Source organism: Cyprinus carpio, chromosome B19, assembly GCF_018340385.1.
Source record: "Cyprinus carpio isolate SPL01 chromosome B19, ASM1834038v1, whole genome shotgun sequence".
Taxonomy (NCBI): Eukaryota; Metazoa; Chordata; class Actinopteri; order Cypriniformes; family Cyprinidae; genus Cyprinus; species Cyprinus carpio.
Window position 1 is genome coordinate 26,904,536 of NC_056615.1, and position 72,089 is coordinate 26,976,624.

Consider the following 72,089-nt stretch of genomic DNA (forward strand, 5'->3'; position numbering starts at 1 on the left):
GGTGTATACCCTGCTTAAAAAATAAATAAAAAATAGAAACCATTACAGAAATTCTGATGGTTTCCACTACAAATACCATTACAAACATTATAAACCATCAGGTTTTAACCTTTACAACCATAAACAAATGGTTTGGGACATATTCCATCAGAGTTTGCCAGCCATTAACCATCCAAACCTGACCCAGTGCATTGCATAATACAACATAATAAAAAAAAAAAAAAAAATGTGCAAATGCTATTCTGAACATACTCGTACAGTGCAAGAATGATGCAAACAAGCTTGAGCAGTGTTTAATAGTGAAAATATTTGGTCCAGCCTTCAGTCTGTGTTAGCTGTGCATGTTTAGTTCAAGTTTAGCTTGACTTTCTTGTCAGCGTTAGCAAATTATGCTAAAATATCTTGCATCTGCAGATTCTGACAGAAAATCCCAGCTGGCCATTGACAGTTTCCACAATTAATGCGACAACGATCCTGGGGAAAAAACCCTGAGGGGACGTGAAACTCTTTAACACACAGGCGTTATGAAAAAGTACCATGGTATTACCACAAAAAATATAAAATGCACATAAACGAAAACTAATAAATTAAAAATACATAGACACATAAAAAAACCTAGATGACAAAATCTCACACTAAAAATAAAATCTTATTCAAAATATGCCAAAGCTTTAGTTTAACCTGAATTACTAAAACAACTAACACTAAATAAACTAAAACTAATAAATAAATAAAAATATATAAACTTATTTTAAATGATAGAAAAAAAAAAAAAACTATCTGTCATGTAGAGGACCAGGAACGTGCATTAAGAAAGTAAATAGGGTCTCTTTTGGGAATGTTCTGGAGAAACGTACGGCGTCTCCATCTGATGTAACACAACTGATCAGCTTCTTCCTGAGCCACACACAAACCCCTGAAGGATTGTGTTCAGCGAGTCAGATGGACTGAAGGAGAGGATGAAGAGGATGAGGAGAAGTTTCCTGTTACAGAAGCCTCTGTGTTTGATGACTTGGAGAAAGTCACTTAACCTGAGACGGAGGAGAGACGCCGCAGACACACTGATGATGGCAGCAAAGACAGCAGAGATCAATGACTCGGGCCTCCACTGGGCCAAAATCAATCACAGCAACACCCAGAGCCTCCAGCTCAGATTAAAACACTCCCCAACCGCTTTCCCAGCTAACAAAGAACGTTCTGACAAGGTTAGGAACAATAACAATCATCCGGTAATGTTAATAGAATGAGTTATCTGGTCTTCAATAAGGTTCTCAAAACACAAGAACAAAAATATTATTTATCATCGTTCATGGAATGATTTATTTCTAAAAGTTTTAGCTGAACATTCATCTTAGGTTTTTTAAATGTTACTACTTTCTTTCAGAACATTCTAACGTTACAGGATGAATGTTTGGAAAATTCTAAAATGGAATGTTCCCTTACAAAGCCTCTGAGAAAGACACTATAGATCTATGTGAAACTTAACAAATACTATTATAAATACACAAAAAAACAAAAAAATTATAAACATATATATATATATATATATATATATATATATATATATATATATATATATATATATATATATATATATATATATATATAATATATATATATATATATATATTCATACTTTTTTTTTCTGCGAATTGTGAGAAAAATAGTCTGAATTATGAGATAAAAATCGGATTTTATTCATCTTTAATAAAGAAGTAATTCGTTTTTTGTAACATGAAGAAATGAAGAAAAATTACTGCCATTAATATCCATAAATATTTATTAAAAATATTTCTTACTGCAGCTCAACTATTTTTCAATTTTAGTTATATATATTTTAAATTATAAAATTCCATATATATATATAAAAGTTACATACATTTAAATTAAAGTTTTAATTTTTTTATCGTTTTTAAAGTTATATATATATATATGGACATTTTGAACATTCAGAGAAACTCAGAAATGTTTTCATAGCTTAATGAATATATTTTTGTTAGTTTTGTTTAAGACCTGTTTCCGCCACTGAATATAAAAGAAAAAAGGTAATTGCACCTTTTTATTTCACAATTCTGACTTTTTTTCTCAGAATTGCAAGATATAAAGTCACAATTGCAAGTTACAAAATCAGAAATGCGAGATATGAACTCATAATTCTGAGGAAAAACTTTTTTTTTTCCCCTCAGAATTTGACTTTTTAAATAGCAGTTGCAAGTTTATATCTCACAAATTTGAAAAAAGAAGTCATAATTGTGAAATATAAACACAATTGCAAGAACAAATTAATAATTATTCAGTGGCCAAAAGGGACTTCCAAAATAAATATACCCAAAATCTTCCACAAAGACCAACCCAGCTAACAAAAATACATTTTCCAAACATTTAAGGTTATGAGAAGTTACGAAAACGTTTCTTCTTTGTTGCGTAAATGTAAGAGGAACATTCCATTCTAACAGTTTGAAAACATTCCCTGAAAGCTGATCCTTCTAATAATTAAAAGACTTTGTGAGAATAGTAGTAAAAAAAATATATTTAGTTTAGTTTTCAACTAACATTTAGTTCATCAGTTACATATAATATTTATTAATATATCAATAAAAAAATTTTCTTTTAACATTATAAAAACATTTAACAATAAAAGGCACACACGAGTCAGTTGTTGTTTTATTGATCATTTAATTAGAAATATTTGAGGTCATACTGAGATCTCTGACTTTTGAATGCAGACTTTGCTATCTTGGAAAGATCTGTGCAGACTGAGAGGTGTTCCTCATGAGAAACATCTGAGAAACAGTAAATACTGCAGTTTTTCTTCATATGAACGTGAGCCGGTGTGATGATTTTGTCTGACCACGGTTTTATGCTTTCCAAAAATCTCTTGGCAGTGAAATAGCAGTCTAAGAAAGAGTGCTGACGGCCTGTCAACAGACGTCCAGACGTGTCAGATCCTCTCAGCAGGACTGAGCACCATATTCTGACACGCTGGTGAGTGTGATTCCATGTGAAGCACCTTTACAGGACCGAATGTTCTTCATGATGTCAGCACAGCTGAGGAGACGCTAAACATACTGGACAGTACATAAAAAACACTATTTTCAAGCATGCTATTAAAAGCATTAAATGGATCAAAATGGCAGTAAAAATACATTTATAATGTTACAAAAGATTTCTATTTCTAATAAATGCTGTTCTTTTGAACTTTCTATGCATCTGTAAATCCTAAAAAATTAAATGTAACACAGTTTCCACAAACATTTTTAACACTGATAATAATCAGAAATGCTTCTTGAGCAGCAGATCAGCATATGAGAATGATTTCTGAAGATCAAGACTGGAGTAATGATGCTGAAAATTCAGCTGTGCATCACAGAAATAAATTACATTTTAACATATTTTCATATAGAAATCAGTTAATTTAAATTCTAATGATATTTCATAATTTTGCCGTTTTTACTGTAATTTTTCAATCAATCAATCAATCAAATGTCAGCTACAAACATACTGTAGTATTACCTTTATAGGGAATAAAAACTTATAAAGGATTTAGTTCTGTACTTTCAAAACGTAATAACTGTATGCAGACACAGATTAACTGCGCACTTTAGAATGACCTTAAAGTGTCCTGTCTGATCTTGTCCATCTTATATAACTGTGGGAAGCATTAAACACAACCTGACATGGTCAAAACATGATCGGTGTCACGTAACCAGCCGAAGTGCTGAGCAGGAGGGTGGTGTACGTGCTGCTTGCGCGTGGCCTTGTCCAGAATCGCTTTCTGAAGGGCGAGGCCATGTCCTGCCTGTGCCGCTTTGCTGTTTCGATGAGACATTGTGGCTCCAGAAGAGATTAGACTGGCAGAAGACAAGTTCTGCAGTGAGACTGGTTGCCTTCAGAGAGGCCTGAGTCAGTGTAACCCACTTACAAACTGCAGCACTGAGAAAGAGAAAACAAATCATATATTCACAACATACAGTATAAAACATGATCACAGAGCATCAGACAGACAGACATTAATCCACACCACTTCAGTCCATCAGTTAACATCTTGAGAAGACAAAAGAAACAAATCCATCATTAAGATGTTTCATAATTTCATCAAGTCCATAATCTATAATAATGCTGGAAAAGTGGTCTGGTCTGAATCAGGAGAGAAATCTGCACAAGTGCAAAACAGCACAGTTTGATCAGAGCATGTTTAAAATGGTTTCCTCTGAGAAACAGCGATCAGAGTTAGAGAGTAAGAGAGCTGATCTTAGAGGAAACTTTTAATCTTTCACAGATTATTGAAGTGCTGGCTTTGTCTCAGGTGTTTCTCTCCAAATTGAAATGATTAATTACAACATTATGTCCTGGAAAAAGTTTATGAGAAATGTTTGAGTTCAAATCGAGATCTGATAATTATGCACATGCATGCATACATGCGTATGCATTTATTTATGTAAACAAATAAATAAATAAAAATGCAAAAATAAATGCATAAATCAATAAATAAACGTATAAATTAATGCATAATTACGAAAATAAATGCATAAATAAATAAATGCATAAGCGGAAAGATAACTCAATAATTACATGTATAAATAAATGCACATGTGCTAAAATAAATGTATGAATAAATAAATGTAATAACAAATAAATACATGCATACAGTAAATAAATGCACAGGTGCAAAAATAAATGCATGAATCAATAAATAAACGTATAAATTAATGCATAATTACGAAAGTGAATGCATAAATTAAAAAAATGAATAAATGAGTGCAAAATAAATGCATAAATAAGTAAATAAGTGCTAAAATAAACACAAAAAAAAAAATATATAAAAAAAAAAAAAAAAAAAATAAAAAAACAACAAGAAAGAAAAATAAATAAGTGCAAAAACAAATGCATAAATAAATGTATAAATAAACGCATAAGTGCAAACATACATGCATAAATAAATGTATAAATAAATGCATAAGCGCAAAAATAAATGCAGAAACAAATGTATAAATGAATGAATATGTGCAAGGATAAATTCATAAATAAATAATTGCATACATAATTAAATACTGAGTATATACAGCTCAAAATGAACAAGAAATAAACTTTATTATAACTCCAATTTAGTAACACACAGTAGTTTGGCTTCTGGATCCAGCAGCTGCAGAGGTTTAGGAGATTCAGTCAATGGCATCTGTTCTGATAGCTTCCTTATTGATTTCTGTGAAATGTCGGTGGCCTTTTGGAGAAAATGATGTCCTAATTTGCTCACTGGGAGTCTGGAGATGGAGGTTGTGACTTCAGCTGTCGGCTGTGCCTCGGTCGGCCGTCTGTGAGGCCCTTAGTGAATGTTTGATTCACTGCGGCCCTTTACAAAACTGAGACTGTTCCCCGCATCCAAGATGAGATTCAGACTTGATTAGGTCTCTGGTGCCTATAAAAAGATTTTAGGTCATGGATGAGAGATGACAGTACGGGTTCTCACAAACATTTCAGATTAAACAATGAGACGCAACAAAGGTTTCTGCTGTAGTGGAACAATTTCAATCAGTTTGAGTTGTAATGTTATAGAAATAAATAAAATAAAATAAAATGCCTAATTGAAAAAAAATTGAGCTTGAAAGTTAGAAAAGATAAATACTCTTGTTCAAATATTAAATGAAAAAATCATTATGCACATAATTATAAACAAACAATATTAAAATAAATAAACTTTCTTTCCTCACACTTTTCACATCTATTTTCTTCCATTTTTTCCCATTTTTTCTACACTTTTTTCTTCCAACATGCATATTTCTAACTTTCCCCAATCTATTTTTCCTTTTCTTTCCATTTTTACATTATAAATATTTTCCCAGTTTATTTCTTTAGTTATTCAAATATTCAATGAAAAATTCAATATGCACATCTATTTCTGAAAAACTGAATTGCTTGAAAATAAAAGCTAATATTTAAATTGTGGAAATTTTGTAATCAATTTTAGTTGTAATGTTAAATAATGCAATGTGAAATAAATAAATAAATGAAAATGAAATAAAATGGCTAATTGTAAAATGTAAAAAATGTAAAAAAAACAAAAACACAAATAATAATATATGCTACATGTAGTTAAAATATTGGGTGTCACTGCTGTGAGTGTAAAAACTGATATTAAATGAAAGAATTTGAGCTCAAAATTGATTTTCAGTCAGTTTGACTTTTAATGCTACTGAAATGAAACATAAAAAATAAGATAAAATAAAATTACTAATAATATAATTCCTGTTAATAAAATAATAAAGGAGAGAGAGAAAGAGAGAGAGAGCTGTAATGTTACTGAAATAAATCATAAAATTAATTGAAATATAAAATAAGTAAGAAAAGGTAAAATAAAATGCCTAATATGTAGTTTTTTATTAAAAATACATATAGACTTCAAATAAAATATTGAAAACCTGTGCACATAAAATATTGAAATTTCAGGATGTGTCCCTCCTGAGATTGTAAAAACTGAAATGATTTGAAAGAAACTGAGCTCAAAAGCTGGAAGAGACAATTACTGTTCAGCTATCCAATGAAAAATTAATTTTTCCACATCCATTCCTGAAAATAAAAATAATTGCATAGAAAACAAAGGAAAAGAAAAGCAAATAAACTGTGCAGAACGAGTTACATGCCACCCATTTAAAAAGGGTTTCAAAAAGCAAACCCAGAGTCTAAGCAACAGTGATGCTTTCCTTCTTGGGCTGTATATGAAAGCATTTTTATAAAAGGTTAAAAACATCCAGTGATGAATAAAACTGATGCACATGCTGTAAACGCACGTCTGTGATCCTCTCAGCTGTTAAGGGACTGCTGATGTATCATCTCTAAATGTTAGCACATTTGTTCCTCTCACACAGTCAGTATAATGCTGGCATCACACTTTTCACACAGTCTGGATCCACACTGAAAGCACAGAGTAAGCAAAGCACGGCTGTCCCACTGTGACAAAGGTGAGGAAGGTGCAGAGGCTCGTCTCAGCATGAGCTCCTCATTTGCACGGCCCATAATGAACTCTAATTGCAGGGCTGAGATGGGGCCGCTGGGCTCTACGGGACGGCTTTAGCCCACTGAGACTCGCTGACAGATCTACAGCCGCCTGCGACGCTTCAAATGAGCCGTTTATAGCTGTAATTAATCAACAGACAGGTAGTTAAATACTTGGATTGAAGGTGATGAACGGCTAATGACTGCAGCGCTTCCTCACGCTGACCCCAGGTCAGAATCAAATACTAACACACTGCATACTAGTAATTCTTTTTTCTTTTTTTTTTTTTTAAATATATAAACATTTCAAACAGCAACTACATGATTGCTTTTCATTTTCAAAACTAATATTTTTTCCAGGGTTATTATTGTTAACTAAAACTAAAACCTCAAAAAAATTAGAATAAACATTAACTAAAATAAAATAGTAAGAAAAACCATAAACACTTTATTTCAGGTATTGTTTATGCAAAATTTCTAATGTTTTGTTTAGTTGAAGCTCTAAAATATCTAAAACTAAAAATATTTAAAATATAAACATATTATTTAAATATTTTAAATATACTAATACATTAAAAAATGAATATAATTCAAACCAACATTACTCAAACTAAAATTAAAATTAAAACAATATTAAAATAAATAAACTTTCTTTCCTCACACTTTTTCCCTAATCTATTTTCTTCCGCTTTTTCCCATTTTGTCTACACTTTTTTTTCCCAACTTGCATTTTTCTCACTTTTCCCCAATCTATTTTTCTCACCTTTCCTTCCACTTTCCCTCCTTTTCCCCCAATTTATTTCTTCCCATTTTGTTCCAAACCAAATTCTCCCACTTTCTTCTCCCCACTTTTTTGCCCCAATTTCTTTCTTTTCCCCAATTTGTTCTGCTTTCTTTCAGCCCAAGTTTTCTACCACTTTTCCCCCATTTTCTCCCACTTTTTCCAATCAATTTTTTCCCAACATTTTCTCACTTTCCCAAATCTGTTTTGTTTACTTTCTTCCCACGTTTTTCTCCCACTTTCCTTCTCCCAATGACATTTTTTCCCATATTTTCCCATTATTCCCCAAAAAAACTATCTCCCCCCCCATTGTTTTTTTTTTCCACTTTTCACCCAAACTGTTGTCTCACAACTTTCATTCTTCTTACTTTTTCACCTATCCATTTGATCCCCCCCCCCCCCCCCCCCCATTTTCAACAGAATAATGTATTCAACAACTTCACTCATTCCTTCCATTAAACATACCAATTGTTTGGATGCATGTTGGTAAAACATCACCATTAGGCTGTAATGAATTATTATTAATGATTTATATTTCAACATATATGTATTTACTATGCACTGTTTTTTTTTTAGCCATTCTAATCTTCAACACAAACATTTCTCATGCATAAAACGTTTTGAAGGTGAAATGCCATGCTATTACTATATGCACTTTATCACAAAAACTGAGTGATTCTATTTGTCTACTCTACTCTAGTTTTCTAATACAGGTGGTCTAATTGTCATGCAAACACACATTGCAGTCATAAACTTCAGTCTCTGACAGTAACACGCCACACAGAAATGACTGTCCAATCAATACCGCTCTCCGGGGATTGGCCTGAGCTATGAAAGCCTGCCACAACATGCTTTAACTCACTTTTATCGCCATCCGTCGCTATGTGTTTATCAATAGGATATAAGACTTGATTAAGCCTCTGCTGAGAGAATCGAGGCGCACTAACAGCTCCTTTCTGCTTACTTTAGCACTGCCACAGAACTGCTTGCGTTAGAAAGTACAATGTGCGATTATAAATAGCACTGACATTTCAATAATCTATTAAATAAGGACGTTTTGCCTGAATGAGGTAAAAGCAAGTGCAAGTTTATTGAATTTAGGATAATAGATTGAAGTCTAAAGAAGCCTGGAGGGGGAAAAAATTTATTGCTTGAGACTTACACACTAGAGTTTATTCTGCATGTGCACAATGTTATCTCCTGTGAAACTCATAAGATCTCAGGAGAAACATCTAAGACGCAGGACGTTTCTGTCTATTTACTCTCAGTGGTTTCTAGGAGAAACTGTTGAGATATTGAGGAGATTGTATTTTTCCTTGCACAGTGGATTTGTTCTCTGCAGCATGACAGATTAAAGTAGTGAATTTACTCGGGCAATTACCCAGAGGCTGGACTTTCCTGAAGGCAATCTGTTGTGTTACTCAACAGAGTTTAACCCCTCAGAGATTCAGCATCCATTAGTGATATTTCTATGTTTGTGATGGGTTAATGATTTCAGCCCGAGGTGGATGTTTAATGAATGAAGCTGTCGTTAATAATTCAACGGGCAGGAATTGGCATCCAAACTCTTCCAAAGGGATACGGGGTGTGTTTCACTTTCCCTGACCTCAGGCAAATGTGCCTACTGTCTATCTGTCTGTCTGTCTGTCTGTCTGTGTGTGTGTGTGTGTGGTGTGTGTGTGTGTGTGTGTGTGTGTGTGTGTGTGTGTGTGTGTGTTGTCTATGTGTGTGTGTGTGGTGTGTCTGTCTGTCTTTCTGTTATCTATCTGTCTGTCTGTCTGTCTGTCTGTCTGTCTGGTCTGTCTGTCTGTCTATCTATCTATCTATCTATCTATCTGTCTGTCATCTATCTGTGTGTCTGTCTGTGTGTGTGTGTGTGTCTATTATCTATCTATCTATCTCTCTATTGTGTCTGTCTTATGTCTGTCTCTATTATCTATCTATATCTCTATCATCTATCTATATAATCTATTATCTATCATCTATCTATCTATCTATCTACTATCTTATCATCTGTTCTGTCTGTCTGTCCTGTCTATCTATCTATCTATCTCTATCTATCTGTATCTATATGTGTGTGTGTGTGTGTGTGTTCTACATCGTGTTTGTGTCCGTGTGTGGTGTGTGTCTGTCTGTCTGTCTGTCTGTACCAAAATATCTATCTATCTATCTATCTATCTATCTGTCTGTCTGTCTGTCTGTCTATGTGTGTGTGTGTGTGTGTGTGTCTGTCTGTCTGTCTATCTAAATGTCTGTCTGTCTGTCTGTCTGTCTGTCTGTATATCTATCTAATGGTCAGGTATAAAATAGAATTAGCTTAGTGTAAATCAGTGGAGGTCAATGGAAAGTGACCACTCTGACAGAAAAACAACCGTGTGTGTGTGTGTGTGTGTGTGTGTGTGGTTGGTTTGTCTCATCTCAGACTATCTCAGGTGACATCTGCTGTGTCAGTGTCCATTCGCCCAAGTAAACAATGCCCTCATTAACTATTTATTCACCCACACAAGAGAAGAGTGACCCATAGGTCTCCAGAGACCGCAGGAAGTGCCCACTAAGGTGGTTTGGGTGAATTCGTGATGAACGGAACTGTGTAGTGTCTGAGGTTGTGGTTTATATTTCACTGAATGTAAGCGAGAAGTTTGTGGCCTATTTAACTCCACAGAAACACTAATGACAAAAATGAAACAAAATAGAGAGGCCATGAATAAAAATGAATACAAAATGAGTCTGGGTTTTATTCTAATCAAAAGGACTTTCGCCCAAGGCTGTTACATAACTTTGGTAATAGACCATATGTATTTTTGGGAATTTGCACACACACAGTCTGGGTTTTACATATATATATATAGTTTGGGGCTATATAATATATCTATATATATATATATATAAAGGCATATATAGATATATATATATATTATATATATATAATACACTCTACTTACTGTATGGGCTCATTTCATATACACGCATATACATATATATATATGAAATGAGCATACAGTAAGAGTGCCTACTGCAAGAGTGACCAGGGCTAGTTTTCACAAGACTTACATCTCAGTAAATGTAATGTAAAAAGCTGTGACTGGTTTTGAACATATATAAAAACTCATATAGCACATTTTTGTGATGTTGCTCTTTTGCAGAACAAGAAAACAGTAAAACTACACTATGTCTGTTGTACTAGATAAGACTTGGTTTCTGTCTATACAAAAATGGCTTTTAAAATTAAACCTACCTTGACAAATATTCACTAGAGTTAAAAGAGTGACAACTAGCCTCATTTAAAGTGAAAGTCGTGACATTTGCCAAGAATGGTAATTCATACTCAGAATTGGTGCTCTGCATTTAACCCCTCCAAGTGCACACACACAGCAGTGAGAAGTGAACACACACCCGGAGCAGTGGGCAGCTATATATCCGGCACCGGGGAGCAACTGGGGGTTTCAGTGCCTTGCTCAAGGGCACTTCAGCCATGGGTAGTGGAGGGTGAAGAGAGCGCTGTTCATTCACTCCCCCACCACCTACAACTCCTGCCAGCACTGAGACTCGAACCTGCAACCTTCTGGTTACAAGTCCAAATCTCTAACCATTAGGCCACAGCTGCCCCCTATAAATTTTTGGCAGAGTCACTCCAATTTTATCCCCACTTCTTCATTTTACAGTGATCTGACTGGGATCAAACCAGCAACCTCTGAACCCTGAGGCAGAGCTCATACTCATGAGCCACAGATCACTTGAAAGACAGACAGACAGACAGACAGATAGACAGACAGACAGACAGACAGACAGACAGACAGACAGACAGACAGACAGACAGACAGACAGACAGATAGAAAATGAAATGTTTTCACCACATGATGGCACTCACAACACTCTTAATTACAGTTTTTTCAACTGCTTACACACAAAACCTTTACTTGTGACACTTTACATTGACTATGTAATGTCATTAGCGTTAAAGTTCATGAACTGCCAGGAGTTTGCAGTCGTCTCATTGCTGAGTGAAGCTGTGAATCCCCTTTCCATGCATGTGTCATAGTGAAAGACCTCTAGTGGTCAGTGTTCTGTACGCACCACTGCTCGCTCTCAAACATTCACAGGTGTCCGGGAAATCAGGAATCATTAAAGGTGCTGTCAGGGATCGACTCCTATTGAGGAAAGTCCCTCAGATTCCTGCGTGTGCCTGCTGGCACAATAACCACAGAAATCCCCACAATAAAACATGAGGAGATTAGAGAGCTTACACAGTAATGAAAAACCAAAACATTTGTTTCTTCCTCAGAACGTCAGGAAGATCAAAGAGGATCTGAAGAAAGACATTTCCAGAACCCCTCTAGCAGGGAATGTTCACTGTAATGTTTTTTAAAAGTCTTCTGATTGTTAGGACTAAACATTCACATGGGGCGTTATTATAACTTTATTAATAGTGTATGTACTTTCTCATAACATAGAAAGAAAGCCTTCTTATAACAACATTCTCAGAATGTCCCCATGATGGTAACTGTACTTGATGAACATTCTCATAATTTTGAGAGAAAAGAGTTTTTAGAATTTTTAACATAAATGTTTAAATATTGTTTTAGTGAATATAAAGTTAGTAGAACATTTTAGGAAACTTTAAATTACATTCTAATCACAAGAAAAAAAAATTATATATATATACATATATATATGTATGTATGTATTGGTTATATATATTAATGTATGTATTGGTGAGAAGTACGTTTAAGAAAGGTTTTATATATATATACATATATATATGTATGTATGTATTGGTGAGAAGTACGTTTAAGAAAGGTTTTTGTACTGGACATTTGAACATTTGATATTAAAAATAAATGTTTAAATAATGGTGAAAAAAAAGTTAGAACTTTGGGGAAAAAACCTTTTAGGATCCTTTAAATAATGCTCTAATCATGAAAATAAACACAAAAATAAACATTTAAAAAATGTATTTTGGTGAAAACAAAGTCAGTAGAATGTTGTAAAAAAAACATTTTAGGAACCTTAAATACCATTCTAATCACGACATTTTAATATTTTGGAAAGTTGAAGGTTTGTTTTGTAAGAAGCAATAGATAAGGTCTGTGACACGCAGACAGATCCAGCAGGAAGTTCTGGAATAGTAATGCTTTTACCTTGGGTGTGTTCCTCACAGAAATCAATATTTATATCTGTCTTCTGACCACAGGCTCTGTAATCCTACACCAGCAGAACATCATCCGCCTCACTGTGGTGACTGTGAATTCCCAGTTTTTGATTTAAAGCCACTGGTTTCCTAAGAAATAGGTACATTACAGCAGTCCCAGCTATAGGCCCACACATCTAGTTTTATGTTTTGCTTCAGAGGTCAACAGGGGAATATTTAGAAAATTCACTACCTATAATACAATGTTGCAATGCATATAATATACTGTATATGATTCCAGATAGCTTTTTCTGTAAACAAAACTCATCTCACAGAGGCTTGGTATGAACTCATCAACTATATTTAAAGGAGCGGTGTGTCATTTCTGCATCATTAGTGGGCACAGCAACTGGAATAGCAAAATTACCTTGACTTCTGAAGAAAATGTGAGAGGTGCTCATTCAGTTTGAACTTACTGCCATCAGGAAATTATATATTCTGTGAAACTCTTGATCTTTTCTTCAAGTCTATGGGATGAGAAAGAAATCCCAAAAGTTTGGGGTTGGCAAGATTTTTAATGTTTTGAAAGAAGTCTCTTCTGCTCAACAAGGCTGCATTTATTTGATCAAAAACACAATAAAATCTGTACGATTGTGGAATATTATTACAATTTAGAATAACTGTTTTCTATGTAAATATATATAAATATATAAATGATATATAAATGTAATTTATTCCTGTGATTCGCAGCTGAATTTTCAGCATCATTACTCCAGTCTTCAGTGTCACATGATCTTTAGAAATCATTCTAATATGCTGATTGTCTGCTCAAGAAATATTTATTATTATTATCAGTGTTTAAAAACACTTGTGCTGCTAAATATTTTTATGGAAACAGTGACATATTTTATTTTTCAGGATTCACAGATGAATAGAAAGTTCACAAGAACAGCATTTATTTGAAATAGAAATCTTTTGTGGCATTATACATTTCTTGACTGTCACCTTCGATCAGTTTAATGCATCCTTGCTGAATAAAAGTATGTCTTTAAAAAAAAAAAAAAAAAAAGGCAAATTGACCCCAAATTTACCAACAGCACAGTGACCGATGACAAATGTGTTTGATTCACAACACAAGTATCTCATTATTTAGCATTCCCATCACATCTGTACTCTCAAAATTACTTTGGGTTTGCAAAAACAAGCAATCCACAACTTAACTTCTTCACCCAGCCAAGACAGTCATCTTAAGTCATCATACAGTCGGATAGAAACCATTGAAAGTCATGCAGACTGGCCTTACATGGCTCTTATTGATTATAAACAATCATAAATGACAAAAAAATATCATGTGTATTGTGTCTTAGCGCGTTTTGTACTCTCAGCCATTCTGGTAAGGAAAAAAACAAACCTAAATGTCACTGATTCTTCATTATGGCTCAGCATTATTTGCCTCAGACATCTGTTTAATTAGTTGAGGGGAATTTCTTTCAGTGAAAACCTACGCGTCTGACTCAGTTCATCTTCTCATTCACTTGTTGTTCTTCAGTCTGAGGACTCAACCTGCTCCTCAGCACCGTCACACCTCTCTGCGGTTCATCAGATCATATGCCATACAAGGTAACATCAGCAGAAAAGCCTTCGCTCTGAACCTGAACCCATTATTTTTTGCGTCACAGTGTGGCGAGCGTGTTCCTATGATGATGTAATCGCAGTGATTCCACAAAATGTAGCGCGGTTGACTACTCAGCCCACGCTGCTGATGTGACGGTATGCAGTCGTGAAGACCATAAACATGAACTCCAGTGGGAGCGGAAGGACTTGGTTTGTGTCATTCTCTCAGACGTGGTCAGGTCCATTGTGTGGTTAAACCTCTGTGAAAACATGCTAGAGCTCTGCCACAAAACACTTCTGCAATGGATAAAGTGCAGGGACTTTTCTGTGACACTAGATTATAGCATGACATAGACACTGAGAATATGAAAAACAACCTACAGATGTATCTTAAAAATATCTTTAAATATTATCTTAACATAGTTCATGTGTTGTGACGTTTGAGATTTATATATACAGTAAAAAAAAAAAAACCACTGTATTTTTTTATGTATTCTATTTGTCATGTCTGGGCCTTATTTCACCCCAAAATCAAATAATTTATATTAATTTTGTATTATATTTAGGAATTTTTAAAGCCTATAAATTTTTTTATTAGTTTTTTGCTTTGTTTTGCATTGTCACATTATTTTCTCACCAAGTGTTCTTGCCATAATGTTAAAAAAAAACAGTATTGAAACAACAATAATGATATTTTGTTTGTATATTATGCAAATGTAAGTAAAAAAAAAAAAAAAAAAAAACACTGGAGATTTTAAACAAAATCAAAAATTTTAATAAAATATTCTTATATTTTATTCTATTTGCATTGTCCAGGTCTTATTTCACACTAAAATCAAATCAGAGTTTATATTAATATTATATTTGTTTTATTTATTTTGCATTGTGACATGATTTTGTCAATAATTTTTCTTAATAATACATTATTTGAATAATATCATTCTCGTTACTGTATTGCAAAAAACAATAATGATATATTGTTTGTATAGGATTTAAAGTATTTTCTGTGCAATACAGTATAACAATTAAAAGTGTACATTGAAAAAAAAAGTAAAATCTTCAGATGCACACAAAAAGAAAAAATATCTGTAGATATATACAAAATGTTTTGTCAGGGCAGTACGTTTGCATAATTTAACCCTAAAATAATTGCATAATTCAAAACACCTGCGCAAAAATCAATACAGAAAACAACTTACACGCTAGGTTTTTACAGACTTTTCTTAGAGTGCGTTTATAAGAACATGCATGGGACAAGGAAGTGCTTAATTGGCATGAAAATAACATTATAGTGCAATAACATGTTATTTACATTTATGCATTTAGCAGAAGATTTTATCAAAAATGACTTACAGTGCATTCAGGCTATACATTGTTTTTTTTTAAAGTATGTGTGTTTCCTGGGAACTGAACCCACAACCTTTTGCTCTGCTAACGCAATGCTCTACCACTGAACCACAGGAACCATGTTATGTATACTTTATATAGGATTTATTTTCTCAATGCAAAATATAATTTCATTTGGCTTTGAGGTGAAATGTGACATTTGTTGCTCTGAGTCTATATGCATACTTGTTTAAACCATGTGACGATGCTTTAATCAATCACTAATGAAGAATCGGTGTGTGGGTGTTTCCATTTTCAGATCTATAAATACGTTGGGGTTTAGTTGGTTTCACTGCATGATAAACACAGAAGCATCTTAGGGGAATTCAGTACATCTTCCCCTTTCTAAAGGTAAAGTGGAAAGGTTGTGATAACATTTAAAATGATGATGCAAACTTGATCTTAAGGCCACATGAAGGAAAGTAAAATGTCGCAAAGATTCCTCTAGATTTACTGATGATTCGTTTTCTTTGTGGTGTGCTGCTAATGTACATGTGCATATAATGCAACCAAGTGTATTTATATAAATATTAAGTTAATAGTAATTAATAAAATTTGCAATATTTAGAATTTGCTAATAAATGTCTGGTGCAATGTTTAATATGAAAATAAACACAGTTTGGTTATATTTATAAAAATGTTCATGTTAAACATCACAACAGACATTTATCACATTTATTACTCAGTTTAAGAAAATAAACGTAATTTTGTTATATTAGATGTGTATTTTATCAGATAAAAAACACATCTAATTCAATCAAATTACGTTTATTTTCATATTAAACATCATAGCAGACCAGGATTATTATAATCAACTAAAATTCAAATGAAAACCTTAAAAAAATGTTACTGAACTTGAAATAAAATAAAATAAAATATAAAAAGCTTTTTATTTCAGCTAGTTGCCAAGCCAACATTTCTCATTTTAATTTCATTTGATGTACTAAAACAACTACATTGAAATTGTAAAAAAAAAAAAAAAAAAAAAAGAAATGTTACTTTAAATAAAATAAATGTTAACTAAAATACAATATAAAAAGCAACATTTCTCATTTTACTTTAACTTAACTTAATATACTAAAACAATTAAAATGAAATAAAAATGAATAAAAACTATATAGACATATTTAAAGTGGAAAAAATAAAAATAAGAACTGAATCAAAATTTTAATAAAAACTATAATAGTATCTCAGTTATACTAAAATAACACTTCAGCATTCACTCAATTTAGCCATTTTAATGTCAATTTATATTAAATAAATTAATATCTTAATATTTACTTTATATTAACTTAATAGGAATGGAACTGAAAACTAAAACATCCTAACAAATGTTTAGCAACTCACTAAAAACCAGTAGAATCAGGGATTTTTCTGAATGTTTTTGCTTAGAAAGCACTTAAGTGATGTGCAAAATTGCGATAAGCCTCTAGTGATGGCTGGTGCTTTTTAGCAAGTGTTTATGCCGTTAACCTGCAGCAGTTTCCCTTTGACCTGTGAACCCTGATTGATGAGTCCAGGAGCCGGTTAATGAATTAGAGCCGTGACCTCTGATGAATCCACCATGTGAGGTATGGCAGCCTGAGTTAGACTGACCTTTGACCTTTATGTAGAACATTCTTTAGTTGTTCCAAAACTTAGTGTGTGAGCTCAAATAAGCATAAAAATACTCAAATATTAAGTAAAATAGACTATTTTTTAATTAGATTGAACCATTTTAGTGATAGTTTCCCATATAAATGAAGAAGTACATTTAAAATTGAGCGTTCTAAATTCAAATTTTAAATTCTAAATCCTTTTGCATTTTAAAATTGAGAGTCAGTTGAAGTCAAATGGAGAGTTCTAAATTCGAAATTTAAATTCTAAATCCTTTTGTGTTGTAAAAATCAAAAGCATTCGAAAATGCTTTAGAATTCCAAAATCTTGATAGTTGCTATGACGCCTTAAAATGGTGTCTAGGTAGGCTGCTCACCAGGTTTTGGAATGGAGCGTGTGTGCACAGATTTACTGAAATCATCATGCCAAAGAGTGTTTTACAGCACGCAAAGCAAGTCAAATATTGAAGTTGTCACTGGCCTTTTAAGGCTTTAACCAAAGCATGTCACAGCAGAGAAAATAGCCGTGATGCTATCCAGAGAGAACCGTTTGTTTGGGAGTTTTGAAAAAAAACCCCGTTGGGTCAGCGGGTAGCCCTAGCGGAGAGACCCATGGTCCAAGCAGGGGAATGTGATATATTGTGGCAGGAAGATTAAACCAGACTAGCATGGCCTCAAGCCCAACCGACCAGCAAGAAAAACAACAGCCTGAGAAGAACATACGATGGGGGAGGATGAGAAACATGCAGAAATCTTACAGTCACCCTGAATACACGGCCTGCCAGTCTTCATTATTTCTACAGACCACATTTTAGGGTAATAAAAGACACGAAAACTAAAAAAAAGAACAAGTATTGGAAGTATAAATGTCATGAATTGAAGTAGCTTCATTTAAAAGAGTCGTTCACCCAATAATGAATATTCAGTTAGTTATTTACCTTTATGTTATTTTTAACCTCTGTGAGACTTAATTTTGAAGAAAATGTACAATTTTATTCAGCAATTAAGCAGATATTAAGCAGCACAACTGTTTTAAACACTGATAATAATCAGAAATGTTTGTTGAGCAGCAAATCAGCATATTAGAATGATTTCTGAAGATCATGTGAGTAATGATGAGTAATGATGCTGAAAATACAGATTTGATCAATAAATGTCATCTTAACAGATATTCACATAGAGAACAGTTACTTTAATTTATAATAATATTTCACAGTATTACTGTTTTTACTGTACTCATGATCAAATAAATGCAGCTTTGGTGAGCAGATAAGACTTTTTTTCAAAAACGTTTAAAAAAAGCTTACTGACCTCAAACTTTTAATTCTATTATATAAATATAAAATTATATTATAGAAATTATATTTTATTCAATATATATAAGCTGAATTTATTTGAGTAATAAATATAAGTACATGAGTACAGTAAAAACAGGAATATTTACATTAAACATTTAAAAAAGCTTACTGACCCCAAACTTTTAATTATTATATAAATAATATATAAATATAAAATTATATTTTATTATATATATATATATTATATATATATACTTTTTTTTTAATATATATATATATATATATACTTTTTTTTTCTTCAGATTATGGGACAACATGTGGGCAAGTAATGACCAGATTTTTTTTTTTCTGTGATATACCAGTTATGAAAAACATATATGACTGTTACCATATATATCTGCCGCGTCTGAGAAAAGTTTAGCACAAAGCCTAATTAACTTGAAGTGTCACTTATTCTAAGTAAGTCACAGAAACAACGACAACTGTTGTCTTATCGTCAGTCTCATGACCTACATTACAGCATAATGACAGTGAAGTCAGATCACAGTGATTTACCGTCTTTCACTTTCTCTCTTGCTCCTCTGTTCCTCACAGTTCGTCTCTGTGACAGCCACAACGTCCCTCCGCCGGGACGCGTCCCAATCTGCTTCCACTGAGCGGTTATCTGGAGAATAGGAGACACCATTGTCCTTCTCCTCCACCCATGGTGAAACACTCATTTTGGTCTGGAGAGATGGGCTGTTATTTGCTGTCCTGGTTTTTCACAGTCTGTTGTGTAGAAGTGAAATAAACAGTTGTGCCTGGGCTCAGTAAATGTCTCAAAATGAAATCTGATCTGTTTGTTAAAGGAAAACATGAATACCTTTAACTGCATTCTTACTGACACATCTAATTGGAAACGTATTGCATCTAATGCAATGCTGCATGCTTTTGGAGAGACTTCAGTAACAGCCTTTTTCTTAAAGCTATAGTACACTAACGAAAAATCATCATTTACCTGTACACCATTCCAAAACGATTTGTCTTTCTTCCACAAAAAAATACAAAAAAATGAATAAGGACATTAAACTCCAACAGGGACTAAATGCACCACAAAAGTGATCCATGCATACTTGTGGACATGCACTTGAACTTTATCAAAAGAATTCTGAATAACAAATGTTTTACAGTTTCCATAAAAAAAATATGAAGCAGCACAGCTGTTTTCAACACTGATAATAATCAAAAATGTTTATGGAGCAGCAAATCAGCGTATTAAAATGATTTCTGAAGGATCATGTGACACTGAAGACTGGAGTAATGATTATAACATATTCAAATAGAAAACATTTATATTAAATTGTAATAATATTCCATAATATTGCTGTTTTTCATTTTTGGTCAAATACATACAGCCTTGGTGAGCAGAAGACACTTTTTTTTTTCTTTTTTTTTTTTAAGTTCAGCAGCTCCAGTCCCCATTCACTTTCACTGTATGACAAGGAGCATCATAAACTTTAGACTAAACATCTCGTATTTGGAAGAAATCATGTCAGACGAGTTTGGAATATCATGGGCGTGAGGAGATGACGGAATGTTGATTTCCGAGTGAACCATTCCTTACTTTAGTATGGAAGAGTGGGAATTCTCTAATCTCAAAAACTGCCTGCGGAACTTACAATTAAATTACATATTTCAAATCACCAACAAAATCTGAAAATACTGCCCCATAAATGTTGTTCCTGCTCGCATAGCGTTAAAAAGCTTATTTCTAACGGCAGATGCAGTCACGCAATGACTTTACCAATCAGCAGTTGGCTGTTTTATTCAGAAGGCGGGACTATTCCGTTGCAGGTTCTCCCATTCATAAGTGGAGTTAACCGTATTTGTATACCTATAGTCTTTGGCAATTTATTTCACTACTTTCAAAACTGTTTTATGGGGTTTTTGTTTTTTTTTGTCAGCTGAACAGTCCGTTTGTTGTAAAACTACAGTACAAACGCGCTGTACTTCAGTCCCTCACTGTAGAGCCCTGCGTGGGACTGTTTCTTAATCCTGCTCCCGCAAGCATTATAATATTGTATTGTATGATTTCCATGCATCAGGGAGCTGCTATCAATATGCAGGTTGTTTAAATCCTTTTTAATCTGAACTCACTGTTCACTTTCACTTTCGATTTTGCGATCACAGGTACTCTGTGTAAAGGGAGCACATTTTATGAGGTAAGAAATTTGTCAGTGAGCTCAGGATCTGTTGAGCAGCAAATAAAACTACGTAAAACCCTTGTCAGACCAAGAAAATTACCCCAAATGTTGTCCCAACTAGTCAAACACAGTTGTCTGAACAAAGAATTTCATATTGTTGAAATGTTAAGGCTTTGTGAGTTCCCAGCATGCATTGCGGCATGAATAAATAATGCAGTTACTGTTACAGCATTATTGTTTTGCTCTTTGCTGACTTCATTTAATTTGTTGTTGCTGTTGTTGTTGTTTTAGCAATATTCTTAGTTATTTGTTGTACTGTGATGTAAAGAGTTCATCTTTTTAACATTTGTTGATTGCCACCTTTCTTGAGGTTTGTGTGTCTAGTTTTGAGGACTAGAGTATGTTCTATCACTTATATCCATTTCCTGGATATCTTAGACTTGTAAGCTGTTTTACAAACAAAAATAATGTTGTCTCCATATTAAGATATCCATTAAGGTTTGTCATTTGTAAACAAACATCAATTGATAATGTGGTGATTTTTTACACATTCTTTTTTTCTCTCTTAGGAAACAGAAAAAGATAAATGACCTCAATGACAGTATTTGTTGTCTCAGAATAAGACAATCAGCAACAAATTGACTTTGGCTGAACAAAAAATAAATAAATAGAATTACAGAATAAGACAATCAGCATTGCATGAACAAACAAATTTACTTTGGCTGAACAAACTATCCTTGCTGAGAAGAACTAAATAACTATTGTTGAGAGAACTCAAAAGACTTGCTGCATCAAGTTGCCTTATTTATTTTTTTAATTTTCTCAACTATTTATGTTTTACAGTGCGTCCCGAGTTCGAATCCCGACAAGCGAACCTTTCTTTTCTAAATAGTCAAAAACAAATCTTTAAAAAATAAATAAATAGTTTTTTAAAGAACTTAAATATGGCGCTACTTTATATATATATATATATAGTTTTTTTTTTTTTTTTTTTTTTTTTTTTTCACAAGAATTTAAATATGGCGCTACTTTCCTTGACTGGGGTGAATTAACTGCTAGTTTTTATCTCACAATTCTGATTTTTCTCGTAATTGCGAGAAAAATTATACGTCGTAATTCTCTTAACTGCGAGAAAAAAAAAGTCGTAATTTTGGGGTGTAAACTCAGAAACACTAGGGGAAAAGTCAGAAAGCCATGTACTCGTCATTGTTTAAATTCCACGCTGACGCAGAGACGTTCAATAAAGCCCTGTCAAGAGTTTTCCTCAACAACCTCTCATTCTCAAAAGGGGAAAAGCGGGAGGAACAGTAAAATTCCTGCTCCTCCTCTGTACAGTACCACAACGCTGCCTGAGTGACTCAGTTCACACAAAGGTGGGCGTTCATCAGCTCCACTTTCAAAATCACTGCAATGAGCAACACTGAATGTAGTTTCTTACGTCGCCGAGCACCTTTAAGGGATGACGTGCGGACGGTGACCTTTGCGCGACGGGACGAGAAGACCGCGGATGCCAGACGCGGCGCGTCACCTGCGTGTCCGATGCGTAAAAGCGCGCAATGACAACAAAACGCGCACACTGTTCCGCCGGGCTTCATCTGAATCTGGAAATTAGGATTAGGAGGTTATTGGGTGAAGCGATTCGCCCTCCTTTGTTCCCGCAGACGAGTGGCTGACGCGTTCCCGGGGGATTTTCAGTCGCGGTTCAAACGCTGGACACACACATACACACACGCACACACACGCACACGCTCTCTCTATGCTGCTATGACTTCCTGCATGCGTCTGTACTGTGATCTGATTGCTCTTCGTATGCTGCTGCTCATCTCGGTGCTGCTCGTGTTTGTGAGGTCCGATTCGGGTGAGTTTGGCTGTCGATTGTAACCCTTTCACTGTGCGTTTCATTGTTTGTGTCTTGTCATGCTGCAGCCGGACGCATCTTGAGATCGCGAGCTCGTGGGAATGAATGGGAATGTCAGTCAGTGTTTACACAGAGGGCAAGTTATCACGCGCTTTATAGCTTAATAAAACAAGGTTCTGAGTCGAAACTGTTATGTCGGCATCATAATGGATAGCTTGTTTGGTGACAAGTGAACACTTCAAACCACAATAGTAGGATGTACAATAGAGCAGGAGTCAGAAGGAATGGTTTAACTTCCAAAAAACAGTTATTTTTTATCATATTTGTCTAGTTTATTTAACAGTTCCCTTTCATGGCTTTGATATTGTTTTCACTTCACTTTTCCCAGTTACTGAAAACATTTAATAGCCTATAATACATTTTAAATACATATAGCCTATGTGACCCTGGACCACAAAACCAGTCACAAGGTAAATCATCCAAAAGCTGAATAACTAATCTTTCCGTTGATGTATGGTTTGTTAGGATCTGACAATATTTGGCTGAGATGCAACTATTTGAAATCTGGAATGTGAGTTTGCAAAAAAAAAAAATCAAAATATTGAGAAAATCACCTTTAAAGTTGTCCAAATGAAGTTCTTAGCAATGCATAAAACTAAACAAAAAATATGTTTTGTTATATTTACGGTAGGAAATTTACTAAATATCTATTTGGAACATGATCTCAATATCCTAATGATTTTTGGCATAAAATAAAAATCAATAATTTTGACCCAAACAATGTATTTTTGGCTATTGCTTCAAATATATCTGTGCAACTTATGACTGGTTTTGTGCTCCAGTCTCACATATGTTGACAACAAAATGTTTGTGTTAGATTGTAGGCTGTTTCGTAGAATTCAAACAGGATTTGTATTGTCAGTGTCAGTAACCCACAGGTTCCTATTGTGACAACTTGCCCCATACTGTATAGTGGCACAAGAGGAGCTGGTTGATTAGCTGGTTTCCCAACTAAGACCAGGCTGACCAGCTAAAGAAGTATTCAAACCCCATCTAAAGCCAGATGCGTAAACCAGCTAGAACCAGACCAGCTAAAACCAGCCAAAAAACAGTAATTTTTTCAGAAATGTTAAGTTTATTTATCAGCAGGGTTGGGCAAAGATACATCAAAATGTATTTTAAAATAAAATCCCAAATACCTTAATTTTAAGTGTATCAAAATAATTACAAAATACAGCAGCTACACCATGTATCAACATAAACGACTGTATTTTTGTATTTTAAAAATGGAGCATGAAATTTCTTCGCAGACCTTCCATCAATTGCTCTATTTGATCAATCCTTTCACCATTACACTGACTCAGTTGATGAAGTAAACAATGTTTGATAGCAACAGCTTTTCTCTGCCCGAGTCATGCAATAAATCTGACATATGCAACCAGTTAACAGATCAGATATTCACATATCCCTGTGATCTACCAGATGAAGTTTAGTTTTAAAGTAACCAACAATTTAATGTTTAACAGTTTGTGAATGACTCATAATTATATCCTAATTTAGTTACTTGGTGTTTGGTAAGGAAGGGCCTACTTTGCATCAGCAACACTGACTCACTGACAAACAATGATGGCAAACTGAGCAAAGTGATGGCACCTGAATTCATAGCAACAAGTTTCTAACTAATTAATCATTTGAATGTTAATCATAAATATTATAATACATTATGTGTCTGGTATGCAATGGTATGCAAAATCATGATCCTACTAAACAGCTACTTCAATTAGGGTACAATGTTCAGCAATCAAACATTTATTTATCAATCATTGAACACCTATTTGGAAGTTGAAAACAAACATTTTAGCTTTTCAACAATTATTAAATGATCAATATTTTTTGTTTTTAAGTGTAGCTAGAAACATAATCAGAAAGTAGCAACAGAACTTGTCAAGGAGTATTAACCCAACTCCAACCACTGAATCTATTGAGAGCCATAGAAGTATAGAGGACACATACACATTAAAAGTGTAATAAGAACATATACGTCAACTGTGTGCATCAACTGTGTGGTGCACACTGCTAAGGCACTGGCTCTAAACCTCTAAGGTTGTGGGTTCGAATCCAGTGAGGTTAATGTTAGGAAAGTCATGGCCTAGTGGTTAGAGAGTTTGACTTCTAACCCTAAGGTTGTGGGTTTGAGTCTCGGGCCGGCAATACCACGAACCTTGAGCAAACCTCCAACTGCTCCCTGGGTGCCGCAGCATAAATGATACCCACTGCTCCGGGTGTGTGTTCATGGTGTGTGTGTGTGCACTTTGGATGGGTTAAATACAGAGCACAAATTCTGATTATGGGTCACCATACTTGGCTGTATGTCACGTCACTTTTTTTTTCACTTATACTTATAATCCAAAAGAGAATACTACAGAGCAGGTATTCCAAAACATTTGAAACGTTCTAACAGAAACAGTCAAACTTATGTGTGTGAGAGAGTAAGTTTGTGTGTGTGTGTGTGTGTGTGTGTGTGTGTGTGTGTGTGTGTGTGTGTGTGTGTGTGTGTGTGTGTGTGTGTGTATGAGGGAGTGTATTAAATGAGTGTGTGTAGCCTGTGGACTAAATTGCACAGGTCTCTTTAGCTACTGATGCCTTTAAGCAGAACAAGTTTCTCAGAGCGGCTCACAGTAAATGCTGCTGCTCCACGCGAGTTTACCATTACACCAATATCATAGCATTAAAATGTAATGTTGAACAACACTGAAATGCTGTATTATTATTTTTTTTCGTGTACAACTGACGAACTTAACATATGCTGAAAGTAGCAAGCTAACGTTAATTGTGGGGCTGCTGCTCGGTATAACGGTTTTCAAGAACATTATGTAAATTGGTAAGCTATTTAGCTTAGGCTACTAAAACGAACACCAAAACTTAAGATGAACTGTTAAAAATTATAGCAATTTATGCAAAAAAAATAATAATAATTGATGGAAAGTTGGCAGCCTGCAAGTTTCTTACCTTGCCACCTTCTGATCTCAACCAGTTTGGGCACACTAGCCTATTGAGTAGGCACCAATCAGAGGCTGCATTTTTATGATGTCACCATGTAGACTTCTTACAAAGTTCAAAATCATACAAAAATCACAAAAATCATAATAGTCATTTATTCCCTTGAAATTGTAATTGCGATTATTAATCACGATTATCACAATTTACATTGATGTTTATACCATTGTTTGATGCAACTGCATGCCGAAAACTGAAGACACTCTAACTGTAAAAACTTTAGTGCTTTTCTATAGAATTAAGCCTCAAATGTCAACTATACATCGTATTGGTTTCTTCTTTAAATTATAAAAAAGTAAAAATATGAATGGTATTAAAATTTTATACTAAAAATAAAATTAAAATAATGGGAAAAACCCTTAAGATAACATGTAGAAAGAAAAATACACATCTTAAGCTTAGAAAATAACGTAAGTGGACTCTGAACGATTAATTGCCACTTTGAATGATTACGTAATTGTGACATCCATAATTGTAATCGCGATTAGAAATTCTATTAATTGTGCAGCCCTAATTAATATCTACTGTTTTATCTAGATGTTTATTTTTGCTTCTCGCAATTAATATTCTAATTGACGTTGACATTCAGTGCCATGATTTGTTCATCTTTCTGAGACTGTTTTTTTCCAAACAGAGCGCTGTTCTGTGTTTAACACAAAGGACCGCTGAGGATCTGAACGCTCACTCATTCATGTGTAAATGTCTCTGTCTCTGTGTTCAGCGGATAGCCGATGCTTGTCATCCCTCATCTCCACATGTGAAGACTGTCTGAGACGTGGCCCTGAATGCGCGTGGTGCTCTCAGGAGGTAATGTGTGTGTTTTTTTTTTTTTTTTTTTTTTTCATGTTTGGTCTGTTAGTGATAAAGCACCATATCCCTTTTTTGAGTGTGTGTGTGCGAGCTGCTATTGTTGTATCTCGGCACACTGCTCGAGGTCTGAGTGTGTGAAGTGCTCATGTTTGGTCTATTAGTGATAAAGCACCAGAGCCCTAATCCCCAGAATGCACCAGTGATCGTGGGAACCCATAAAACAGAAATGCGGAAACATCTTTATGCCCTATTTACCCCTATACTAGTGCTCTGAAAGTATGTATTAGTCACTACAGTGTACATGTAAGTGACAGTTTTGTACCTTTTTAGTGTAGTGAGTGTAGTGAAGACAAATTGCAAATGAAATCTCTGTAATATCTCAGTTGTTTCTGATATACTAATGAGGTTCAACTATTACTGACTAATTTCTCAAACATCCTAGAGAAGCTGATTCTTCAATAAATGAAGAACAAATTCTGAACAGTTACAACTTGGTTTAACCCATTGTTGTTATTGTAAGCTAAAACAATAAAGAATTTAAATAAAGCTGGAAAAAAATAGACAGAAAATTAAAAATGAGAAAAAAAAGCTGCCTTGGCAACTAACTGAAATAAGTTTAAGTACTAAAATTATTAAAATAAAAATATATTAAAGCTAATTAGAATTGTAGCAAAAATGAAAAAAAAAATACTGAAAGCACATAAGAAAATTACGAAAACTTAAAATATAAAAAAATAAAAGCTAATTCAAAAAAATTTGATGAGCTATAGTGTATAGATTATACAACTAAAATGTATCTAAAACAAATCAAGCAAAACATAAATATTAAAAAAAAATGACCAAAACCAAAATGAAAATGTATTAAAGGTAATTAGAAGTGTAAAAAAAAAATGCTAAAAGTACATAACAAAATTATTAAACCTTAAAATATAGAAATATTTCAAAATTATTAATAAATAAAATAATAGTATTTAAATAATACTATAATGACACTGGTTTAACCAGGAAAATTATTTAAGAAATATTTTAGTGATTATATTAAACATATTCCTCACATCATAAATTAAAAGGCAGTCCTTCCAAAGATTAGTAAATCAAATACTGTAATGCTTGTTCATTAAAGTACGACTGTGGTTTAGTCAAGAAGTACTAAAATTATATCATTATGTATTAAATCAAATAAATGAAAGCTAAAAATATATATTTAACGTAATTAATGAAATTAAAATTAAAATAAAAACTGAAAAGATCAAATTAAAAGTTAAAAGCCAATTATAAATATTAATAAATACTGTAATAATAATAATATTTTTTCACATTATTAATCAAAAGATAGTCCTTCCAAAAATTAGTAAATCAAATATGTAAACACTTCTCTATTGAAGTCCCGTTATGGTTTGGTCAGGCCTCAGTCAGTCAGTTTATAGAGTTTTAACTTTCTCCATCACTGACGTGTTTATTTTCTTGGGACAAACAATCGATTTAAATGCTTTCTTTGTACAGAATGTCATGCATATTCCGGGGATTGTGGTTAAGATCATTAAGTGGCTGCTTGGCAAGTGCAATGCTTGGCCCCAGTCAGACTAATCCCTGAACGACATCTCAGCAACCATCTCTGAGCTAAAGAGCTTTCAATAATGCCAGCCTACACAACAGTCGCCTTGTTTCATGAAGAAACAGGCATTAGCAGTGACCCTTGGCCCGTCTGATGGTTTGTTTACTCTGACAGAGGTTTCTGGACGGGGCTCATGTAAGCCAGCGATGCGGATCTGTGTCTGACCTGCGAGTCCGGGGCTGTGAAGAGGCTTTTATCCAGAACCCGAATGTGAGGGTGGAAGTAAATGCCACTGTTGGCAGCTCACAGGTGTCACCGCGAGAGATTAACATCCACCTGCGACCAGGTAATGCCTGACCATTAAAGGCCAGGTGCACCTTAGCAACACCTTAGCAACTTATAACAACAAACCAAAACACTTAGAAGCCAAATAACAATGTTCCAACATAAATGCAGAACACCTTAGCAACACCTTGGTAACCCCCAATAACACTCTAGCAACCCAAAACACTTTAGAAACAACAACCAGAACCAAAACAGAACACCTTAGCAACCTCATAGCAACGACATGGCAACCACCTAGAACACCCTAGCAATGCCTTAACAACCAAAAACGCCCTCGAAACAACAACCCATCACTTTAGAAACCACATAAAGTGCCAACATAAATGCAGAACACGTTATCAGCCTCATAGAAATTCCATGGCAACCACCAAGAACACCCTAGCAACGCCTTAGCAACCCAAAAAACCTTAGAAACAACAACCCAGCACTTTAGAAACCACATAAAGTGTTAACATATATACAGAACACCTTAGCAACCTCATAGAAATTCCATGGCAACCACCAAGAACACCCTAGCAACGCCTTAGCAACCAAAAAAATCTTAAAAACTACATAACAAAGAGCTAACATAAATGTAGAACACCTTAGCAACCTCATAGAAATGCCATGACAACCACCTAGAACACCCTAGCAATGACTTAGCAACCTAAAACACCTTAGAAACCATATAACAATGTGTCAACATAAATGCAGAACACCTTAGCAACGCCATGGTAACCGACAAGAACACCCTAGCAACGCAACCCAAAGCACCTTAGAAAGTAAATAACACCATGTCAATATAAATGCAGAGCACCATAGCAGCGCCATGGCAACCAGCAGTAACTTTCTCATAAAATGTAACATAGCAAATGTAGCGTTGTGATGATGTCACTTCCTGTGTCAGGCGGCGAGGCGTCGTTCGTGGTGGAGGTGCAGCAGTTGGAGCGCTATCCTGTGGATCTGTACTATCTAGTGGACGTCTCGGCCTCCATGCAGGATAATCTGGACCGGCTGAAGACGGCGGGTCTGGCTCTGTCTCATCTGATGAAGGAACACTCCAGCGACTTCAGAGTGGGCTTCGGCTCGTTCGTGGATAAACCGCTGTCTCCTTACATTGACGTCCATCCCTCCAAACTCCTGAACCCCTGCAGGTGAACACACCCGACCCAAAACTGCAGCACAACAAGCCAAAGAATAAATGACAGCTTAATAATAATAATTCAGAGAAAACTATTCTCATAATGAGAAAATTGTGAAAAAAAATAATAATGATAGTTTAATAATAATAATAATAATAATAATAATAATAATAATAATAATAATAATAATATTTTTCATATTTGTATATTTAATATTTTTAATTTTAATATTATTATTTTACATAATTAAATAAGTTATTAAATAATAATACATTGATTTATTATTAATTTAATTACATTCATATTTTAAGTATTTTTAAAACTGTTTTAATAATTAATCATTACAATTATATTTAAATAATTACAAATAATTCAGTCATTTCACCTGACAGCAATTAAAAATAATTATAAACAACAACAATAACAACAACAAAAAATAAAAAAAAAAATAATAATTATTAAAATAATAATAAATGAATATTATTATTATTATTATTATTATTATTTTAACTACTAAATATTAAGTTTTTAAATAATAATAAATGAATAAATAATAAATAATAAATAATTTTTATTATTATTATTACTTAAAAATAATTATTGTAATTAAATTAATAATTTATCAATTTATTATTATTTAATAAATTAATATTTTAGGTATATATTCTCATAATGATATTTTTCAAATATAAATCAAATAATAATGATAATAATAATAATAATAATAATAATAATAATAATAATAATAGTAATTATTATTAAATAAATAAGTTATTAAATAATAATAAATTGATAAATTATTAATTTGATTACATTAATATTTAAGTATGTGTACAATTAATTTGAATCATGAATTATTATTATTATATTTAAATAATAATAAAAATAATAATTCAGTTATTTCTCCTGGCTTGAAATATGCAGTCAAAAAAAATGTTCTTAACAAATTATCTAAACAGTTACAGTATTTTTACAGCTCTACTCTCTTCATTTTTGACACATATGCATCTACTTTTTATTTTGGAAAGGGATTTTAGGAGAAACATGTGAGTTGATACTTGAGTTCTTTTGTAAACATTGTTTCTGTGTATCGCTGTGCACTTCATGCTTCTGAACTGAGATTGGCACAGAATCACACAGCTCAGTTTTTTGGAGGAGAACAAGATTATTTTGTCCACATTGTCCAGATTGTATCTCTTGTGCAGCCTTTTTTTCCCTGGAAACTCTTGACCTTAATTAAGAATTAAGAAAGTTTCAATTTGTTGTTTTAGGGTTTTTTTGTGCTTTTTTTTATAATTCTATATTTAATATTTTTCTTTTTCACTCTATTTTTATTGCAGTTTTACTGTAGCTCTAGTAATTTTAGTACTTCAACTTACTTCATTTCAAGTTAGTTCCCAAAGCGTTTTTCATCTAATCATGATGTTTTATTTCAGTGCTCAAGGTTTTAGTTTTAGCTCTAGAGCAGACTGAAATGAGAACATGTATAATGTTCAGAGAGACAGATGAGAGTCTGAGTTTTTTCTGTGTGTGTCTCAGTGATTATGAGGTGAACTGCAGGCCGGCTCACGGCTTCATCCACGTCCTCCCCATCACACCCAACATGACGGAGTTCACGAGGGTCATCAAGGAGCAGAGGATCTCTGGGAACATGGACACGCCGGAGGGAGGCTTCGACGCCATGCTGCAGGCCACTGTCTGCCAGGTAAACACACCTGAGCAACACACTGCTTTCAGAGAATCAGCACCACACTGATGAGGGATTGCTGCATTTCTGGCAGGTTTGGGTGGTTGCCGGGGTGTTGCCGTGTAGTTTCTGTGTGTTTTGTAGCATGTTGCAGTTTGGTGGGTTAAGGTTTACTGGGTGGTTTTTAGCATGTTTTTAGTAAGCTGTCGTGGGAGAATCATGATCTCTATTTAAGACAAAAAATATATAAAAATTTGTGATTCTCAATTTATCCAGAATAGTTCAGCTCTAGTTCTGGGTGGTTCCTTACATGCTCAAGTCAAAGCCGTTCACTATTATGAGTGATTATTTCAAATGTTATAGTTCGTTTATTTACTTGTTTATTTATTTATTAACTAGTATTTATCTTTTTTTAATAATAATTCAATTTTTTTGTTAGTGGTGATTGCTGGATTATTCCTTACTGGCTCGAGTCAAAAACGCTAGTATTCATTTTAGTAATATTATAGTTTTATTTATTTTTATAAGAGCATTTATTTGTTATTTATCATTTATTTTTATTATTATGACTTTATTTACTTTTTGCTATTTATTTATTTATTTATTTTTAGTATTTCTAGTAATTTATTGTGTTTGTTTATTTGGTTTTTATTATATATTTATTTATTATTATGTTTTTAATTTTTATAGTTTATTTAATTATTAGTGTTTGTTTAGTAATGACATTTCCATTTTTATTATTTATTTATTTATTTATTTATTGTTAATGGTGATTCCTGGATCATTCCTTACTGGCTCAAGTTAAATATGGTAGTATTCATTTTAGTAATATTCCAGTTATAATTATTTTTATATTAGTATTTATGTTTATTCATAATTTATTTTTAGTATTGTGACCTTATTTACTTTTTGGTATTTATTTATTCATTTTATATATATATATATATATATATATATATATATATATATATATATATATATATATATATATATATATATATATATATATATATATATATATATATATATATATATATATATATATATATATATATATATATAATTTATATATATATATATATATATATATATTTTTATTTTATTTTAGTATTATGACCTTTTATTTTATTTATGTATTTTTAGTATTTTCTGGTAATTTTGTGATGTATTTATTTATTTTTATTATATATTTACATTTAGTGTTTAGTATTAATTAATTAATTAATTAATTAATTAATAAAAATTTTTATAATATATTTGCTAGTGGTGATTGCTAGGTTGTCTTTCATTTAATTCATTTTTTTTTTATTTATATATTTATTAGTGCTGTCAAACTGTATTAATAAAAGTTTTTGTTTACATAATATAACATAAAACATTCTATAATTATTATTAAAATAAATACACACACATAAACACAAAATAATACAAAAAAAATTTTGAAAATATTTACGTCTATATTTATATAATTTATATTATAAATAAATATATTTAATATATAAACAATATATTTATTTTTTGTTTTTAAATATATACATGCATGTGTGTATATTTATATATACATAATAATTATACACAGAACAAACGCATATTTTATGTAAAAATTTATTTTGGATGCGATTAATCGTTTGACAGCACTAATATTTATTGTAAATAGTGATTGCTAGGTGTCCTTATTATTTATTTCTTTATTTATTCTTCTTGTTAATGGTGGTTGGTTGATGTTTTAGTACTGGCTTAAATCACCCTTAAATATTTCATGAATGATTTAATAATAATATAGTGATATAATTAAATATATATAATATATTTTTTCTTCAACCAAGCAAAATTATAAATCAGCAAGGTCTGATTTGAAGAATGATTAAAGTCTGAGGCCCAAACAGCGCAAGGTGATTTACATGACACTCGCAAGCCTGCTCTGACAGCACTAATGATTCAAGCAGCCGCTCGTCAAATATGGTCCTGGGAAAGATTCATCTAAACCTGGTCCGTTAGCGTGTCTCCTGTGTCATCAGCACATATTTCTGCTGAAGAGTCACAGCGCGCTCATCAAGCTCAAAGCCGCATCTCCAGCATCTCCATCTCGTCACTGCTCAGAGCAGCCCTGCAGCACCAGCAAAGCCTCTTTATGGGATCCGGACGCTGTTTCCCGTGAATGATAAGCGAATGCTTTCTGAGCCGTGGGCCTGACAGGTTTTGTGACCTTGACTGAGTTTCACTCTTCGTAATGTGCCTCCGCGAGTCGGAAAGAGAAACAGAGCTCCAGACGCTCGGCTCTCAGGCTCCTGTCGTCACACATGACTTTCACAGATGCTTTGCTGTTGTAGCTTTAAAAGGTAGTTCCTGTTGGCATCTTGTCGGGGTTTTTTAGTCAAACATTACTCATTACTCCTGGCAGCTAAAAAACGGTTTGCGTTCAATTAGTAACACAGGCTCAGGTCAGAAGAGTCCACACACAATCTCTAATGAGTGAAATTATGAAATTGTATTGATTTTTCTATGCTATGATATTATATTTTTAGGATGAATTATTATTGTAACAATTGTTAGTGTTGTTAGTATTCATTTATTTATGTTTTATTATCTGACAAGCAAAGTTATACATCAGTTAAGCACTTTTTTCCTTAAGACATGATTTAAGGAATGATTAATTCAATCGTTGCTCATCCTGGCAGATAAACACTCAACTATTGCACTTTGTCTTGTATTAGTAACACAGACTCTTGTAGTTTGTTTATTTATTTGTTTTGTTGTATTTATTTGTTTATTTTTAGTATTTCATTTATTTTTAGTTATTTCTACAAACAAATAATTTCCATTATTTATTTTTCGTTGTCCAGTTAATTCATGCATTTATTTTTGTAATCATTTTTTTTTTTTTTTTTTTACATTTAGGATTTTTTTGCATGTTATATTTTTATGTAATTTGTTTGGTTTTGTTTGTTTGTGTATTTTGTTTTATTTTTATTTTGTTTTATTTTTGGTATTTATTATATTTTTTACTGTTTATTTATATTTTTTTAATAAATTGATTTGTTTGTTTAATGTTTTTTTTTTCTTTTTTGTATTATATTTTATTTATTATTTGTGGGTTTTTTCATCTGTCAAGCATAGAGCCTATTATAATATTATGGTTTATTTATTTTCAGTTTGAGCTTTTTTTTTTATGCTGTTAATCGGTTTTTGTATTTTTATTATTTCAATATTTATTTTTTATGTTCCTTTTTATTTTTTGTTTTTATTTACTTGTTTTTTTTTGTATTTATTTATTTATTTATTTTGCAGGCTTTATTATCTGTCAAGGAAAATTGTAATTCAGAATAGTAACAGCAATCTTTTTCTCCAAACATGATTTAGGGAATGATCAATCCAAGCATTGCTCATCCTGGCATCTGAACGCTGGAGCAGTGCAGTTTGTCTTGTATTAATAACACATGACAGATGTACAGTATGCTGTATAACTCCTCCGACTGCTGAGTAAACTTCATGCTAAACACACACTCATGCAGGTTTGTAAAGCTTGATTCATCTCTGCAGAAAGACATCGGCTGGCGTCCCGAAGCGAAGCATCTGCTGCTGGTTATGACAGACCAGCCGTCTCATCTGGCTCTGGACAGTAAACTGTCTGGCATCGTGGTTCCTCACGACGGCCGCTGCCATCTAGAGGATAACATCTACTCTCAAACCACTACTATGGTACGATTAAACAAACCAAAGCACTACACGCACCAAACACCAGACGTAACTCTGTGAACTAGTTCGGTTTTGCCTGCGATGTGTCCTGATCCAATTCAGTCTTTCTTTTCTACAAAAACTTTCTTTAATATACCATGATGCTGAACAGCATTGTTTTATTATTTATTGTTTACATATTATACAAGTATTTATTAATATTTTAATTGGCTTTTATTTTTATATTTTCGTGGTTTATTTAAGTTTGTTTTAATTATTTTATGTACTTTTGTCATTTCAATCTTTTTTTTATTTTCATATTATTTATATATATGTGTGTGTATAATATTATTTATTTTATTTATAATATTAGAATATTCTATGCGGCTTTAATTTATTTTTAATTTATTACTTAATTCTTTAATTTTACTTCTTTTAGTTAGCTACCAAGTCAGTGTTTTTTAAGTTACATTTTTTTTCATCTAATGTTTAATATTAACATTAAAATGTTAGTATTATTTATGTGCTTGTATAGAATTAATGTTTAATTAATATGGATAATTATAATAATAATTAATCTTTTGAATTAGTTTTTATTTTAAATTTTCACTGTTTTAGTCATTGTGTTATGTGCTTTGTCCTTTTTATTACTTTTTATATTTCTACTTAACTTTTATTTTTATTTCAGTTAAGTCATTTTATTAATTCAACTTAAACTAAATTCAATTTATATATATATATATATATTTAATATAAATAATTTAGTATTAATTATACACATAATATTTGGAATTAGATTTCACTTTAATATTTTCAGTTTTCATTTTAGTTAAAGTTTTAGTAATTTTATGTGTTGTATTAATTGTATCAGTTTTTTTATTTAGGTTAATTATTTTAATATTTAAATTTCAGTTTAGTCAGTTTCATTTATTTTAGTCATTCAGCTTAAACTTATGAATATATTTATATTTAGATTTAATTCATTTTATTTCAGTTTTAGTCATTTTGATACTTAAACTTATTGAGATTGAAGACATGAGATTTAAGTTTAAATATTATTTTAGCTTTATTTCAATTAATGAACAATTTTTGTAGTTTTAGTTTACGTTAATTCAGCAGCTGCATTGTTATTATTGCAGATACCACAGTATGCACATGATTCTACAAGGTACTTCAAAGAATAGCATGGTATTACTACAGTAGCATGTCTGAAAAACATGTTTTGTTTTTTGTTGTTATATACTATGATAATGAATAATCATCATAAATAGTACTTTAAATAAAAAACATGGTGCAACTGCTAGTACAATGCAAAAAAAATGTTCAAAAACATGGTCACATTCTTTTGTACATGTTTGTATAAACGTTGTTGTTGTTGTTTAGGAACACCCAACAATCGCTCAACTGGCCGAGAAGCTTGTGGAGAACAACGTTTACTCCATCTTTGCAGTGGACCAGCTGCAATATCGGTGGTATGAGGTAATTTCTCTCCCGCACTATGAGTTTGGGTGTTTCCTGCAGAAATCAGTCCATTTTATTTTATTTTATTTTATTTTATTTTATTTTATTTTATTTTATTTTATTTTATTTTATTTTATTTTATTTTATTTTATTTTATTTTATTTTATTTTACAAACTCAAAATGTTAAAAGTATTTATGTACAACTTTAAATGAATAGTTTGTCTAATTCAGTTATGTCATTTGCAGTGCTTAATGGGATTGTAGTTCTTTCCCTCATTAAAGCCGTCTTGTGTTTTTATCCTATCAAAAAATTCTTTTATTACTTATGATGTAAAAAAACAACATGCACATCCACCTACTTAATTTAAACAAATTTTTTTTTTAGTATAATTTTGTTTAACGCTTGAAATTTGAAAATTCCGCCAATCAGAGGTCTCCATTTTCAAAATGCTTATAAAAAATTATATTTTGCTACAAATATAAAATATATTGCCCAAAACCATATGAACTTTTGTTTTTCTCTTATTTAAATAGATATTTTATACAAATAAAAGTTCATACCAGTAGTTGTCAAAAAATAAAATAAAATAAAAACATAATAGTAGTAGTGTATTTTTTATTTTATTTTATTTTATTTTATTTTATTTTATTTTATTTTATTTTATTTTATTTTATTTTATTTAATATACATTTATGGTGACCAGTGACTATAACATAAAAGTAGTACATAATTTAATTTTATTTTATTTTACAAACTCAAAATGTTAAAAAGTATTTATGTACAACTTAAAATGAATAGTTTAATGTCTAATTCAGTTATGTCATTTGCAGTGCTTAATGGGATTGTAGTTCTTTCCCTCATTAAAGCCGTCTTGTTTTCATCCTATTTTTAAATGCTTTTTTGCTTCATGACAAAAGTTCATAATGCTGTGATTCCCCTCAGAGCTGGTTGATTTGGTTCATGACTCATAACGCTTTAAGAAATCCTTTTTTAAATCGTGGTGAAAAATTAATTACTTCCAGAGCCTACGGCGCAGAATAAGTGGGCAGCACTGTTGCACTCAGTTACTGTAAGCACATTTGTTTTGACAAACCGAGGCATGACTCAGTATTGTTTCTCTGTAAAGTTGTCTTTTTAAAATGCTTCATCTTTTCCTCTGAACAGGATCTGCTGGACTTGATTCCTGGAAGTTACGTGGGTCGACTCTTTCCCAAAGCATCTAATCTAAAAGACTTAGTAGTGCATGCCTACAAGGTAAACAGCTTTACTTTCTCTTTTGCTCCGCTCTCTCTCTCCGTTCACTCAAGGACAATATGATTAGAAGTGCAAAAGGTCCCAAACATTTCAGAGTGTTCGCTTTCAGTTTAACGGGAAAAGCACCGGCTGTAATGCCAGAATTTGTTCCAACATGCATTTAACAAGAGGAATAATCTTGTGGCAAGCACAACAATGCATTGTTCTTCCCAAAGTCCGGTGATCCCAGCGAACAGAAGCCTGCATTATAAACAGCTTCTACCAGAGACAATGGGCTCTTTCTGAGCTGCTGTCCTGTCTTCTCTTGCAGAAGCTGCTGTCAGATGTGGAGGTGCAGATCGGGTTGGAGGACAGCCAGGCTCAGCGCTTCCGGGTGAGCGTCACGGCCCTCTGCCCCGACGGATCCACTGTCTCTGGAAACACAAAGTGCTCCGGCGTTCGGCCAAAACAAACAGTACGTCTGTTTTAAGCACGGTGCACAGAGACGCTGGCTTTGATATGAAAAGTGCTCTAATTTAAGACTAGCTCAGCCAAAAATAATGTTTGCTCACCTGCATGTTGCTCAAAACCATATGATTTTAATTTTCTCTCATTTTAAAAGGAGATATTTTCATGCAATGAAAGTTCATGGTAGCTGTCAAGACCAAAAAAGTAACATGGAAATATTTTATTTTATTTTATTTTATTTTATTTTATTTTAAACAATGTAAGTGCATAGTGACCATTGGCTGTAACATAAAAGTAGTGCATATTTTCTTTTCTTTTCTTGTCTTGTCTTGTCTTGTCTTGTCTTGTCTTGTCTTGTCTTGTCTTTTCTTTTCTTTTCTTTTCTTTTCTTTTCTTTTATTTTATTTTATTTTACTCTATGGTGAACAGTGGCTATCAATGCTTTAAAAGTAGTACATGCCCTACAATATTTATTTTATTTCATGTTATTTTGTTTATTAAACAAATACTTTTATTCAGCAAGGATTCATTAACCTGATCAAAAGAAATAAAAAAGAAACACATAATCCAAAAAAATACTTCTAATCAAAATAAATGCTGTTCTTTTGAACTTTCTATTCATCTGTGAATCCTGAAAAGTAAAATGTTACACAGTTTCCACAAAAATATTGTGCAGCACAACTGTTTTAAACATTGATAATAATCAGAAATGTTTCTTGAGCAGCAAATCATCATATTAGAATGATTTCTGAAGATCATCTGACACTGAAGACTGGAGTAATGATGCTGAAAATACAACTTTGATCAAAGCAATTAATTACATTTTACAATATATTCATATAAAAAACAGCTATTTTAAATGATAATACTATTTCCTATTTTTTTTCTTTTACTTTTTGGAGCTTGACAGCCTATTTACATTTGTTGCATGGAGAAAAACAGCCTTCTCTTAAGCATTTTTTTTTTCAAATGAAAACATCATATGTTGTTATTAGGGGATGAAGCTATAACTGATGATATAAGAGTGAGCTAATGATAATATAATAGTCTTTTTGGTTGAACTGTCCCTTTAAGGTAATACAAGCCTTGGAGAATTTTAGTTTAAAGTAAAGGTTTACAGAATCTTTGGTTTCTTTTGTTCCATGAGAAAATAGTACAAACTAAGTAATTACTCTGTGCTGCACTGCTTATAATACCACGCATTTATAAGCTGTTTTATATGATCATGCGACCTGTGTTGAACTATCCAGCACATTAGGAACATAGCCGAGAGACTGCAAACCCAAATATAATGCCGTTGCACCACAGCTAGATTTAGACATTTTCTGAATAAACACTCTTGCATCTTGGTGGTGGATTTTGCACGGAAAAACACAAATCGCATTTTCGTCAAGAAATATTGAAAAATCTTGGTTTATATACAGTACCATTCAAAAGTTTGGCCATTTATTGAAGAAATTAATACTTTTAATAAGCAAACAATCGTTCAAAACATTAAAAAAATCCCAAACTAAAACTATACATAATAAAAACATAAATAAAACTAGTGTTTTTCTTAATTGAAACTAATGCTAAAACTATTAGGATGAATTTTGTCAACTGAAATAAAGGTGAAATTTAGACATGAAAAGTTGATTAGCTGGCAGTACTAAAGAACTAAAATTAACCAAATTAAAACTAAAACATAAGTAAAAATAAAGCTAATATTACAAATATGTATGTAAATATTACAAAAAAACAAAAAACAAACTGAAATGTTTTGTTGGCAGTAATAAATTAACAAATTAAAACTGAAATAAAAATAAAGCTATATATAATGGAACAAATTAAATATGAATACTAGGTAAACTACTTAAAATAAATTTAATATTAGAAGTAAAAAGAATAAAATAAGTAGTAAAATTATTTAAAATAAAACTGAAATAAAACAGTAAAGCTAAATAAAAATATTAAATAAAGCTAATAAAAAAACAATTACTAAAATAAAAACTGAAAATATTAAAATAAATGCTACTTTAAAATATGAATAAATGTTAATATATGCTAAATACCCAACACATATAGTATATTGAGTAATGCTGAAAATTCAACTTTGCAACACTGAAATAAATGTAAAAATATTTTACTATTCACAAATAAACAGCTTTTTTGAAAAGTAATAATATTTTACTGTTTTTACCTTATTTTTTTTATCAAATAAATGCAGCCTTGGTGAGCAAGAGAGATTTCTTTAAAAAACATTAAATATATTAACAAACCCCAAACTTTTGAACAGTTTACTCTTAAAAATAAAGGTGCTTCTTGATGCCATAGAAGAACCTTTTTTGTCTTAATGGTTCCATAAAGAACCTTTAACATCTGAAGACCCTTTCTGTTTCACAAAACGTTCTTTGTGGCGAAAAAAGGTTCTTCAGATTATAAAAAGGTAAGAAAGAGATGGTTCTTTGTGGAACCAATGATGGTTCTTCTATGGCAACCTTTTAAGCACCTTTATTTTTAAGAGTGTAGGTCATAATGAGATATTTTCTGAACTGTGGTCTCTGGGGCTTTGCTCTGTGTTTGTCTCGTCTCAGTTTTCTTCAAGGTGACTGTAGGAATGATCGAGTGTCCGGCGGACGGCGGCGATCGGGACGTTGTGATGTCCGTCAGGCCCGTGGGCTTTAACGAGTCCGTGAGCGTCCGGATCCGTCAGAGCTGTGTCTGCGGCTGCGCTCAGACGGGCCGCTGTCGTGATGACACCTCGTCCTCAGACTGTCCCGCGGAGACCAGCGCCTGTAGAGCGCACCGGAGCGCAGCCGTCTGCAGCGGACGAGGGGTCTGTAAGTGCGCGTCGTGTGTGTGTGACTCCAGCAGACTGGGAAACATCTACGGCAAGTTCTGTGAGATGGACGACTTCTCCTGTCCGTATGTGAAGGGCCTGGTGTGTGGAGGTGAGCGCCGAGATGTGTTTAGAGGGTTTAATTCACCCAAAAATTAATATTCTGTCATTAATTACTCACCCTCATGTGATTTCAAACCCGTAAGACCTCCGTGCATCTTCGGAACACAAATTAAGATATTTTTGATGAAATCCGAGAGCTTTCTGACCCTGCATAGACAGCAGGGTTCCTTACACGATGAGGGCTCAAAAACGTATCCATTGCATACCTATATATCGTCATATAAATGTGTTTTTATGTTTCCTTTTTGACGTTTCAGGACACGGCCAGTGCGTTTCGGGTGAATGTGTGTGTCTCCCTGGCTGGACAGGCGAGTCCTGCGACTGTCCCGTCTCCACCGAGAGCTGCGTGTCAGACGACGGCTTGATTTGCAGCGGCTGGGGAAAGTGTGTGTGCGGCAAGTGTGTGTGTGACGACGCTCGGCGATCTGGAGCCTTCTGTGAGAAATGCCCCATCTGCTACAGCTCCTGTCAATCACACTGGTAACCGCTCGCACTGATTGGCTAAAACAGCTGTCAATCACACAATTAAACACTCACTGAAGTTATTGTGTACCTTTCTAAAGGGGCTTCACACAGACTTTGCCTTCTATTCGCTTTCATTCATGCGCATGTAAACGCGGGAATGCAAGAGAAAAGGTTTTGTCTTCCACTGCATAGCAGAGTTAAACTCGGACCTGTGAATTTATAAAGCAAAAACACGTTTAATAAATAGAGAATGTAAACGTCGAAAAAATAGTGTAGATTGGAAATATTTATTTATTTAACTATTTTAAATGCTTTATTAAATTAATGGTTACACTTTATTTTAATGTGTCCTTTGAGATGGTTGATGGTAATTATATATATATATATATATATATATATATATATATATATATATATATATATATATAGAAAGTAATGATTAGCTACATGTGCTTACTATAGGGTTAGGATTAGGGTTTGGTTTAGGGTAACTTGAGATGCATATTTTATTGTTATTATAATAGTAAGTACAAGTAACATTTGTTACAACCACACTGTAACAAATGAATAATTAAGAAATAAATAATTTAAATTATATAAATATAAATCATTATAATTACATTAGTTAAATAGTTTTAATTTATGTAAAATAATTTAATAATAATTTTAATATTTATTAAAAACAGACACCCTGGAATATGACGTCATATCCTGTTGCCCATATTTTTGTATAAAATAATTTTTCATGCTAAGTTTTGCTGGACTGGCACTTTAGGATTTGTTCTTAATGTAAAATAAGTATAGTGCATACTGCACAGTATATGCTGTATGCTATTTTTATGTAAAATAGTGTGCAGTGTTCAGCAACAGAGTAGCACAAAAACATCATATTGCATGTGTAATTCCAGTTTTGAAATGATTTTGCATTTGGTATACTTGAAGAATACTAGTGTATTACAGAATGCACAGCATATACTGTATACTATTTTTAAGAGTTGTAAGTAAAATAGTATGCAGTATTCAACAATGAAGTAGTATGCTACACAACCTCATCACATCGCATGTGTAATTTCAATTCTGAAATAATTTTGCATACTTAAAGTTTAGCATGATCACGCATTTAGACAATCTTCTGAATAGAATACAAGCGTACTGCATACTGCTCAGTAATACTGTATAAAAATGCAAGTATTCTTTGTAATGCATGTTAAATGTCTCTACTGTTTGGATTGAAATAAAATAATGAGTCATTGATAACGTTTCCAGCTCATTCCTCACACTGGAAATTGAAGGTCAAATCGATCACATTGCATTGTGGGATGCTGTATTCAATGCAGTGTGCTCTGGCTTTATACCAAACATTGGCAAATGTCATAGAAATAGAATTAGCATTCTGAACATTGCCTTAATTCACAACATAAACTTAAGTGTCGGTCACATGAAAATTGTTAGGGATGCATGATCGCTCACTTAGCACATGCATCATATGGATTAAGACTACATCATAAATATAAAAAATAAAATTATAGGGGAATTCACCATAAACAACATTTACAGCGGGTTAAGTAAGTATGGATTACTTGGGCTGTTACCGACATCTGGTGAAAATTTCATGTAAACCGCACCTTTAGAAATATATTTACTGAGAAAAATGGTGACGTGTTCAATAATTATTTTACTCGCTATATATATATATATACACAGGACCACAAAACCAGTAATAAGGGTCAATTTATCAAAATTGATATTTATACATCATCTGAAAGCTTGTGACCCTGGACCACAAAACCAGTAATAAGGGTCAATTTATCAAAATTGATATTTATACATCATCTGAAAGCTGAATAAATAAGCTTTCCATTGTTGTATGGTCTATTACGATCAGACGATATTTGGCTGAGATACAACTATTTGAAAATCTGGAATCTAAGGGAGCAAAAAAATCTAAATATTGAGAAAATCACCTTTAAATTTGTTCAGATGAAGTTCTTAGTAATGCATATTACTAATCAAAAATTAAGTTTTAATATATTTACAGTAGTAAATTTACAAAATATCTTTACGTAATCTTTACGTAATATCCTATTATTCTTGCCATAAAAAAAAAATCAATAATTATGACCCATACAATGTATTTTTGGCTATTGCTACAAATATACCCCAGAGACTTAAGACTGCTTTTGTGCTCCAGGGTCATATATATATATTAATTATATGTATGTATGTATAGGTATGCACAAACAAATAATTATGTATGTATGTTTGTATAGTTCTTATTCATTTTTAGTTAGTACATCAGGTTAAACTAAATTAAAATAAGAAATTTTGCTTTGGCAACTAGCTGCAAAAAAAAGAAATATATATATATATATATATATATATATATATATATATATATATATATATATATATATATATATATATATATATATATATATATATATATATATATATATATATATATATATATGCATTTTAGTTAATATTTATTTTATTTCAAGTAACAATTTTTTTTTTTTTTTTTTTTTATTGGTTTATATCTTAGTTTTAGCAAATGACCCTGATTTATATCATTAATTATAATTCTTTATTTATTATTTATTAATTTTAGGTTATTCAAATAATGTAATAAATATGTTAAAAAACTTTAAATATTAAATTAATAATTTTATAAATGTATATGATCTACTCCACTTTTCTGCAACAACTTGCAGCTTGGCTAAGAGTTCAATCTGTGTTATTTGCATCCTAAAAGTTTCCGTCCTAATAATCATAATCCTCAGGAGCTGTGTGAAGTGTCACCTGTCTAAGGGCCTGGGATCAGACGCGCTGCAGCTCTGTAATCACAGCTGCGCTCCAGCGGTGGAGTATGTGGACGACATCACAGGTACTACAGCACAAACACAGAGAGAAACACAGGAGGCTGCAGTGCGTCTGAATGAACTGTGCTGTTGTTCAGAGCTGGTGCGGGGGAAATACTGCCTGTATCCCAGCAGTGAGAAGTGTCAGCACCGATTCCTCACGGACTTGGCTTCGGATCGGCCTCAGCTGCACATCAGTCGACATCCTGGTGAGGAAATGAATTCTTCTCTGCATCTTATACTCCTCCGCCTTTCCCTTTTCCCACCTCTGTTCGACAGCGCTGAAAAATTTGAAATTATATTTCACTCGCTGAGAATGAAGCCTATTTTAAGACTGTTTGTGACATTATTTTCAGCACACTATCCCAACAAATTCTCATTACTGTAATTTGTCAAGTCCAGATGTTTTAGTTTGGAGTTGTTTTTTCTCATTTGATTCTCATTCCTGATTTTTTTTTTGGTATTTAAATTTTATTTAAATTCAATTAAATGCAGTTCAACAATGAATTTATTTTATTTTATGATGAATAAAAGCTATTTATTTATTTGTTTATTTCTTGTTTATTTAATTTGTATTTTATTTTATTTTTTAATAGATTTTTTTTTGCGAACTGTAAGTGGTCTATTTTTATCTATTTTATATAACTTTATTTATTGTTTGTTTATTTTTTTGTCTTATACTTTTATTTATTTATTCATTTATTTAATTTGTGGCTTTGCTTTATTTATTTATTTACTTATTTTGTTTTTTAAATTTGTATTAAATTTGTATTTTATGTTTGTATTAATTTTTATTCTTTTTTTTAATTCTTTTTTTATTTTGTTGCAACATTCAGGAGATTAACACGTCTCTGTGCTGATCTCTTGCCAAAAGGAGTCTTTATTGCTCATAGTTTGCTCGGGAGGTTTATGGGAGTTTCTGGTGTTTCTGGTGTTTCTTTGAAGTATAAGTTTCAAAGCTTATTTCTTCTTAATGTTCTTCTTTAAATTCTCACGCACACACACACACACACACACTTACAGTGGAGAGCAGCTCAGATAATTTGATGAGAAACATAAGAGTTCATACTGAGATCTATTTTGATTGCTTTTCTGGGGGGGGGGGGTTTCCAGGAGACCTCACTGATGTCTAGAAAGAACTTCTGATGTATTAAGCAGATGCATTTTTAATGCATAAAAAACCCTGAATTTCTTTCAAAATCTTCACTGTGCTTGTTCAATTGTGTCAGGCGGATAAAAAGGTTCAGGGAAAGGGTTTGTTTAGCACAAAAGAATCCAATAATTCATTCTTAAGCTAAACAGCGGCCAGATGTTTCTGTTGTGTGCCGTTACGACATCAGCAGCAGCTGAACTACACACATCCAGGCCTCCTGTTCTCAGTGGCTCAGATCCAGTCCAACCCCAACACAGAGGACACAGAGTAGCATACTGACATTTAGCAGGTTTCCATGGCGATCTGGAAGCAGCACACACACACACACAAACACACACACACAAACACACACACACACACACACAAACACACACACACAAACACACACACACACACACACACAAAGGCTTGTGTTGTTTCAGTGCAGCACTGAGGGGGCGTGGGGTGTGTCCTAAACGGCATTCGGATGAGTGGCTTTATAAGAGAGAGTGTGCAGGAGACCAAAACAACATTATTGAGATCTCCGTAATATCTCGGTTGCTTTGCCGTGACAGTAATGCGATTAAACGGAGAGACTAATGCTTTATTAAGCCTTGTTCACACTAGAGATGATAATTATAACTTCAGGTGCTGGTTGCATGGCGGTCAAAAATAACCCATTTTTACTTCAGTGAAATGAATGTACAATAATTTTGTTTGATAATGTTTATATAGTATTTTTATAGTACTGAACTATATTTTTGCAGGAGTTATAATTCATTTATTTCCTGTTAGCTACTTTTTGAGCATAGAAAATGACATTTCTGACTTAGATCTTGAATGCACAGATTTAAGTTTGGTCTCTATTTAAAAAAGACGCTTGGCTACTATTTTCAAGGCTTATATGAAATATATATTCTCCAAATCATGTTTTACTCTGAAACTGCATGAAAGTTAAACCTATGAATCTAAACAAGTTGTTTTCCAAATTTGAGGTTGATATCACAAAAAAAATTAGCTTTCAGTAAGATTTTGTTTGGGTGAAGTACCAAATGCTTCCACTAGATGTAATTTGGACCATTTAACCTTTTCAAAACATCCATGTATACATCCACATCCCCCTATAAATAATAACGATACAGAGAAATTATATCGTTGGAATCTTTTCAGAATGTTTTTTATTTTTCAGCTAAAGGAGAATTAAAAACATTTACATTTAAATGTAATCATTTAGCAGACGCTTTTATCCAAAGCGACTTACAAATGAGAACAGTAGAAACAATCAGATCAACGAGAGAACAACAACGGTATACAAGTGCTATGACAAGTCTCAGTTAGTCTAGTACAGGGTAGTAACACGTAGCCAGGGTTTTTTTTTTTTTTTTTTTTTTTTTTTTGAATATGATAGACAAAGAAAAAGAAAAGGTAAGTACTAGTATTAGTTGGTTAAGTGCAGGCGAAAAAGATGAGTCTTTAGATGTTTTTTGAAAATAGGATAGGATAGGATAGATTAGAATAAAATATCTAAAATATCCTGCTTTAATAAAAACACTGAGAGCCAATCAGAATCCATCCTGCTTTAATGAGCTTTGATGGTATGGATTGTTTTGGTGTGAACATGACTTTAGTCTTCTGCTTTTCAGATGTTTCTTCTTAGAAATATATTCCATGTGTCTAGCATATGTTAGACCAAAGTCTGCAATTTAAAGTCAGAGATCTAAGTATGAACCAGTTTTTTCAAGATCGTTGATATACTTTTAAAGTTTTTGTTAATATTTTGAAAGAGATCATATTTTTACATTTTCTGTTTTCATTTTAATTTTATTAATGTTTTAGCCATTTTGTCTGCATAGTTATAAAGATTTAGTTTATTTAGTTTTGTCTTTTTATCATTTTCATTATTATTTTTTAATATTTTAATAGAATAGTTTTATTAATTTTAGTACTTTAGTATTGCCAGCAACATATTTATAATTTTCTGTGAAGTTTTAAAAGTTCAAGTATATCTAACATTGCTATTCTATTCTAGTCTAGTCTATTCAGCTTTATAAATTTCTATTCTATTTTTTTATTCTATTCTGTTTAGTTTTTATTGTTTTATTAGTTTTATTAATAATATTAATAATTAATATTAATTATTAACTTTAATATTGTCAGCAACTAACATTAATTAATATTAATATTGTCAGCATCTAACATTTCTATTTTATTTTATCTATTCTATCCTATCCTATTCTTTTCAGCTTTAATTTAGTTTTATCAATTTTAGTGTTTTAGTATTTGCCAGCAAAATATTTATTATTTTTAGTGAAGTTTTGTAAGTTAAAAATGATCTAACATTGCTATTCTATTCTGTCCTATTCTATTCTATTATATTCTATTCTATTCAGCTTTAATTTAGTTTTATTAATTTTAATACTTTAGTTTTGCCAGCTAAATATTTATAATTTTCAGTTAAGTTGTATAAGTTCGAGTTTATCTAACATTGCTATTCTATTCTATTCTATTCTATTCTATTCTATTCAGCTTTAATTTAGTTTTATTAATTTTAGTACTTTATTATTGCCAGCAAAATATTTCTAATTTTCATTCAAGTTTTATGTTCAAGTTTATCTAACATTTCAATTTCTATTCTATTCTATTCTGCAACTCAAGCATTTCTCATTAAATAGTCTGATCTGCTTCATGTTTATTTATCTAACTGTATTCATTCTTACTGTATGTCTACTATTGACTAAAGAATTTTCCGAGAAACGGTTATCTTTTTGTAGGTCAACTTCTGAGCAGTATGACTTCCTGTGGGATCAGAGATGAGCAAAATGCAGTCATGTGTTGACTTTGGCTGTTGTTTTTGTTGTTTATATTCTGGTCTCTGTTTTGTAACAGTGTGTGTTTGGAGTCGGCGGTACTTTAAGACGTTCCTCAGCACCTTCCTTCTGACCGTCACACTGGGAATCGGCATGCTGGCCGTGGTCCGACAGCTGCTGAGAGCTAGAAACTGCTCGTGGCAGTCCAACCCTGAGCAACAGTTTGACCACAGCCGCAAGGTAATGTGGGTTCATGTGTGTGTTCAGTAAGAGAAAACAACAGCAGAGTTCAGTTTTAAAGAAATGTTCACCCGGCCAAAAAAATTATATTATTTATATGAATTTATTATTATTTACTCACCCTCGTGTCATTCCGAATCAATGTTATTTTAGTATATGTATAAAATAGTTTTTTTTCTCCCCAGTTTTATTAAAAATTATTTTTGTATTTATTTTATTCCTTTTATTTCTAATAATCATAAAATATTTTTTTTAAGTATATTTATATCTATATTATACTATAAAAAATTATATATATATCACACTAAAATACACATATAAAAATTAAATTCTATTAAATTTAATTAATTTGTGTACTGTCAGGTAAACATTTTTAAAAATATTATTTCACAAAATTAATTTGAATAGTTTTAGTTTTAGTCTCTGTGGAGGACAAAAGCCTGCTAACCAAGGCAGCATTTATTTGATTAAAAACACAGTAAAATCAGTAAAATTGTGAAATATTATTACAATTTAAAATAACTGTTTCCGATGTGAATATATTTTAAAATGTAATTTATTTGTGTGATGTGCAGCTGAATTTTCATTATCATTACTCCAGTCTTCAGTGTCACATGATCTTCAGAAATCATTCTAATATACTGATTTGCTTCGCAAGAAACATTTCTATTTTCTACATTTATTATTAGCGTTGAAAACAGTTGTGCTGCTTCATATTTTTGTGTGATAGATTTTATTTTTCAGGATTCTCTGATGAATATTTCAAAAGAATAGCATTTATTTGTAATAAATCTTTTGTAACATTATAAATGTCCTTACTGACATTTTTGATCGATTTAATGCTTCCTTTCTTAATTAAAGATGTATTTCTGTTCCTTTCTGAATGCAGAACTCATACGTCCCCACGACCAACGAGAAGACGATCACGTACAGGAGGGACCACCTGCCGAATCACCCAGTGGAGATGCAACCACACGTGCCCAAGAAGCCCCTGTGCGATGCCTGGCAGTGATGATGAGGGTCAAAGGTCGTCTAGAACCGAAGCACTACCTGAATGAAAACACAATCTTCCTCTTTAAGCACTTACTTCACGAGAGCAATATCCAGTGTGGGTTTTCTGAGGGTGTTTTTCATTCGGTTTCTCATTTATGATGTTGAATGGCATTAAATCTCTTGTCCTGAAGCCACACAGAATAAGAGACAGTACGGTAAACCCTTAATGACGCGTTCACCTCAATAGTCCAGTTACTGTTTGTTTGTGTCTGTGAGCGGATGTGAAGGTGTTTTTGTGATATTTTTACTTGTTTGATTTTAATCGTCAATACGCTACAGACTCCGGCTGTGTCCAGAATAGCGTACCTGCATACTGCGCATACTATTTCTGCAGGATGCATGCAGAAAATACACGGACCAATGCAGCGGGCTTGACACTTCCAGTATAATGATGCTTTGTTTGGACTTAATAATTAGTTTATCAATTAATTATGTTATCAATTAAATTTAATTATTTTTAGATTTATATAATTTTCATTTTAGTTTGAGCAGATTATTATTATTATATTATATTACTTTTTTTAATAGCAGTGTTCACATTACATGCAAATAAGCTATTTTCTGTGTGTAGTGCAGTAAACGGTAAAACCTTTTGCTACAAACCAGTGTTTATGAGTATAATAATACATTAAAATAATATGATAAGCAATAGTATCAAGCAGCATAATGGACTTTGTACAGCTGAAATAACTGGAAGCAAATGATACCGGAAGTCTTAGTGGATAGTTGAGCTGATCCTGTACAGTATGCAGTATGCCAGTACTCACTTCTGAACATAGTGTTTAGGAAACCCTGTCGTGCTGACTGGGATTAGTATGCCACCTAGTGTTCAACACACACGCTTAACCATTTCTAACAACTTTAGCAGGGGGATTTTTCTGAATTTTTTTGTAGTGAACATGGCATTGGGGTTTATTGAATGTGTTAATATTTAAGCAGAGATCTCAGAACTGTAGCTTAAGTTATTTTCCAGCACTTTTCCCAGCTCAGATGATTCCCTGATACAACTGGAGTTTTAAGGAAGCTTCTTCCTACACTAGTTTACTGTATGTTCAGGTTTGCGCTTTGGGTTGTGTGTTAATTATTTAAATGCTGGTCAGTATTTATATCTGTTGTCGTGTACTACTGAGGACCCGTTTGTCCCGGACAGCGGCCCGATAATGCAGTGTGTGGTACAAACCCTTGAGGTCACCATAGCATTCCTGTGGCTCTAATAAATCAAGTTTTAACACACTGTTTACATTTGGAGAACATTAAACAATATTTATTTTTAGTATGTTTTCCTCTCTTTTGTTAGATTTTTTTTGTATAGTGTGAACGGATCTGGTTGCCTACAGAGCAATATTGTTAGCATGTGTAACCGCACATTTCTGACTGATATGTGAATGTACTTGTGTAAAGCAAACATCACACCAGCCATTCTGGTTATGCTTTGTAGCCGGTTTAATGAAATAAATAAATAAAAATCATAACACTGTTCTTCAGTTGCATGGTGTCATCATTTAAGTTCATTATGGTGAGTTTATAAAAATGTAAGGAAAAAAATTAAGATTGCATGTGGTGCTCCTTATTTAGGAGTCACACTTGTGATCTTCACAGTCAAAAGTGACAGGACACCTAAAATTAACCTTTTTTCGACCCTGTAAAATCAATCTAATATATTTTTATATATTTTTATAAATATTATATTCAATAATATTTTGTATTTTGAGATAATTTCATGGCACTAATGAATATTTATGTAATAATTATCAATTTCTGCCCCATTGAAAATAATACAAATTTAAATATATATATATTTTTTTTATTTTACTTTTCAATGAATGCAGAATTTCATGTTAAAATAGAGTCAACGCCTTTAAAATAAAAAAAAAAATTGTAGCCGGATTAGTGCCTTCTGGTTTTTAGACAAAATTACTTATTTTTATTAAGTTGTGGGTTTGAATATATATTTAGACATTCTCAAAGACAATCTTTTTTAAAGGTTTCGATTATTATTATTATTATTTTTGGTTTGAATTTTTGATTTGAAACGTCAGTTTTTGAACTATTATTACTACAGTCAAACCTGAACACAGAGAAAGCATTTTTTTTACACAAAACATTAAAAGTGTAAAAGTGTTTTCTGACTCATTTTGTTTATAAGGTCATAGCCATACCAATTCATTTGAGTGTGTATAATTGTGCATGTTTGTGTCTGTGAGTGTGTGTTTGAGTGTGTGTATGTGTGTCTTGCACTCTTGGTGTTTTAGAGTGTAACCCCTTTCTTGCTGTCCAATTTTGTCCTGCATTGTAGTTGAATTATTGCTTTAATTTGACATATTTGCTGTGTTACAGTCACACCAGTTCCTGTGTGTGTGTGAGAGTGGATGTGTTAGTTTTGCACTCGTGATGTTTTAGAGTTTCACCCTGTCATTGCTGTGTACTTTTTTTCTGCATTGTGTCAGATTTGTAGATTGTAGACAAAAATTCTCAGAATGTTTGTGTTTTTTTTTTTTTTTTTTTTAATTTCCCATTCATTTCCTATGGTCAGTCATTTTTGACCGAAGACCACAAGTGTGACTATTTTTTTTTTTTTTATGAACACTTAGCCTGCTCAAATCATGCCCTCATTTTTGTGTGTGTGTGTTCACATTCCAAATGCCATGAAAGTCTCCAAGTTTCATACCATTCCGATGAAGCTGTGATTTTTAAAAATCCATAACATAAAATATTTGGTCAAAAGTGACCGAAGAGCACCAGAGGGTTAAAAGGTAGTCTATTCAGTTGATTTATTTTAGCATGTTGTAGCGTGAAAATGCTGTCATTTTTTTTTTTTATTTTTTTGGATTGTTTTTAAAATTAGCATGAAAGGTGACAGATTAGCAAAACATGCATGGAGCATGGATTTAAATGTGAAAATTTGTTCAATAAATGTTTGTATAGTAATATTTAAACTTAATTTTCAGCATACAAGTACAAATATAGTTCCCAAATTTAAATCAAGACTCTCTTTTAGCTTTAAACCACCTTTTAAAGTAAGAGCAGGAGCGCCATTTTTTAACTTCTGGTTTCACTCGTTTCCAGTTATTTTACCAATATAAAGCAGTCCCACTGGTGTTTCTTGTCATTTTATTTTAATTTACTGTCGTAATCATGAACCTGTTGGTTTGTAGCACAATTTTACTGCACTTTGTTTTCTTAGATATTTAGCCTAGGCTACTTGTTGTCTCCCACATTCACAGAATATGCTTCCGCGTTGCAAAACGCGGTGAACACGATAAATACTGTCTCCTAATATTATCCCTAACAGTTTTCATTTGTATTCTGGTAAAGCAGAGGATCAATAATAGACTAAGTCAGGGATCTCCAACCCTGCTCCTGGAGAGCTACCATCCTGCAGATTTCAGCTCCAACCCCAGTCAAACAAACCTGAAGCAGCTAATCAAGGTGTTCAGGGATACTTGATAATTACAGACAGGTGTGTTGGAGCAGGGTTGGAACTGAAGTCTGCAGGATGGTAGCTCTGCAGGAGCAGGGCTGGAGATCCCTGGACTAAGTGAACTAGAGCTGCAGTTCCGCCAGCGACAACAAAGAGGCGTCAAATACTCATAAGAGCGCTGCTGTATTAAATGAATGTCACTGCGTCACACAGGTAAAACTTTGATCTTATTTTAGGAATTGGTTTTAAGTTAGAAATGACTAGTTATGACTGTAGTGTAAGTATGTTCTGAGGTAAAGTCACTTCCAGATGCACAGCTCGTGCCAGCCTCTTTTAGATCAAGATCATTTCAAAGAAATAAAACTTTGGTAGAAGTGAACAATAATGTTTTTATTATTATATCATATATAGTGATATTTATTTATTTTTACAAATCTATATTTTTATTTATCTTAATTATCTTATAAAGATATCAGCTCAGTCGCAAACATGTCTAATGAAAACCAATTGAGTTTTTTAAGTACTCTGAGTTCATTTATTTATTTCTGTTTATTTTCAATTATTAAGTCATTTAAAACAATCAACATCAAAGCTTTGTTTCTTCACAGCACGTGACATCGTTTTTAATTAGGCTATCTCATACAGGCTTTAATAACCTTGCGTAGCTATTTATTCATATGTGCACGTCAACAGTGCTGAACACACTATTTTTGTGGTAAACCATCATCAACCCACAGACCCCATAATTCCCCCAAAAACAGTCCAAATAGCCAAGTCATATTTGACTTTATTACCTTAAAGTAAACGGTCAGTAAACACAAACACACATGCTCAATTAAATAATAATAAAACAAAAAGATAATCCAATAACTGATCGACTCGATTCGATCCTGAAATTATAAATATAGATTCAAAGTGCGACTCTGATAGACTTCAAAGCACAAATCAAACTCGATGATAAATAGTTTCAAGACAATCCTATGTACAGTTTCACTTTGCATTGAGAAGAGTTCAGATTCACGGTCATAGATATCAACTACACGACTAATGTACAAACACGCACTTTTCATCTCCAAATTAGGCGTAATATTATAGACTCGCTGGGTTAGAGACTCTCCGTTTCCAAATCATCAAGGAGCACAAAATAAAACAGTTCAGTTGGCAAGTACAGAATAATAAGACATTTGTGCAGCTGTTGAGGAATAAAATCCTTGATTTTCTTAATTAGTTAATAAAGTGCCTCAATAGACATGAGTGAATGGAGAATCTGTAGATGCAGCGCAAATATCAAAGTTCTGCAGTTTGTTTCATCTTTATCTGCATGACGAGGTTATTTTCATCACTGCATCCAAAAGGGCTATTTTAAATATCCAAGAACACCTGAGAGAGACCTTCTGCTGATTTCAAATCAGTCTATAATGAACATCCATGGTTCTTTGAAGACCAATAAACACTTTCTGTATAGAGTTCTTGAGTTGACACACTCTTGGAAATAAAAGTTCTTTATTGGCATCAGTGGTTCCATAACGAACGTTTACCATCCGTTACGTAACATGTTGTTTATAATTTGAAAAAGTTATTAAGATTTTTCAAACGTTCTTTACACTAAGAAAAAAAATGCTTTTAAGAACTTTTCACTGAAAGGTTCTTTGAGGAACCAAAAATTGTGGTTCTATCGCATCGCTGCGAAAACCACCATTTGGACCATTGGAGTGTTTATGCACTCTAAAAAAAATGCTTGTTTGAACCCAACTTTTGGGTCAAATATGGACTAACCCAGCTGTTTTTTTTAGTCCATATTTGACTCAAAGTTGGTTTGAAACAACCCAGCATTTTTAGAGTGAACATTAAAACGGCTTATGTTTTATACGTTTTCAGATCAGTGTTATGGGTTCTTTAAAATACCAGTTTTCGAAGGAATTTGAGAATAAAAAGTTATTTTTGGCTCTAATGGGAACCTTTATCTTTAAGAACGCATGTTATCTATATCTCTTCTCAGAGGCCGTTCTGGACGGGTTCTGTGTTGTGGATCATTTCCGGTGACTGGCAGGCTGGGCTGCCCGGTACACTCTGTTCGCTGTCGGTATCGCTGCCCTTCTTAACCCCGCTGGAGCCGGGCTCGCAGGCGCTGTGCGTTTTCACGTGTTTACTGAGATGGTCGCTGCGCATAAAGCGCTTGTTGCACACCGGACAGGCGAATCTCTTTTCCCCGGTGTGTGTGCGTAAATGCCGCTGGAGCTCGTCTGACCTGGTGAAGCGCTTCCCGCAGAAGAGCCAGTTACAAACGAACGGCCTCTCGCCGGTGTGCCAACGCAAATGCGCTTTGAGGTGCGATGTCTTTCCGTATACCTTTCCGCAGCCCGGGATGTGGCAGCTGTGGAGGCCCTTTCTGCGCAAACTGGCCCCTGAGGGCCCCAGGCGATCCGCCTCTTGACAGTTTGGACAGTCGCAGGTCGCTCTGCCGGAGTACCGCCGGGTGGATGAGCGCGGAGACCCGGCTAGCACTGCGCCGTTAGTACCTGGGCTGGTTTCTGGGTAAGTGGCGGATAAAACCGGTTTGAATCCGTCCATCAGGTGCTGGCCACCTGTGAGGAGATGCGGAGACGGACTGGCGCTGAACGCGGTGTGAGTGAGGGAGGAATACTCTGAGTTGTATCCACCCAAAGGTGAATGCAAAGAGCTCTGGAGCGCGGCGCCGTTCGCGCTTTGAACGTCAATCCAACCGGTGCCCACATCCCACCAAGAGGAGCCGCCACCGGCGCTCACGTCCCCGGCGGAGATGCCAGCGTGCGCGGATTTGAACCACGTCTCATACGGATGCGCGACGCTCATTCTCGGGTAAATCCCCTGCAGAGTGTCCACTTTGGAGATGAACACCGACTGCGCGCTCGGGTCCTGAGAACTGTTGGCCACTGAAGTTTGAAACACGGGGTAGTCGTTTCCAAACGGGCTGGTGGAGGCGTTGGTGCCCGTTAAGGAGAACGAGCTGTTGGCGCTGAACGAGTCGTTCCGCTGCGCGCCGAACGGAGAGAGAGAACAGCTGCTGGGCGCTGCGCGTTTCCAAGGGTGAAAACCTCCTTTTCCAAACGAGCCGCTGTCCGAGGAGGGACTCGAGCTCCCGATTTTGTTACAGGTCGCTGCTAACATGGCCAATGGAGTGGATCCAACCCTCGGTTCCTCCTGTGACCATAAAAACATTCAGATTTTCACTCAAGGCGCTTTTATCCATAGCGATATTCAAAAGAAGAGCAAAAAGGCAACCATATTGGTCATAAACAATGCCAAACACATTGTTTATAAAGCTGTTAGGAGATCAAGGACTTCGCATATCAAAATGTGGTCAATTTAGACGTGAAATAAAGAGTTGCAAAACTTTAAACGCAGCCCGTTTTGCAAATTTTCCTTCTATAAACTTTTCAGAGACAGTTGATTTGTTCATGTAAATAATGCAGTCGATGTAATATAATCTTAAAGAACTGATAAACTACCTTTTGCATTAAATTGATTTGCTTTGCAACAATTTAAGTAGGCTATAGTTCTACAAAGCAAAGAGTTAAAACTGCTTAAACTCAATCCATTGTACTAATATTCTTGCATCTGTATTGCCATTAGAAGTTATTTTAATAAAAATAAAGCTTCCACATAGAACCAAAACGAGTGTTACATTTTTATAGGAGAAGCTAGAAATTCAACTTAATTTCATTGAACCTTCTATGTTTTTGGAGTTTTTAAAGAACCCAGGAACAAAAACACCGATCTGATCCGAAGAACCTAATGAAACATCAGTAATTATTTTTAGTTTTTAATAATTACAAGATTCTTTGGTGAATATTATTTTTCAAAGAACTCATTTATTTGCTCCTGCAATCCGAATGCAACTCGACCGCATTTCAGCATTACGCAGGATTACGCACAAACGCGCTTGTAGCCTAATGACAATATACCGCAAATAAACTTTAAACAATCTTAGCTTGTTCTAATTTCAGCTGAAAATCCTCTCGAGATCTCCCCTCGACGGACACAAGAGCTGTATCTATACTCACCCCAAGAAGTGAAGTTGCCATCACCTGTGAAAGGTCTTTGCATTTATAAGTCCCTCGGCTGTTTTGGAGCCTTTACCGCCCACCGCTGCACAAATGCGCTCGGCTCGGGCTTTGAAGATCCGGCGGATCCCGCGCGACCAATCAGATCAGCGTTCTTGGTGATGTCATCGGCGGAGCTCTCGGTGACGTGTTGCGCGGGTAAAATTTGTTTACAAGTGGGAGGAGCGGGAGGGCCAGTGAACCTTTCCAGGACCCTTTTTTTTAATTGTTGGGGAAACCCATGTAAAGATAACTAATATTTTATGATAATGAGATGCTTGTGGGTGTTTCTTGATTTTTTATTTTTTTTTTCATGCTGAGCAAAATTCACCACTTAATTTAAACATCTGAATATGACATCTGAATAAAATATTTAACAGTGCATGATTCATTTTTATATTCTTCAGGATCTGTGTATTTATTCGTCGGGTTCGGAGGGCATGGAGGGAAACTCGAGGGGGTGGAGGTGGGTGTTGCACGTGGTGGAGCAGCAGCTTCACAAACAAGACGAGATGAACTTCATCCACGAGCTCTTTCCTCTTTCATCTCATTCACAACAGAGATTCATGCATGTGTGCTTAATCCACTGCGGTTTCTGATCTGATTTACTCCTGTTTGTGTGCATCATTAGATCATTTTAAATCATCTACACTGCTGTAATTGTTGTGCAATTTCCCAGTTAAACATAATTGCAAGCGTTGCGAAGTAGAGTACAGTGGGATGCAAAAAGTATGAGATTTCCAGTTATGCTTTCATTATGTAGCCTATTCTTTTCTAATTCTAATGCCTTCATTAGCGATTATAATTTTAGTGTAAGAAGATATGAATTTGAGATTCACTGCATGATTTGAGAAGGTCGCAAAGAGCATTTTGGCCTTTAATGGAAGCAAGAAAATCTGCACATCTTTACAATATAGGCTACAGTTTATTGGATCACGCTCACACATGTAGCCTATACTTATTTGGTGATTTAGAAATAGCCTATGTTTTTTTCTGCATGTTTAAACATGTATTTGTAACTTTTACAAAACGTTCAATTCGTTTTTTCTAGGTTACCTAAAACTTTCTATTTATTAACAACAATATACTTATAAAAAATATTACAAAAAACTAGACTAGGCTATAGAAAATTAAACAGAATATGAGACTCGGTCAAAGCATCACAGACTCGTTTGTTTTTTTTTTAAGTGTATTTCTCACATTCTGGTGAGCACTGTTCGTATTAACTTGTCTTTAATTTTCTTGAAATCTTTTAATTTCAGGAAATGCGAAATGATATGACTTATGGTTGCCTAAAATATCGAAATAGTTTTATACTTGTATAGCCTACATATTTATTGGACACACTGGATAAATAGCCTTCTCAAAATAAATAAATAAATAGCCTAAATTAAGCTTTTTCACGTGGAACTTTTTTTTTCTTCTCCTTATACAAAATACAGAAAAAAATCCTTCAAAAACATATAGGCTATCAGCTGAGCGCATTTAAATATATATATATATATTAAAAAATAATAATAATAATAAAAATGAGGTGCGGTAAGGCGGTATTCGCTCAGTGGTAAAGTTAGCCAGAGTTCAGAGGTCATGATACAGTAGACCTGCACATATGTGTGTGTGTAGAACAGATGTCTCTCTCAATCTCTCTCTCTTCGCATTCTTTCCCACACGTAGCCTATGTGCAGAAATCCCGCGAGGAACCTGGTCTCATAATAAGCGGGTTAACACGGTCCATCGAGCACCGACAAAACGCACCGACCGAGGGAGAGAGGGAAAGAAAGAGGGGGGACTTTAATTGTTTGCTTGTTGGTTTTTGATAGAACGTAAAACATCTCTCCAGAAATGCACAGAGAACCCGTTTAATATCCTGCAATTAAAGCCAATCATGTCGAGTGGAAACCCAAGAAAAATGTCCGTATTGTGCAGTTTGTGATCAGCAGTAGGCTACTCCATTTAAAACCAAGATTAAATAATAACAATTAAATCCAAAATGTAAAAACTAAATTAAATATTAATCATTTTATTTCAGGTTTTATAGGGTAGCGCCATATGGGCGTTTATTGGACTTTACTAACATTTCCGATTGCTCAGCTGACGAAAGTAGACAAAAACTCCGCAAAGTTGGGAATTCTGAAAAATTACACGATCTTGGACATTTATACACCGCGCTCCATTGTAAACACTGCACATTTATCCCTCACAACTTGTCTTAATTCTATTAAACTGAAATAATAAATTCACATAGGCTATATATTCATATATAGGCTATATATTGTATACACACAAACAAAGACTCTGTTTCAAGAGCTCACACTTGTCTTTCCATCCTCACTGTACATTGTTGACACTGTTTTGGACCCACTTTTATGACACTTTGCCTGAACACGACTTGTCTGTCAGTCAGGGTGTGTGACAAGAAATGTGTGTGTGTGGATTGTTAAACAGGTTTGACAGCTGTGTGATTTTGTGTATGCATTCACACAGGCATAAGTTTGTGTACTGTAGCCATACAAATGTTAACTCCAGAAGTGGGTCAAACAGAGTTTGATAATGTCCTCATTTGGACAAAAGGAGAAATAAATACCTTTAAATATTTTTTTCTTTAACATTTTTTGTTTTATTTTAATAAAGTCTTTTAGGGGGATGGTTTAAAGCCAGTGTTTATAATTCACGAAAACAGTTGCAGGTGTTTTCATTTAGAAGCTGAGTAAGTGTGTGTGTGTGTGTGTGTGTGTGTGTGTGTGTGTGTGTGTGTGTGTGTGTGTGTGTGTGTGTGTGTGTTTGTGTGCAGTATCTGAGCAGGATTGACAGCATCCTCTTCTCTTATTAATATCTTGAGAGGGAGTGTCTCATCCTGAGGACATGCTGGTGGAAGTTATTCACTGTCTGTCAACACGAGAGAATGAGTGTGTGAAGTTTGTGAGATGACAGAAAAGTGTTACAGTAACAAACTGATTGCATTCATAATGTAAAAATAACATGACTTTAAGTGTCAAAAAGGTGAATGAATATTTACGCTGCACAGTTCGATATGATAAATATACAAGGCACATGAAGATTTCTTAGATTATAATGTCTCAAATAGTCTGTTCCACACACAAAGCCATTTTATTACTTAAGGAGAGTTTTATGATATGTTTATGGTGCTTTTGGAGCTTGATAGCATCTGTCATCATTCACTTTTCTTGTATTTTCTTGTACTCAAGTAAATTAGTGCTATCAAACGATTAATTGCGATTAATCGCATCCAAAATAAAAGTTTCTGTTTATTGTATATTTATTATGTATATATAAAGAAACACACATACAGTATGTGTATATTTACATGTATATTTATATATTCTTATATTTTATATTATTTAAAAAATATATTTAATATATAAACTTGACATGTTTTTCTTAAATATATACATGCATGTCTTTGTATTTATAAAAACATAATAAATATTCACAGTATACACACATATATTATGTAAACAAAAACTTTTATTTTGGATGTGATTAATTGTGATTAATCGTTGGACTGCACCTAATCTAAATTAACACTTTAATTACAGTCCAGTGTTATATTTGTGTTATTAGTACTTTATAGCCTTTATCAATATTTTGAATCAGTTTTTATATATATATATATATATATATATATATATATATATATATATATATATATATTATTATAGTAATTGTGTTTTGCTTTTTTACTTAAATGTGTCTATAGTTCTAATCAATTTTATTTCAGTTTTAGTTAAACTAAATGAAAAATGAGAAACGTTGCAACTTAGTTTAAGTTCTTAAATGCTTTATTTCGATTCAAGTTAATGTTATTTAAAAAACAAATGAATATTTCTGGTTTTAGTTAACTGTAATAACCCTGGGACAGCCTGAAGTGCTGCTATCATTAGATCAGATGTAAACGGTTGCCTGTTTTCCTGCTGTCTGTCTGACTCTGAACATCCACTAGAGAGCCACAGACGCTTCATTAGCGCTCAGACCTGCAGATTTCCCAGAGGAATCCATCTCTCTCTCTCTATTAGGTTGATTTGTCGTACGCTAAACACACTCTGCATTGTTTTTAATCAACCTGTTGTCCATCAGCAGACGTGATAATTTACGCCGATCGACAGAAAAGACGGAGATGGATTTCGCAAGCATTCTGGAGTCCTCGGGGTCGCAGAGGTCAGGTATCATCATCATGTGTCTTCCTGAGTGAATTCTGGGTAATGTAATTAGTGTGCCGGAGAGGTCTAGACTCTAATTGCTTAGGTTTATTTATGTACATTTAAGCATATGTACACTTACACAATGAGACTGCATGATTATGGATCGCTTTGAAAGTCAATGGGGTCCAATGTTGTGTGCACTGTATATATGTAAAGTCTCTAAATAGTGCTCTGTTGTAAAGCCTGTTGAATCCTGAGTGAATCTAAGAGAGAGAAAGATGGATCTCCAGGGAATCGTAGAGAGGACAGGTTGAATTATGGGTCAGCGGCGACAATCACATCCCCCATCATAACATGATCAACTAAATCAGGAGCCCTGATACCACTTTGAGTCAATCACTGCCTGCGTCCCTCCACGACACCAAAGTATGTGGCTTGTGGAAGTTTATTATTATAGGTTTGAGTGTGATTTGAGGCTGTAGCGTATCAAACTGTAAGTGTGTGTGTGTGTTGCTCTGGTTTAATCAAAGCTCTCTTATTGACAGTCATTCTGTGGATGTTGTAAGCAGTTGCTGTCCAAGGTTAAATGAAACTGCAGTACGTCAGATTTTCTTTGTGAACCGGGGCAAAAGACAAAGATGGATAGATCTGTAGAGAGAGGGGAGGGGGTAAAGGCGATAGATAGAGACAGAGAAAGTGAATCTTCCTGTAGCCTGTGATAAATGTGAACCCTGATCAACACAAGTGCGCCATTAAGTCGTTCATCACAGGCATAATTTAAGCGCTCATCACATCTGCGGCATTGCACACATGTGTAGTGCACACGTATGTTTGGTAGTGTGTGTAGTAAGGAAGAATCAATAAAATTTCAGATTCAATGTGTCATTGGATAAACAGCAGGCCTAGCCAGTATTATGTAACAAGATAATTATGCAAAAGCATAATTAAATTGCTGGCTGCTTTGGCAAACAGTCTGTAATAAATCTGCAATAAAAGGCTTGAGTGAATGAGTGAGTCATAGTGGCTTCATTAATTAAGGAAACCAAATGATGTAATAATTAGAAATTAAGGATATTAAGCACCCAAGTTTGCAGGTTTAATCCTATGTAGCCTATATATAATAACTCAACGCAATTGCCTATGAAATAATAATTTAACAGCTGCTCCAGAACTTACAGTAGCCATAAGTTTAAAAGTGAGATTCAGAGTTGTGTGATTAACATAATGCAGGTCCTTTTGAGTTGCATCGCGTTTTCGTGCCTACACTGTTCCACATAGCCTACATCTTCACGACTTTTAAAATAAAAGCATTCGATTTTCATATATAACTGAGAAATGTAATAAATGTAATAGTTAAAAGTACTTTTGTTTTGTCATTGTTTATTATGTTAGATGAAAAGCGCTGGAGTGCTGAGCTGTTGCTATGGTTATCGGCAAACTTCTCGCGCGTGTTAACCTCTGGAAATTATTTGATTTAATATGCTGTTGGAATATGTTCCGTATGTAAAATGTCATTTTAATTTTTATTTTTTTTAAAGAAACCTCTTCGCTTTTGTTTTGACTTCTATTACTTTTGTTCGCCGAATTTTCGCGGGCGAAATCCAATCATTTCTTTATCGATTCCACGAATCGGGAATTTCTTGAGAGTAGCCCTATGGAAGATTTCCCCTTGAAATTCGCCGCACTGACCAACAGAAAGCTGCTTTCTAATGGCTCTGTGTGAAATGTTTCTTACATCACTGTGCTATTATTTAGCCTAGTAAGATAATAGACCTTTTTGCCAACGAAATTTCGCTCACGTGACCGCACCTTAGCATCTAGCGGGCGCGGCCATTTGTAAACTTAATGTGTCTGGCTTCCGGTGTCACCGGCTCCCAGTTATTTTTAGTTGTACAAAACACCTCCTTTGTGATTGCTTGATATTTCAAACTGGTGTGTCTTACCATATTATTTTAATGTATTATCCTAATTATGAACACACGGGTTTGTACCAGACAACCCTTAAAACATCTGTGATATACTTATAACTGTGGAACCAATAAGTGATGTTCATTGTTTATTAAGAATAAACAACCCATTCACATCAAAGTAAGACAAAATGTAGAAGTTAATGAGAACACCTATAAATTAATCAGGATGTCAGAATCAGTGTCGGACTCGGGGGTAGCGCATTACAAGTAAGACGACATCATCAACTTTTTGAAGTAACTGGTAAAGTCACTTTTTCAAATAAACAACACTAGGTACATTGTTTTGCCATTTATTGACTGACTGACAGCTCTCTTGTCTTCAAGCTGAGAGAAATCGGGATTAAGTGCAGAGGCGTTGTGTGCACTGTGTGAACATGATGCTTACTGTAATTCTAGACTAAATGTCAACATGCATGTACTCATCTCACCTGCACAAAAACAGATTCAGTATTCTTCAGAATGAATAAAAACAGTGAAAAGCAATTTTTTTTTGTCAAACATCATGACTGAATTTCATTTTTTTTTTAATTGCTGAAGAGTGTGGAATTTTCTTCTATTGCGTCTTATTCTCTAATGCAGTCCAGAATGGCAGCACAGCTAAATGTTTTGTATGTTTGTTTGTACAGATGTGATTTTACAGTTCCTTCCGCCTGAGGCTTATTCATGTCAATTTTGGTGTGAAAGAGCTTTTACATTTGCCAATATTTATTTATATTTTAATATTAAAAACAAACAGGCAAGCCCTGTCCGGATTTAAAAAGTAAGAAACAATGCATTACTTTTCATAAAAAGTAACTAAGTAATGTAATTAGTTACTTTTTAGGGAGTGAGGCAATACTGTAATGCATTACTTTTAAAAGTAACTTTTCCCAACACGAATCAATCACACATTTAATCAGCTGATCTTAGAACAGTTAGGGGTGAATTCAGGTGGATTGGGCCATTTTTTGCCATCGAAATGACTGGGAAAAAGTGTCCTAATCAACCTGAATTTACAATTTATGTATGAACGTAATGCTGATGCATTAAAATACATCACGGCTGTCAGTGCCAAACAGATCTCAGCTTCTCTGTTAGTGTTGTTTGCATCTCAGTAAACCATTATCTCATTGACACCTCAAATTCACTTTCAGATTCATGGTGGAGGCCTTTTTGTTTTCTCACACTCTTAATTAAAAGTTATTGAAAGGATGAGTTGAATTGAATCCTGCTGATTTGATTCAGTGTTTCTTCAGTGTCTCAGAGTCACGCTTTGAGTCTTGCACTTTGTTTATTCTCGTTCGGATTAATGAATTTACGGTCCGTCTGATCGATGGAGGGATGGATTAATAGGCTGATTGAAACAGTTCTTCCCGTCACATTTATCACCTTGTTTTACAGTAACGTCAATGCTGGGCTGTTCATGCATAGCTAGACACGTCTAGGGTCCTGCTGTCACGCTCCTCAACCAATAAACTCCACCTGAGGTCAGCAGACGAGGTCACTTAACCACGTCTAAATTAGCCGGAGCTTTTTATGTGTCTTTATTTGTCCTCAGGGATGTGCAGTCTGGTTAGGATGGTGTTTAGGACAGTAGTGGACAGTAAGTGGACGATGGTCCCTATGGGATCCTTTCACCCATTAATACAGCCTCTCCTGTCCTCCTCTGCCCCAGTGACCTCTGGGTAGTAAAACAATATTATCTGTCAGCAGAATGAAGGAGGGGGGCAATTAGTGGCTTTTGTCCCAGCGGCGTGTTTAGAGACGAACCCTGAGAGGTTAAAGTCTCTGATTAAAGACCCAAATGAAGAAGACAACCACTGCCTGGCGGTCGCATGCGGGGTTTAGCGTCTGTCCGCTGGTGAGTGTTTATCCCACCCGGCTGTGTTTATCAAAAGGGGTTAAATGACATAAGTGGGTTAATCCGTGAAAGGCTTTGGTTTTTCACATATGCTCTTTGTCGGCGTGGCTTGTGAAGGGCTCGGTGTTAGCCTCATTCAGCTCACGCCGGTGAAAGGAAATGCTTGTGAATAGAAGCGATTCTCACACTAAAGAAGAGAATGCGCCATCTGAAACCCTGATATTAGCCGCTTTTGTGGTTAATCCTCTCTAAGTGTGTGTGAGAGGAACAGACAAGCTTCTCAGGTGAATGTTCTGGCACAGGTTGACATCATTGTTTCTCAGTGCATTTCTTCTGAATTCATTTTGTTGTTTAGTCGATGCATACAAATTCAGTTTTTTTCCCTTTTTCAGTAATTCTACTCTTATTTCACATTTTTGCCCAATTGCAACAAGCACTTTAAACTTTTGAGCTTTTATTGTTTTTGGAACTTTTAAGGTAATTACAGTTAAGCTCCAGAATTTGAGCATAGCAAGTTTGCAGATTTTAAATGTAAGTATAATTTAAATGAATTGAAATTAAAAAAAAAAAGAATACTGTCATTTGTATTATGTAGCCTACCTAACGCAAAGCTATGTGAACAACTCAACTATGAGTCTAGTTGATATCTATCTATCTATCTATCTATCTATCTATCTATCTATCTATCTATCTATCTATCTATCTATCTATCTATCTATCTATCGTTTTGTCATTCTATCGTTCTATCTTGCATTCCTATCTATCCATCACTCTAGCGTTCTGTCGTTCTATCATCTTTCTATCGTACTATCTAGCATTCTATAATTCTATCGTTCTATCTAGTGTTCTATCTAGCATTCTATCATTCTATCTAGTGTTCTATCTAGCGTTCTATCGTGCTATCTAGCATTCTATCATTCTATCGTTCTATCTAGTGTTCTATCTAGCGTTCTATCGTTCTATCTAGCATTCTATCGTTCTAACGTTCAATCATTCTATCTAGCATTCTAACGTTCTATCTAGCATTCTATCATTCTATCTAGTGTTCTATCTAGCGTTCTATCGTACTATCTAGCATTCTATAATTCTATCGTTCTATCTAGTGTTCTATCTAGCATTCTATCATTCTATCTAGTGTTCTATCTAGCGTTCTATCGTGCTATCTAGCATTCTATCATTCTATCGTTCTATCTAGTGTTCTATCTAGCGTTCTATCGTTCTATCTAGCATTCTATCGTTCTAACGTTCAATCATTCTATCTAGCATTCTAACGTTCTATCTAGCATTCTATCATTCTATCTAGTGTTCTATCTAGCGTTCTATCGTGCTATCTAGCATTCTATCATTCTATCATTCTATCTAGTGTTCTATCTAGCGTTCTATCGTGCTATCTAGCATTCTATCATTCTATCGTTCTATCTAGTGTTCTATCTGGCGTTCTATCATTCTATCTAGCATTCTATCGTTCTATCTAACGTTCTATCATTCTATCTAGCGTTCTAACGTTCTATCTAGCGTTCTATCCTTCTATCTAACGTTCTAACGTTCTATCGTTCTATCTATCATTCTATTTAGCATTCTATCTAGCATTCTTTCATTCTGTCTAATGTTCTATTGTTCTATCTAGCATTCTATCATTCTATCTATCGTACTATCCAGCGTTCTATCATTCTATCTAATGTTCTATCATTCTATCATTCTACCCAGCGTTCTCTCTAGCGTTCTATTGTTCTGTCATTCTATCTATCATTCTATCGTTCTATCTATCGTTCTATCTGAAGATAAGATCTGTTTCGTTGGAAACATGCATTGCATGGTAATTTATTGTTTGTTTGGCACTTTCAATTTTATAATTGAAATTTCTATAGTTACTTTGAACTAACATTCAAGTGTATGTGTGTGTGTGTTTGAACTGTTTTCCTAGGCGCTTGCATTTGTCTGTCTCCCAGGCTGATGGAGAGATAGAAAAACAGAGATGAGAGATAAAGTGCAAACACTGAGTGTCTGGACTGAGGAGGATTAGATACAGAGTGTGAATGTAAATCTGCTCGGTCAGGAGTTGTTCTAGCAGTGATTGTGTGAGTATGATGGAGACTCTCTCCGCTCACCAATGCCTTTCATAAATAAAGAAGTGGACAGCAGCGCTTTTGTTAACATTTACTCGCGCTGTGCCACATTGGCGCCCTTGACTTCCACTTCAGAAAATTGTTGCCCCATCAGAGAGCAGCCAGAGAAAGCTGACAGGTAATGGTTAAGGTGATAACTGCTCCGATTTCATCAACTGTCTGCTCCATCTCTGTCACTCCGTCTTATTGTGGGTGTGCTGTTTGGAGGGAAACTCTCCGAAAGATTAGAAATCAGATGAAAACCACGCTTGCTTCTCTGATGGAGGAGAAAAAGAGCGATATTTAGACATCAGCCATCACAGCCTGAAAGATGAAACGATGCCGTCCAATCTGGCAGAGCAATCGTACTCTCCGAGCCACTCTCATATTTTTAGTAGTGTAGTAAAATAGATCGCATCGAACCGCTGTATTTAACCGTGATTTACGGTGCTGTTGGGAATCTGTGTGCATGTCAAGTGTCCCTGTGTGAGTGACAGCTGCTCCATCGCCATGGCAGCGGAATCTCGCGGTGCTGATGCTGGGCTGCGCCGTTGTCATGGCACCTGGAGGAACACTCAACTTTTCAAGCAGGAATGCTAAAATTGAAAGGTGTCTAAACTGTTATTATCTGCTATTTGGTGGTTGAACGTGTGCATCAAAGCGTGAAGAGAAAAACACGGGGGGGAAAAAAGCAGCATCACACTTAAGCCTTTCAGCCATGCTAAAACCATTACACCGTTTGCTATAATGATATTAAAATGACATGATGATTGTTGAGATCTTTTAGAAAGATGCCTTACCAAACTGATAGTCAGTTCAATTGTATTGTTTACAACACAAAAATCACATTTTGCCTTCCTTTTGAATATAATCAAGTCCTAGTAGTATCATAATTTTAGTATCACTAAGATACTATTGCAGTCAGTTGCTGCTTATATATTTTTATCATTTTTAAATATACCTGTGTAGTTGTTATCAGTTTTCATTTCAGTTTTAGTTATGTTAGTGCAAGTTAAAAATTAATGAATATTTTGGTCTGGTACTGATTGCAAGTCACCGGACAAAAATTGTAATTAGTAACAAAGTGGATTACACACGTTACATAATGTAATCTGACTACTTATTTATTACTTTTAGATTACTTTCAACCTGAGTTGATTATCACAGACTTGATTGAGATTAATGTGCACCACACCATCTTCATGTCACTCCAGACAGACTGATGATGATCAGATCACATCTCTGTGTGGAGCACAAACATCTCACTGGATTACTACAATTAATGGCTAAATGAATGTTTGGAAATCTATCCATCTCAATTTTTTTCACAATTTCAGTTTGATATCCTTTATATCCTAGTTTTATGTTCAATGCTGTGTTGAAGGTTGAAAAATTATTGACGCTTGAAGAAATGTGTTCTGATTTTCAGCAGAAGTGTAGTGATGAACAGCAAAAGAGGCACTTTGAATTCCTTTCCGGGAGAAAAGCACTTTGGCAGATTCATGACAGATTCCACACAGCGATTATTGCATTAGAAACACTCTGATAGAATCACATAAAACATGTCATTTTAAGAACATGCAGAAAAATGTCAAGAGGGTAAAAGAGACGCTGAATGACTGTGTGTGTGTTTTCAGGAAAAACAGCTGTGGGAACCTTATAACGCGTTAACGTAGTATTCCAGCGCATTCAGATGGTGAAATTGGGCGTATAATTTCTCTGGCACACTTTTTTATTTTAACGGGATGTGGATCGGACTCACAAAAACATCTGGTCCGGCTTGATTAACACTCACTCGCTTCCGTCCGGCTGATCAGATATGACCTACCAAAGGTTTGTCGGACATAGCCGTAATTTTGTTTTTCGTGATTATTTTCACCCGATCTCTGATCTTAGTGTACATTTTATATGCAAATGACCTCTGTTATGATTAGCTAATAATCTTTTCACACTTCACTTAAGCATGGATTAACTTTGGATTAACCCTGGGACAAGCCATGTTTCACGAATTTGCTATAGGGTACCATATGAACAATGAGCGGGAAAAAATTACCCAAAATTACCTTTAAAAGGAAGTGTGAAAAGCGCATTGCTTATTATAAGCCCCCATTGCTGTCGAATCTCATTTGCATATTTAAAGTACTGCATCTGACTTTTCAAATTTGAATATGCGAATATATGCAGATGAGTTTTGAGACCTACAGCAAAGGGAGAGAAATTCAGTGACAAACTTAAAGGGATAGTTCACCCAAAAAATTTAATTTGCTGTCAATTTACTCCCCCTCAGGCCATTCACTTTTTTTTTTTTTTTGAGTTGAACAGTAAAGAAGATTTTTAGCTAAAACTGTGCTTCTTGGTGATTCTTAAAATGCAAGTCAGCGGCAACCGAAGAAAATCATATACAGGCAACACAAATGTAACACCCATGGCTCCTAACAATATATTAAGGTCTTATGAAGCGAAACAATTAGTCTGTGCAAGAAACTGAGCATTATTTGCTACATTATAATCCATTTATAAGCGTCAGGCAAACGGTCCAGAGTGATGTCCAGTTCACCAGCGAATCATTCTTTTGAACTGATTCCTTATAGTGAACTGAATTAACCATTTCATCAAATCGGACTGAAACGTCTGAAAAAGATCATGGCTCGAGCAGTTCCTCAAGTTACTCAATCAAAACTCACTTGCAGACGCCTGACAGGCACTCAGACTGAAAATGAGCCAAAAAGGGGTGAAATTAACGTTTTTATGGTTTCACATTGTTTATTTAAAAAGGTGAGCTGATGACGACTATTCACTTTATTTGCTTTAGACATGTAAAACATCCACGTTTCACACCATAATTGAGTGTGTTAATAGTATAATTGTATAAACGTGTGATTATGTAAACAAACAGGGCAAGAATACGTTCATTGAAATGAACTGTCCAAAAGAATCAGTGGGATTTGGATTGGATTTCCCAGCTTGCCTGAGACTCTGGTTTACAGGTAATAATGCTGTAAATAATGTTAAGTTTCTTGCACACACCAATCGTTTCGCTTCATAAGATCTCCGTATATCGTCGGGAGCCACGAGTATTGATTTTCTGTTGCCTGTAAATGCTTTTTTGACTTGCATTTTATGAATCACCTAGGACTACAGTTTCAACTAAAATGTGAAGAGACAAACACATCTACATCTTGGAAGGCCTGAGGGTGAGTAAATTAACAGCAAATCTTAATTTTGGGGTGAACTATTGCTTTAAATTTAAATCAGAAAACTTGGTAATTAGTGCATGAGAGAATTACATTTTTCTATTAAAAATCCAGTTTAAAATATGTACATTTTAACATTAAAAGAAACTTTGTTTAATATCTTATTTTTATTGCAATGCACAATTTGAACATGTATTGGGCCACTGAAGGGTTAAAGCAGAAGAAAGGGAGAAAAAGTTGAGCATCAAGAGGGACAGGGAAACTTCTGATCATGGTCATTTCGCTTTTTTGAGTGACGTCAAAACTACAAACTCTTGAAAATGTCAGAGCAATTGCCATACATTCAGTCCCAGAGGTATTCTGGGTAATTTCAGCGGTCCATATCCATACATACATCCATTTGCACAGATCCAGAGGCCTTCTTTCTGCCTTCTCTGTCTCTCTCGCTGTCTGTCTCTCTGTTGACTTTTTCCCTGTGACATTTGAGGGCCGTGTGTCTAGCATGGACTGATATTTTCAACTCTGTGTCATTTGGTCTGCGCTGAAGTCAGCTCCACGTGGGTCTAAAAGCAGACAAATTGCACAGAAATTGCATCAGATTGCCAACATGTTGAAAAGGTAAATTGCTTGCAAATCTATTAAGAGCAGCTGACCAGCTTCCCGGAGCGGTAGAACTTCTGGAACAGTATAATTGGTCAGCGGCTCTCCGTTGTACAGCCGTAATGAGAGCAAGAGAGCACTTACTGGACCGGTTATGCCTTTGTCCAGTGGCTTTAGTCTGCTATTTCTGTATTGTCATCAAGCGCACAGTGAGAGTTGCTTTTCATGTAGTGCAACCATTTACTTTAAATCTGAGTGGAAAGAAGTCTCTTCTGCTCACTAAAGCTGCATTTATTTGATCAAAAATACATTAAAAACTAAAAAATTGTGAAATATTATTACACTGTAAAATAAGTGTTTTTTATTTAAATATATGTTAAAATGTCATTTATTTCTGTGATGTAAAGCTGAATTTTCAGCATCATTACTCCAGTCTCATGATTTGCTGCTTAAGAAACATTTCTGATTATTATCAATGTTGAAGAGAGTTGTGCTGCTTCATATTTTTTTGTGGAAACTGTGACACACTGTATTTTTCAGGACTCACAGATGAATAGAAAGTTCAAAAGAACAGGATTTATTTGAAATTTAATGCATCCTTGCTGAATAAAAGTGAATGGAACATGAATTTAAATTAATGTTAATTTTACCTTACATTTTCAATTTAATTAGCTATTTGTTTTATTATTTTCATATAGTTTGGATACGTTTATGGATTTTTATTAATATTTTAAGTCAGTTTTTATTTTTAAATTTTACAATTTCATTTTCATTTTTAAGTTTAGTAATTTTGAGTTTTTGTCATTTAGTTGTTATTTTTTATAAGTATGTCTATATAGTTTTTATTAGTTGTTATTTCAGTGTTAGTTATTATAGTACATAAAGTTAAACTAAATTAAAATGAGAAATGTTACCTTGGCAACTAGCTGAAATAAAACATATATAAATAATTTTATTTCATATAATGTTTA

The 72,089-nt window shown here is 33.9% G+C and overlaps 2 protein-coding genes across 2 annotated transcripts; one reads left to right on the top strand and one right to left on the bottom strand.

Annotated features, from left to right (window-relative positions):
- Positions 1–22,257: 22,257 nt before the first annotated feature.
- LOC109058366 (integrin beta-8-like) lies at positions 22,258–50,283 on the top strand. Its single transcript, XM_042745324.1, has 15 exons — positions 22,258–22,833; positions 26,612–26,697; positions 28,430–28,601; positions 29,487–29,733; positions 31,261–31,426; positions 34,949–35,107; positions 36,467–36,562; positions 37,711–37,800; positions 38,111–38,252; positions 40,818–41,177; positions 41,446–41,668; positions 44,437–44,540; positions 44,613–44,723; positions 48,533–48,693; positions 49,583–50,283. The coding sequence occupies exons 1-15, from the start codon at positions 22,740–22,742 to the stop codon at positions 49,703–49,705; spliced, it is 2,334 nt and encodes a 777-aa protein (XP_042601258.1). The 5' UTR covers positions 22,258–22,739; the 3' UTR covers positions 49,706–50,283.
- Positions 50,284–53,857: 3,574 nt separating this feature from the next.
- Positions 53,858–57,367, bottom strand: LOC109052731 (transcription factor Sp8-like). Its single transcript, XM_019070145.2, has 2 exons — positions 57,211–57,367; positions 53,858–56,347 (listed from the first exon to the last, which is right to left on the bottom strand). The coding sequence occupies exons 1-2, from the start codon at positions 57,229–57,231 to the stop codon at positions 55,163–55,165; spliced, it is 1,206 nt and encodes a 401-aa protein (XP_018925690.1). The 5' UTR covers positions 57,232–57,367; the 3' UTR covers positions 53,858–55,162.
- Between the last annotated feature and the right edge of the window lie 14,722 nt (positions 57,368–72,089).

What these genes read in the sequence shown, in the direction of transcription:
- LOC109058366 (XM_042745324.1), top strand. Translation starts at nt 22,740, where the DNA reads ATGACTTCCTGCATGCGTCTGTACTGTGATCTGATTGCTCTTCGTATG. An exon ending in GTTTGTGAGGTCCGATTCGG is followed by an intron (nt 22,834 to 26,611) that starts GTGAGTTTGGCT and finishes CTCTGTGTTCAG; the next exon opens with CGGATAGCCGATGCTTGTCA. An exon ending in CGGCGTTCGGCCAAAACAAA is followed by an intron (nt 38,253 to 40,817) that starts CAGTACGTCTGT and finishes TTTGTCTCGTCT; the next exon opens with CAGTTTTCTTCAAGGTGACT.
- LOC109052731 (XM_019070145.2), bottom strand. Translation starts at nt 57,231, where the DNA reads ATGGCAACTTCACTTCTTGGG. An exon ending in TGGCAACTTCACTTCTTGGG is followed by an intron (nt 56,348 to 57,210) that starts GTGAGTATAGAT and finishes TTATGGTCACAG; the next exon opens with GAGGAACCGAGGGTTGGATC.